The sequence below is a fragment of the Podarcis muralis genome, chromosome Z (genome assembly GCF_964188315.1).
Source record: "Podarcis muralis chromosome Z, rPodMur119.hap1.1, whole genome shotgun sequence".
NCBI lineage: Eukaryota > Metazoa > Chordata > Lepidosauria > Squamata > Lacertidae > Podarcis > Podarcis muralis.
The window spans coordinates 28,978,706-29,049,830 of NC_135673.1; the positions used below are offsets into that span (position 1 = coordinate 28,978,706).

A 71,125-nucleotide genomic window follows, 5' to 3' on the forward strand; every position below is an offset into this window, starting at 1 on the left:
GTAGTGAAGCATGCTTAACTAGATATTCTTTGGTAGATTTGTACGCTTCATCAATAAAAGTGTTCAAGGACACTTCGAGATAACCTAGTATGTTCGCAGGAGTCTAGACAACATTAGCCATTTAATTTATTCTGATTTATTTGTGTGGAGATTAGGCAGTGTTCTATCAAAGCAAGTGTCATCTCACACCTTTCAGTGCGTTTTCCTACCACTTTCCTTATTGTAAAGCTTCTGATCTTTCAGGGAAGAGGACTTATTTTGCACAAGATTTTCTAATCAAGTGTAATTGTACAACCTGAATTTGCCAGTATAAAAGTTAATTCCACTCAAAAATAGCAACTACCTGGCAGCACCCCTCAATCCTCCCGAAGAATTTCTCTCTAGATAAGGCATCTGCTTTCCTCTTGGAAGCCATTTCAGTCTATAATCAACACATTTATTACTGGTTTCCATCTTTTTTTTTTAATCCAATGAGTAACTTTACTTTCCCTTTAAGGATATTTTATATATAATGAATATATCACAAGAAGCATCCAAATGCTAATAATAAAAAAGTGCACAGCATTGCCATAATTAGCAATAGGTCATCCATGAAAAAGATGAATTGAACGTGAGGGGTAATTAGGGAAGGGATTAAGCTGCCAATATCATAGCACTTTTATGCAAACATATCATGCAACTACACTTGAAATACTGTGTACATTTCTTGGGCACCACATCTCAATATTGTAGAGCTGGGAAAGGTGGAAAAGGGGGCACAGCCAAAATGATCAAGTGCTGGAGTAACTGCTATGAAAGGGGTTATTTGGGGCTAGTTTGCGGGGGGGGGGGGTGATAAGCAGGGAGGCATGACAGAGGTGATACAATTACGTATGGTGCAGAGAAAGTGGGAAGGGGAGAAATTTTCCTCCCTCATAATATTAGAACCCTGCGCCAGTGAAGTTGAATTGTGGGAGATCCAGGTCAGGCAAAAGGAAATACTTCATACAGCACATAGTTAAACTCTGACATTTGTTACTGCAAGGTGTGTGATGGCCACTGACTTAAAATGAATTGAAAGGGAGTTTAGACAGATTCACGGCCTAGGACCCTCGTACCTACGGGACTGCCTCTCCCGGTATGCCCCACGGAGGACCTTAAGGTCCATAAATAGCAACACGCTAGAGGTCCCTGGCCCTAAGGAAGTTAGATTAGCCTCAACCAGAGCCAGGGCCTTTTCAACACTGGCTCCAGCCTGGTGGAACGCTCTGCCTCATGAGACCAGGGCCTTTTAGGATCTGATTTCTTTCCGCAGGGCCTGTAAAACAGAGTTGTTCCACCTGGCCTTTGACTTGGAGCCAAATTGATTCCCCCTCTTTCTTTCTCCCCCCCCCCCTTTTTCCTCCTGTGATGAGGCTGCATTTTAATATTTTAATGTTTCAATATTTTAATTGTTGTATTTTAATTTTGTTTTTAAGTTGTATTCATTCAACTTGTTTTTATTATTGCTTGTAAGCCGCCCTGAGCCTGGCCTTGGCTGGGGAGGGTGGGGTATAAATAAAAATTATCATTATTATTATTATAAGGCTGTCAAAAATCTGCTAGATTAGAAGCACCATCAAGGATCAGAGGCAGGATGAGGGCAGCTGGCTTCACATCATGTTTGTGCACTTCCAATCTTCTTCTGGTTGGCCCATTGTGGGAAGCAGGATGCTGAACTAGACCAGCCAGGGCTATCCTAAATATCATCAGGTCTAATAATACCCTGAAAGTTTATGATATTTAGGTTAATGGCAGCAATGCTTGCCACTGGGCAATGAATGCATTGTGCTAAACAAGGCTGGGCTTAGTTTTTAAGAATTGAATTATCTAAAAAATAGTAGCAACATAAATTGGAGGTTTAAAATTTAAACTGGGTTTTAGAATTTCAGTTGCATTATGGTAAGTGCCCCCATTAAACCTGATTTATATTCACATAAAGATGCAATACAAGCGTAAGAAAGTCTGCAACTGAATCTATGGCCCTCTGCCAGCTACATCATTAGTGTGTTTTTCCATGTTAAAAAAAAAAATGTACCAAGGCAAAAAAATGTGACGTTTGAGGTCAAGCATTATAAACACAACACGTGGTGATTTATTGTGTAAACTCTGAGTAAGACTTTGTCAACTAAACAGCATAGAAACTTCCTTTCCTTGTCATGAAGAAATGATGTTCCACCCACTAACAACTAATCCTTGCTTCAGGAAAGTTTTGGGAATTTGAGTTTTTTTTGTGTGTCCTGAGACTGAAATCCTTAATTACACAATTGTTCCCCTAAACTGATATACGTTAAGTTCTGCAGCACATAATGTAGGTGTTGGCCAGAGGTTTTGGATTTCTTCCCTTTCCCTTTTGTTTTGTTTCTGTTCGGCTCCTTTCCTTTTCTCCTTCACTCATATTATTCAATACAAACTTTATCCCAGAGTCAAAGGTACCAAGTGTTTAACTTCAGGGATTGCCTGAAGTTTGCAAGTTATTCCGATTAGGGAGGTGATAAGACCTCTATGGAGGAGGTTTGGGTGGTTGCACAAATAGAAATTTTATTTATGCTAGGCCAAAAGAGCAGCTACACTGTAAGGTTCTGATTACTAGCTTTGCAAATCTGGAGCACAGTGACCTTAAGGCAGAACCAGCTGTTCCAAAATGTGCATGACCAGCCCTGTGTCAACATGTGGCATCTTTGGGCAGCTGCTGTAGCCCCAGTATCTGGGGAGGACCCGCTGCTGATGCATCCAGATCCCAGGTTCAAAGCTCAGCATCTCCAGGTTGGTCTGGGAGAAAACCCTGCCTCAAATCTTGGAAAGTTGCTTCCTGTCAGTGTAAGCAAGACTGAGCTAAATGGACTAAGGTAAAAAGGGATGTGGGTGGTGCTATGGTCTAAACCACTGAGCCTCTTGGGCTTACCTTGCCTGGGCTGGTTCACTGCCGTGGAGCCCCCTCCGTGGGCCGGATCGCGGGTGTGCATGAGAGTGCGTGACCGCGATTTCCAGCGTCTGTGTCGACACAGTTTCTGGTGCTGCAGAAGTGAATCCCCACACTGTGCCAGTTTAGCACAGAGCACGGGGACTCACCGAGTGGGTGGCTCGGTTCGGGGGCGGCTCGTGGGCCAGTAAAGCAACCCTGTGGGCCGCTTGTGGCCCATGGGCCTTAGGTTGCTGACCCCTGGATTGGAAGGTCAGCGGTTTGAATCCCCGCAATGGAGTGAGCTCCCGTTGCTCAGTCCCAGCTTCTGCCAACCTAGCAGTTTGAAAGCATACCAACGTGAGTAGATAAATAGGTACCACTGTGGTGGGAAGATAAACGGCATTTCCGTGCGCTCTGGTTTCCATCACAGTCCTCCGTGTGCCAGAAACAGTTTAGTCATGCTGGCCACATGACCCAGAAAACTGTCTGTGGACAAACACCAGCTCCCTTGGCTTGAAAGTAGAGATGAGCGCCGCACCCCATAGTCGCCTTTGACTAGACTTAACCATCCAGGGATCCTTTACCTTTTACCTTACATGGACTAATGACCTATCTCAAGCCTACTTGGATATCTAAAATATATGTGTGTGTGTGTTTTAACCAGGAACAGGGCCTTTTTGGTGATGGCTCAACATTTGTTTAATTCCCTCCCACAGGAAATGCACATGACCACATTGTAGTTAAGCCATGCTCTTAAGCCTTTTAAAATTTTTGATACAAACTAGAAAAGGCTTGACTGTCTGTCTGTTTTTGCATTCTCATTTTGTATTGTTATGTAGAGCACTGCCCTGTGTTCTTTGGATGAAAAGTCTTTACAAATTTAATAAAATAATAATAATAATAATAATAATAATAATAATAATAATAATAATAATACAGCTTTTTAAAGAGGTTTAATACTGTTATTTTATAAATTGGCATGTTTTGTTTTACAGTACATTTCTTGCACACTGTCTTGCGGGTGTGCCCTTTATTCAGGCATTTTAAAACTATATTTAAACAAAGCATTTGAAACCAAGAGCCAAGCATTATAGACAAGCCTTTCTCAACCTTGGTTGCCCAGATGTTGTTGGACTACAACTCCCATCATCGCTGACTGGTCCTGCTAGCTAGGAATGATGGGAGTTGTAGTCTAACAACATATGGGAACCCAAGATTGAAAAAGGGTGCCTTAGACCTAATAATGCGAACTTTCCCGATTGTAAGCGCCCCGAAGCAGGGGCATCTCTCGCGTTAAGTCGGTTTCACGTTGATCGGTGCGATTTTTGAACGCAAGCCATTTCATTTTAACAAATGCCTCGGAGCGGCTTTGAAGGTTCTGGGGCTTGAGGATTGTGGCTGAAAGTGAACAAAATAGTTTCCCCGTTCCGGAAAAAAAGAGCTTTACCCCTAAATCAACAGCAACGCGTTCCCCGCCCCCCATGAATGACCCAGGCCCAGCAGATCCGGCGCGGGAAATAAGCGAGCCTTCGCAGTTCTGCTTCGGATTGTATCACCCCTGCAGTTTCCCCCACTTCCTTTCGATTCTGCGATACAAACATGCTCTCCCTCTCAGCTTCTTCCGGGGTTTGGATGATCAGCGAGCGGGTCCCATGCGTAGCAATAGCAGCAGCTGCCGCTCGTAGGAGGAGGCGGGGCATTCCGTGTTTCCACACTGCACGGCGCTGCGCCTCTTCGCCTGCGCGCTTTCTCTCTCTCCCCATCCTCCTGCGCTCGCTTTCGGCTGAGACACTGTTCCTGGCCTCCTGCGCTCGTTCTGCCATCGCAAAGAAGCGCCTGCGCCCTTCTTCAGGATGGTGATCGTAGTCTTCATCGCTTCTTCATCAGGTTCCACAGCGGTAAGGAGAAGCCAGCGGCTCCTGCTCCCCTCCCTCGCCCAGAAGCTCTTCTCCTTCCTAACTTTCCCCCACCCCTTTGTACTGAAGGAAAGTTGCAGCAGCAGGCTCCTTCCCCTCCCTCTCTCCCGTTTCCCCCTACAGTATTGCGATCTCTTACATTCAGGGCATTTCCCCATTTTCCTTCCTTATTTCTTTTATTTCCTCTGCTCGCTTACAAAAAATATGGGCTGGGTGGCTTTTGCAAATTGTAGCAAGCAATTTGGGACAATTTTTAGCAGGGTTTATTTTATCTGCCATTTTATGATGGGGTGGGGGGTGGGGCAACCCTGTGTATTATCGGCATCTTCAAGGCTGACATGAGTATGATCTTAAGCAATCTTACTCGGAGGCAAGCTCCGTTGTGCTTAGTACAACTTCCTGCCCTTACTGTAGCATCAGCTTTCATAGTATGAAAAGCTGAGACTATGAAAGCTGATGCCACAGTAAGGCAACTATCTCTGTGTTTGATTACCTGGTGGGTAATTTCCCACTGAAAACAACTGGATTGATTCATGAGAAAACATGCAGTAGGATTGTTTTTCTCTTCATTTGCCACAAAGCTCTTGACAGTGCAATCCTTATGTACATGTTTATATACGTCTCAGAAGTAAGTTCCATTAATTTCATTTTGTCTTGCTCCCAGGTAAATGGGTATGCAGCTGCTGTCTACAGCTGCCTAAGCAACACATGGATCCTCTTCTGGAATTTAATTCCCATTGACTTTAATAGGATTTGCTTCCAGTGAAGCATACTTGGATAGTGCTCTTTAGTCTTCAAAGTTATTTGCAAATACCCTTGAGGAAGGAGTACTCTAATCTGTACTGATTACTTTGCATGCTCCAGTACTGAATCCTAGTATTCAAGACTGCTTCTGCTTGCTTAGGGTGGTCCTTCCAGTCCCCAACTTTAAAATTTTTTTTTATTGTGTTGATTTGTCACAGATATATGTACAAACACGTAACCATGTAAGTACTGTACTTGTCTGAGATAACTTGTTTGCAACCTAGCAAGTTTTTCACTAATAACTTTAGGAAAAGCTTAAAAGTGGAGTAAACAGGGTAGACTTCTGCTCCATTTGGTTATTCATGGGTCGCAGCAGCAACTCATCTTTTGCTTACCTAGGAAGGGCTTAATCTGCACCTTCAGACCTTCTGCCTACAAAACTGTTTAGCTGGCATGCATGAAGGCATAATGTGAGTGCATCTTAGCATGTACAGAGTGCCTTTCCCTTACATTCGAGTAGCAACCACCAACTTCGATGTTCCTGGGGTTAGGCGAAACTGTACCTAGGGAGGTAATGGGTTTCACTTCTCATTCTTTTCCCTTTTTGGCAAAAGCACTTTTATTTCACGGAGATTATCCAGGAGGTAAGCATCCGTTTAATCCACTTAACGCCACTCTTCAGGCTTGTCCTGCTGTTCAGAATACAAAGGCTCAGATTTCCCTCTCTGGTATAGAAATTAAGCATTAACCTACCCCATGTTCCTTTCCTATTTCGTTTCTTCCCTTTTCAGTATCCAGTTCCACAATCTTGGATGCTCATGTTTTTATTACATTTCTATATGACCTCCCTTCAAAGGGTGTGTGTGTGCATGTGTGTGCGTGCATGTATAAATCTTGTTATTCTCCAGACATGGCTTGTGTAACTTCAGAATTAAAGCTAAATCAGGTGCCTGATTGTCAGGTGTGTAAATCAGGTGTAGCCCCTGTGGCTTTGTTTGGACAAGGAATTGGAGGGTCCTTTAAGAAGTAGATATGGTACCAATATAATTTAGAACACAGTATACCGTATATACTCAAGTATAAGCCGAGTTTTTCAGCACATTTTTTATGCTGGAAAAAAACCCCTCGGCTTATACTCGAGTGAGGTGGGTGGCAGCGGCCCAAAAGGAGCCCTTTCTCGCCGCTGGTCCCACCGCCGCCGCCCACCTCTCACAAGGGCAGGCACAGGAGCCACGGTTGGGAGAGACGCTGCACTGCTCTGCGCTGTGCCTTTTTCACCCGCGGCGCCTATGCCTGCTCTTGCAAGCGGCAGAGGCGATGGCGGAGGGATGAGCGGCCCGAAAGGAGCCATTTCTGGCTGTTTGTTCTTCTTTCTCTGCCGTTGCCGCCACCACCAGGTTTGTGGTGTGGTGAACCGGCTTATACCTGAGTCAGTAAGTTTTCCCAGTTTTTTGTGCTAAAATTAGGTGCCTCGGCTTATATTCAGGTCGGCTTATACTCGAGTATATACGGTACCTTGGTTCTAAGCTCTGCTTGGCCACTAAGTTCAATGGGTAGCTTTGTACAGTACTAGTCTCTGCCTACCTCACAGGGTTGTTAGGAGGATAAAGTGGGGAAATCCCATATTTGTCCCCACTCCCACTCTTTGAAGGAAGGATGGAATGCAAATAATATGACAAAGAACCTGAATATAACTATGATAAAATAAAGCCTGCAACAAAATGTTGCAGTGTGGAATGATTCTGCTTAGGATGTTCTATTTCATCCTTTCTCTGTTTACTGAAGATGTTTGTACTAGCTCAAACCTTGGGGTTCTCTGAACCTTCTTATAACCTCCCACTAATGCGTGGATTCTGCTATTTCGGGTGCATAAGGACCCAGCGCTTGGAAAAACGTTGTTAATGTATGATTATAACACTTGGGCTGCAGGACAAGCTGGCTTTTAAAAAGAAAGAAATTCCCAACTTGAAATGTACTTGTGGCAGATCTGCCATGTGAGTGGCCCATTCTAACCACAAAGCACCATTTTGTATGCCTGTGAAGGCTTTCTCAAAGTGCAACTTAGGAGCTGCTTTGTAAAAAAAAATGTCAGACTGTTGGTTCATCTTGCCCAGTAGCGTCAACTTCTGTGATAGACAGCAATTAAGGTGCTTCCCATATTATTTTCCACTGACCTTTTAAACAATAGAAGCTGTGGACTGAATTTTGTGCTGTCACTGGGCAATGGCCTAATCAATGCAGATCCACAGAGATTTGAACTCAAGAGTGCTTATTTTGGAATCCAGAGTTTACTAGCATTTGCATCATGGAACCAACAATATTTGAGAGTGCTGTGCAGCTGAGGTAATCCATGGTCTGGTTTGTCATTGCATCTGAACCCCGGCTAATGGGTTCTTTCCCACAAACAAGCCATGATCCCTAAGCCCAGAGCAAACCTTGGTTATAGCTCATTGTCTTGGAGAAAAATAATAAAAGACTTAATGCTAAGCCAAACAGTGGCTTAACTCTCACCAGGGGTGCAGGGGAAGCTCACTTTTGAACCACAGTAGTTAAGTTTAATGTGATGTGTGAGCCAGACCTTGCAAAAATTAAGGTGCAGCCTTTATGTAGCAAGACAGAATCCAGTATACACTGGAACTTCAGGCAGTTCAGTTTCTTGTAGATAATATTGCAGAATAACTGACGAAATGACTGTACAGTTATATTGGGGGGGGGGGGGAGCCTGTGCATGTGGCAAACACTCATAAGGAAGTGGTGAAATAGTTGCACCAGTTTTTACAGCACTTATGAGGTGGATTTGGATTGTTTCTTTATTCTTGCGTTGTGGCTTCAGATGTTTACCAAGCAGCAGGATCCACCTTCTTCTAAATCTAAAGAAACCCATCAGCAGAGTGACTTGGAGACCACCCACCCAGCTGTGTTGGAACAGCTGAATCTCTGATCAACTCCTGCCTAAATGGTTAGAACATCTGAACGCTGGTAATGCAGTTCTTCTTGCTGCCTGCTCCCACCCCGCTGAGTTTTGATGTGAAAGACCACTCAGTCAGCTCCTTCCTACATGTGGTGACCACACTTGCCATACTATGCACAATTCTGATTGCCCCACTTAAAAAATAATATTGTAGACTGGAAACAGTGTTAGAAAATAGCGAGACGCCAAGCGCATTTTGTACCTGGCTATTGGCCATTTGCAACCAAGTGAAGATGTCTGAGTGCCACCGTTTCCATCATCTGGAGGTCATTGGATCTGGAATGTTTTCACACACTAGCAACACATCCTGTAGAATTCTATCAGTTATATTTTATCTGCACAATGGAACCAAACTGCTTTTTCTGTGCAGTAAGAGCAGGAGCAGTCCAGAATAGGCCAATATGTGTGTGGACTGTCCCTGGATCAAGGGACTTTTTAAGTTCTCAAAGTTCTTAACCTAGCTCAAGGTTGTCATCTGAACTAGCCAGATGTTTAACTGATAATCAATAACAGTTCATTATTTGAAAAATAATACTTCAGGGCTGTCTTACTCCAAAATGTCAACTAGACATTCCGTTTTGGCAACTGTGACCTTGGTTTAAGGAACCATTTGGTGCCTATATCGTAACTGGAAAAGGTGCAGAAAGGGAAATGTAGGGACGTTACAAGATTTGGTGCTTTTTAGTTAACGGGGGAAAATGAGTACAGTGGTTTTAGAACACCTTAGTTTATAAACAACTTGGAAATAAAATGCTGCAAACCTAGAAGTCGGTGTTCCAGTTTGTGAACTTTGCCACCTGCCTAATAATACATGGAGACATAAAGTGAAGCTGGATGTTGGAAAATTCAGGACAAGCAAAAGAAACTACTTCTCACAGCACCCAGTTTAACTATAGGATTTGCTCCCACATGATGTAGGGATGGCCACCAAGATGGATGGATTTGAAAGAGGATTAGACAAATTCTTAAGAAGATAAGGTTGTCAGTGGCTACTAGCTATGATGACTCGGAATACCAGCTGCTGTGAAATGCCAGTGGGGAGAATGATTTTGCACTCAGATCCTATTTGTGGTCTTCCTATTGACATCTGGTTGACACAGGACTGGCCTAAGACATTTTGGCACCTGAGGTGAACCACAAAATGGCACCTCTCTCCTCGCCATGGAAAAAGAAGTGAGGGAAGATCTACATCAGGAGCAAGGGGGTGGGATTTTGACATCAGGATATGCTGCCTGGTGAATCCTGCCGCCAGAGTCAATTTCCCCACCTTGTCTCATGGGTGGGCCGGCCCTGAATATAGATCTACATCAGGATCTGCTGCACTTGTACCCCTTGAGTCAGTCGCCTCACAGGTTTGCTGTCCCCGTGCATGGCTATAAGTGTCATTGCTATAATATTGCTTTTAGCAAGAAGGAGCTTATGGTGTAGGTATTTTTCTTATGGTGACAATTGTTGCTAACACTTGATCTCAAAAATCATAGCAGAGATTAGTTTTGTTAGGGAAAATTCACACTAAACATCTTGGTGCAAGAATGTCTTAAAATGTATGGTGTGGATGTGATCAAAGCAATTTTTGAAACTTTGCAAAACTTTTTGAGTTTTGCAATGCAGTTCTCCAGCCAAGTAATGCATTAAAAAGTGCATATACTGTGGTAAAGTGCATAAGCATGCCTATATTGGTGAATTGGTGAAAATTGTGTGTATTAAGGAAATGTGATTGCAAAAACGTTGCAGAGAAATTGGGAGAAATTTACACTAAAATGAGAACTTTCCATGAAAACATTTTTTTTAAAATTAACAGTTGATGTAGAAATGCAGAGAACTGAACTTAAGAATGGGAAAACAAGAAACGGAAGAGAAACAGAGGTGTCAGATTCTCCCCTCCCTAGATGAGTGTTGTAATCCAGAAATATCTTCAGGGCCACAGGTTCCTCATTCCTGGTCTACAACACCAACCATGTTTGTGGTTGCATGTGCATAACACCAATAATAAAGCTAATTGAAAAACAAATCCAAAGAAAATGGCTCCTTCCATTGCCATTTGGAAATGCTTGGGGAATCTGTCAAATTTTGATCTTAGGTGGCAGCCTAAGATCAGGGTCTTTCCTTATGGAGAGCCTCATAAATTCAGTTCCCCATGGTGACTGCTTCTGCCCCAGATCGCTAATGTAAAGTTTTCCTCTGAGTTCTGTGCAAAGTACAGTACAGAGGAATTTGTTGATTTTGCCATTTCTGCGAATTGGGAGAATTGAGCTGATTCTGAACCCAGTGTCAGTGGTTTGTAAAGGTGCCTTTTTAATTGAACAAGCTAAATGTAAGAGTAACCCCAGGAAGTTTCAATGTTTAGTTTAATTTTGATTGCATTTAAAACAGTGTGTATATTCATGTTGTGTATATGTCTGTGTTAATAAGACATTGTATTATATTTGCAGTGGCCTGTGGCCAGTGCGGGGAACTTTGACCTTCCAGATGTTGCTAAACTGCAACTTCCATCATCCCTGACCATTAGTCATGCTTGCTAGGGGATGGCAGTTATAGTTCAGCAACACCTGGAGGCCCAAAGGTTCTTCATTCCTGAATTGGAATTGCTTTTGCTTTTTCCAAGAGCCCAGTTTAAAGGGAAAGAGAAACCCATCCCTCTCCCCAATTCTATGCCAAATGCAGAGGTCTCTGGAGTGGAGAGGCTCTTTTTGCCTAGTTAATACTGGAATTTGGATAAGTTGTGTGAGTCTCTGTCATTGCTTCTGAGATCTCTCCCAACACAAAGTGCAAATTTGGATGGATTCCTGCTTTTGCTTTCTTTGTCTAAAACCCATCAAGAAATGAGAGCAAAGACTCTGCCCTGTGTGCTTGTCAAAGGACTTTAATGGAGGGGTTGGTTCCATAAATAATGAGTGACCATCAAGCTATATCAAACTTTATGGGCCCCTGGACCCTATTCTCTTTCGAATTTGGAAGGAAAACTTGTACACATTTTGAATAAGCAAGATTGAACCACTTGAATAGAGTTTATGGTATAACAAGAGCATGGGAACAGCATGTGTTTTTTGTTGCTGTTTTTTTAAAAAAACCTTATGCAGCCTGCTGATAATGCACTTCATATATAGGTCATGCAGCTTAGGCTTTTATATAGGCTATTATGTTACCCCCTCCTCAGGTGGGTAGACTTCACACAACAAAAGGGATCCCACAGCAGAGATTACTTTTAACAGCTCAAGACACTGACAGTGGCTTTGAGTGCTATAGCAAGTGTGTGCTAGCATCCATGTGCATGGACTCTGCCATGGGCCATTGGTGGTGCTTATTTGTAATAATCATAAAGGATATGACGTAGGGTATATATCTGTGCGCTGCTCTGGTTTGCCAGAAGTGGCTTAGTCATGCTGGCCACATGACCTGGAAGCTGTACACCGGCTCCCTCGGCCAGTAAAGCAAGATGAGTGCCGCAACCCCAGAGTCATCCACAACTGGACCTAACGGTCAGGGGTCCTTTTACCTTTATATAGGAATATATAAACCTTTCATATGTGAGTCCCATTGCTTACTACAAAGCCAGGTGCCTCTAGTCAACTGCATGCAGCTGATGATGTTTGTTTGTAATGATGAACATTAGTCTTTCAGTACAAACAAAACGCCACCTCTAACGACTGGACAACGTGCAAAGAATACTTTTTCCGAACAGCGAGGCATGGTGCAAACCAAATAAACAAATGTGAAGCAACTGAGGATAAATGAGCACATTTTGGGGGGTGGGGGGCAGTTATTGTCTAGTTCAGGCATCACCAACCTTTTTGTGCCTATGGACACATTTGGAAATTTGAGAGCATTCCATGGACAGCAGTCACATAATGACTGTCATGGGAAGGGTGGTGGTGGTGGTGTTGGCATTGAGCACTGTAGGGGTGTGACAAAACAAAGAAATGGTTGCTATTGGATTTTGGCATAATGCAAAATGATTGCTGCATCTAAAATACAGTGGTACCTCGGGTTAAGTACTTAATTCATTCTGGAGGTTTGTTCTTAACCTGAAACTGTTCTTAACCTGAAGCACCACTTTAGCTAATGGGGCCTCCTGCTGCCGCCACACCGTCGGAGCATGATTTCTGTTCTCATCCTGAAGCAAAGTTCTTAACCCGAGGTAATATTTCTGGGTTAGCGGAGTCTGTAACCTGAAGCGTATGTAACCTGAAGCGTATGTAACCCGAGGTACCACTGTAGTGGGGAAATCCAAGAACAAAATGGTGCAGGCATGACACAGCTGTCCCATCAATAGGGATAAAAGGTCACCAGTGCAGTCACTCACAGAGCGAAGTTCTTTGCACCTCTGCTCTGGATAGGGAGGGTAGGCACTCAGTCTTGGCACCAAGTGCCATGTGGGCATTTCTAAAAAGATGTGTTCAATGTAGGAGAGGCTGAGGCAGTACAAAGCACTGATTCTTGTGCCCTGTGGATTTAGAGGGGATATAGACCTTTCAGGGTTTTACAGAAGTACCAGCAGCAACATTTCCCCTCAGTTAGCAGCCTCTAGTGTAGTTTCTGCTCCTTTGAACATGGTATTTACTATTGGTGGTGATCTCTCCCCCTGCCCCCATACAGTGGTACCTTCATTCCCGAGGTCCGTTCTTAACCTGAAACTGTTCTTAACCTGAGGTACCACTTTAGCTAATGGGGCCTCTCGCTGCCACCACACCACCGGAGCACGATATCTGTTCTCATCCTGAAGCAAGGTTCTTAACCCGAGGTACTATTTCTGGGTTAGCAGAGTCTGTAACCTGAAGCATCTGTAACCTGAAGCATCTGTAACCCGAAGTACCACTGTACTTTAAAAATATTCTCTGGAAGTAGTCCTGATATTCTGACTGCATGAATGTTTTGCCCAGTGAAATGACCCAGCAGAACAATGACTTAACAAAAAATAAAAACCCTAACAAATGATTAGCTAAGGCATTTGGCACAGATTCCAGTTTTCCTTCTGGGAGGCAAACTGCCAGTCACACCTTTTAAGTATGATTTCTGTTCCTTCTGTTGGGTGTGGTCTCCCATGTTTCCTCAGTCCTTTTCAAGGCATGGCTTAGGGTCCAGAAGAGCCATTTTAAAACACACACCAATAAATATTTACAGACTTAAATCCATAATCTTTATTGTTCCTGAGATGCAGAGGGGCAATATAATGTGATCAGTCTGGTACTAAATCTCATTTGACAAACTCACTCAGGCTTAAGGGCTAATTCCACAACATTCAGAGTTCTGTTTCCCATGCGCAGCAGGTGAGGCTGTGCACCACATTGGGTTTCCAGGGAAGATTAAGGATGATAAAGGCAACTTAGAGACATTTCCTTTCTGGAGAAGCAACCTCCCCCTCCCCCGCCTCTGGTCAAGGGTCACAGTACTCAGGACTGGTCAAGTTATTTATTTCTATGTACCCCACCTTTTCAATTAAGGAATTCAAAGCAGCAAATACAACCCCTTTTCTTCAAATTTTTTATCATTGCAACAACCCTGCAAGGTAGCTTGAGCCAAGTAATAGCAGCTGACCCAAGGCCAGCTAGTGAGCTTTGTGGCTGAGTGGGAATTTGAACCTGAGAAATCCCACAGGTACCTCTCACTGCAAGTAAAAAATTTAAATCACTAACCTTTTGTTGCCCTTTCATGGTACTCAAAACCACCAGCTGCACTGGCTTCCTCACTCTGCCCAAGGATAGGAATAGCTCTAAGGTAATAATAATAATAATAATAATAATAATAATAATAATAATAATAATAATTATTATTATTATTATTATTATTATTATTATTATTATTATTTATACCCCACCCTCTCCAGCCAAGGCCGGGCTCAGGGCGGCTAACAAGCAATAATAAAAACAAGTTGAATGAATACAACTTAAAAACAAGATTAAAATACAACATTAAAATATTGAAACATTAAAATATTAAAATACAGCCTCATCACAGGAGGAGAAAGGAAAAAGAAAAAAGAAGGTACCTCCCCTACTTCACTTGATACATATACTGTATATATATATTTCTGGTCATTAGCAGGATAATGCAAATCACCAAACTGGGGTGGGTGAAGCTGAGAGATAGAGAGACAGAAATAGTTGTTCCATGTAGTTCCAGGCATACCAAGGTAAATTCCCACTTGGTAAAGAACTTTGTTGATGGCAAGCAGGGCAATGTTAACAATGGCTAAACAATGAAGCTATTGTTTTGTCATAGATTTGTTTAAACTGTGTGATAGTCCCTGCTAATCCTTTAATTAGCATGTGTGATGGCTAATTAAGTCAGACCCTGTGTGCTGGACAAACACCCTTAATTCTGTGAAATCAACATGGGTTCAAAGGTAATGGAGTCAGCCTAATTTTCTTTGAGGTGAGAGCCTGGGGAGTCTGAGCACAACAAAGCATCAAATAACTAGGTGTGAGAATACAGATGAGCAGGGCCTCTCTCCTAAAACCAGGGCTTAGGATAGCAAGGTGAGAACAGGTGAGATGTGGCTTTTCTTGGGATGGGAAGGGGTTGGGGAGACAAGTTTCCTGGCAGACCTAAGCAAACAGCTGAGTTAAAATCCCAGCTTTTAGATCCCTTAAAATACCATTTTCTGTATCTGTTGTTGTGAGATCTTGATTTCTGTGTAACAACAGTTGTACAACACTACTCAGGACAATGTGGAAATGAATATATGTGCTTCCACAAAACTATTAAGAAACTCTCTTTTAATTTCAATTGTCTTATCAGGTTCTGGGGCTCTTAAAAATATATATATCCAACCCTCAAGGAATTTTCACTACATGATAACCATCTCTCTCCCATTGCATATACACCCAGACCTCATTCTAAAGTTCCCCGGGTTCACTGGGAAATCCCAGTAGCAAGTAGGCTACAAATGTGGAAACCTGTGGCCCTCCAGATGTTGTTGGATTTAAGTTCCCATCAGCATCAGCTAAGGTGGCCAATGATTGCAGTTGATGGGAGTTGTCCCCTAGCAACATTTGGAGCGCCACAAGTTCCACAGGCCTGCCTAGAGGGGAAAGGTTAAATCAAGGGTTCACAGTCTGACCACACTTTCCATAAGTTGCCTTGTGTGAGAGTTACACCTAGGTCCCCAGCAGTCAAAGTTCTGCACTACCAGTTGCTTCTTTGGGACAGCTTCGAGCTTCATTTTTAAATGTTAAGGCTCTAGGTCAGGGGTTGGCAACGTACGACCCATGGGCCACAAGCGGCTCACGGGGGTCGTTTAACCAGCCCACGAGCCGCCCCCAAACCGAGCCACCTGCTCTGCGAGTCCCCACCCATTGCGCTAAACCAGCGTGGCGTGGGGACTCACTTCCGCAGTGCCGGAAATTGCATGTGCAATCCGGCCCACGGAGAGATTTCCAGTGGAGTGAACTGGCCCAGGTGAGGTAAACCTTGCCAACCCCTGCTCTAGGTGGATGCCATGACTTTTTGAAATGTGATAACCAAATGGCCTGGGCCAAGCCAGAATCCCCAGAATACAATGGGGATGTAGTAGACAATGTGAAGGCAAACTTATAGCTGTGTTCATATTCCTTTGCTGAACTTTTAAAGTAGTGGATGGATAACCCATCATGTTTAGCGAATGCCCTCCAGCAATTGTCGAGGTTTTATGTGGTGTTTATTTTGGACTAGGCAAAAAGCCATTTTCAAGCATGTAAAAGTCAAACATGGTTTGGCTGAATTTCAGAGACTGCCAAGAGGCAGACTCTTTTCACATTGAAAAGCAGTAATTGGGGTTATGGCTATGATGATTTGGGAGGTGCTCAGTGCTTTAAAAAGAAGCAGAAGGCCGCTGGAAGGCATCCTTTTGAAACCTGATAACGTTTTGCCACATTGCATTGCAGACGGAAGTTAGTTGTTTTGACCCAAGCATATGCTTGTTTTATTTCTTCTTCTTTTTTTTAAAGTGCTTTGTTTCCAAGCATATGTTTTAAGGAGAGGAACAAGGGCGTGTCTGATGCTGGGTTCTGCAGCGGCAACATGCAAACTCAAAAGGCACATCCACTAAAAAAGAAAAAAGATTAATCAGGTTTTCTAGGTCTTCTGATTTCAAAGTTAGGCATAAAGTTAGCAATTCAGCTTGAGGGGGGGGGGGGATGGAAATGGGTAAGATGACCAAGCAGGGCACTTGGCCCCACCTAACCAGATAGAAAGCATTATTGAAGGTAGAATTATAGCACATAGAGAGGAACCGGCATGGCTTCTGCAAGCAGTGGCAGACTTGGGTACTATGGTGCCCTGTGCAAGGGCAAAATTTGGCATTCCTCCACCCTACCCCAGTCCTTGCGCTACTTTCCCAAAGGTGGGTAAGGAGGTACCTGGCTTTGTGAAGGAGGCACAAAGACTCTGGCAGAGACCTAGAACCCTCCCATCTCCTTCCCCAAGCTGGGAAAGTGCTAGCTAGGCTTTGGAGCAGAAGCAGAAGGACTCTAGGACCCTGTTAGAGCCTCACATGTCCTACCCATAGCCCAGCACCTAGCTCACCCTGCTTTGAGATGGCATCCCCTTGGATCAGTGTACAACCTTAAATCTGCTCCAGCTGTAGGTTCTGTCTAGCTAACAAGTGTTTCTCAAACTTGGGTTCCCAGCTTTTGTTGGAGTACAGGTATAACCTTCCATCATCTGTTGCTAGCTGGACCAGTGGTCAGGGATGGTGGGAATTGTAGTCATAACAATAGCTGGAGACTCAAGCTTGAGAAACACTGAACACTTCTTTTGAGAGTGTTGACAAGCCTATAAGTAGAGGTGATCCAGTCAACACTCTGTATTTAAACTTTGAAAAAGCTGTTGATTAATCACCACCCTGAAAGACTCCTGATAAGCTTAGCAGTCATTGAGTGGGTTGGTGGGGAAGAACAGGTCCTCTTATACATCAGTAATTTTAACCACTAACTTGTTTAAGAAAAAGTAGAGAGTAGGGATCAATGGGCAGTTCTCACAGTGGAGGCTTTTAAGAAGTGAGGTCCCTCAAGGATTCATATTGGGACCAGCGCTTTTTAAGTTGCTCATAAATTAGTTTGGGTTGAGCTGCTTGGCAGCCAAGTTTACTGATGACACTCAGTTGTACTGGAGGTAAGAACAGAAGGGCATTGCGAAGAGCTCTGAAAGAATCTTTTCAAAGTGCATGAATGGTAATTAAATTAGCAAATGTTATTCAATGCAAGCAAGTGCAAAGTGACACATACTATTGCAGAAAACAAAATCCACGTATACGCCTATGGAGTCTGAACTGGTGGTGAGTGACTAGGAATAAGATCTTGGATTCATAGTTAGCTTGATGAAGATTGTGACCCAGTGTGTGGCAGCTGCGAAAAAGGTGAAGCCCAGGTAAGAAATAATTAGGAAACGGATTGATAATAAAACTTGCCAGTATCACAACGTTGTTAAACAAATGTTGGACACACTTGGAATACTGTGTACAGTTTGGGTTTGCTTCATCTCAGAAAGCATAATGTGCACCTGGATAAGGTCCAGACAAGAGCAGCTAAAACAAACACAGAATAAAGAATTATGCATGGTTTGGAGAAAGTGGATAGAGAAGTTTTTCTTGCCCCTCTCACAACTAGAATCATCTAATAAAGTTGAATGTTGGGAAAGTCAGGACAGACAGAAGAACGGATTTGTCTGGGTTACGTGGTAGAATTTTCTACCACAGGCCCAGGTTGGCAAAGGCCACCAACTTGGATGGCTTTAAAAGGAGCATATTCATGGAGGACAGGCACCCCCAAACTCTGCCCTCCAGCTGTTTTGGGACTACAATTCCCATAATCCCTGACCACCAGTCCTGTTAGCTGGGGATGATGGGAGTTGTAGTCCCAAAACAGCTGGAAGGCTGAGTTTGGGGGTGCCTGATGGAGGACAAGGACTATCAGCAGTGACTACTAGTCATGACTTCTATATATTAGCTCCAGTATCAGAGGTGGTATGCCTCTGTAGACCAGTTACTGAGAATTACAAGTGGGGAAGAGTGTTATTGCACTGAGGTCCTCCTCATTAATTTCCCACAGGCCTCTGCTTGGCCACCAGTGATGCCAGAGTACCTGAGCCTCCAGCCTCAGCCCACAAAGATTTTACATTATTGCATTAACATCTGGAGGGCACCAGGTTGTTGAAGGCTGTTCTGTGTAACCTCTGGGTAGGAGCGCCTGAGGGCAACTGAGGATGGCAGTTTGGTTGATGACTTTATTTGTGAGATTCTAGAAGCAATTATCTGGATGCCTTAGAAATAGAATTCTGAACTAGGTGAATTTTGCCAGGAAGATGACACCAGACATCAGCAGCACAGGACCTGTAAGTTAAATTTCATTTAAAAGTAGGTATTGTGAGAGAGTAAGCTGCTCCCCCCCCCAACTTAGCAGGTAGAGTAATCATGGATTCGGGACTTTTTTAGCTGTGTGGGTTTTGGGGTTGTTGTGTTTTTTGTTTTTTGCTGGGTGGTCTTGGGCAAATTGTTGCCTGTCCATTTTGATTATCTTTAGTAAAAACAAAAAAAATCGCAACAGTGGTCTACCTTACAGGGTTGTTGCTAAGACAAATAGACTGTGAAAATGCTTTTGCAATTCTTAAAAAGTGTGCAGTAGACTGCTGGTTTCTTTTGTGAAACTAGTCCTTTCTTGAGGCTGAAGAACATGCATAAGACTTTCTGAACAGTTTGACAAACTTTGGAATATTTGGACAGTGTATGTTTGGAGGCAGTTAATACGTCTAATTTGATCGGGAAATATTTTGTTCTTGTACATCAACTTTTATAAAGGACTCTATGCATTATGCTGTGTTGTATAATGAATGATCATTTGAAGTGCTTTTTAAAAACATACAAACAATCCCACAAGCAAGCTCTCATACCGTGGCTATTGCCGCAGAATAATTATTTGTTTTAAGTATACCTGTCTAAAGTGCAACTTTCACTTACATTAATAAAGCTACCCTTCACATTCCTTTGAATACCTTGCAGAAGTCTTCAAAATAACTCCTAATTCTGCTCTCCTAGTTCATTTATTATTATTATTATTATTCCTCCCATTTTGCCCTTTCCACTGTCTATTGTACTACATGCACTAAGTAAGCTTGCTAGGATAAAATCTGGACAGCACAAATACTCAGTTTAATTTTGCAGAGCTTGTGTTGGCTCCCACCTACCCGAAGGAATACTGGCTTCCTCATGTTAAATACATATGCAGCTTGAAACGGTGTCAAGTGAGAGGCCCATCTGACAATCTCTGTCTCCCTGGAGTAAAACCAGCTGCTTTTAGTTTACTTTCTTGTCAAGTTATCGGAAGCAATGTGATCTTCTAGGTTTTTGCATCAGAACACAACTCTGCTGTTCTTCCCCCACACTTTTCTTTTTCTAAGACAATAAGAGGTTGTGTTCGTATCATACCAAATTAACTCTTTGATGTTAGGTAGTGTATATTTTTGTTTGTGTTTTTTAAAACACAAAAATATATGTTTTCCTGACGTGAAAGGTTCTTTGCTTTCCTTAAGAATAAAACTAAAATATGCACATTTTAGTAGTATAATTATTGAATACAAAACTGAAGCCCGAATGTATCTATCTGCAGATAAACAAATGTTTTATAAATATTAAATGCACACTGTTCAGAGAAATTCAGCATTATTCAACGCAAGCTGCTCATTCATTCCAATTTAATTTGTAATCTAATCACAGCACTAAAAAGAAATTACTCAGACCAAGCACATTTTGTAGACAACTTGATCTTGGATATATTTAAGTCTTTATCTTCCCCAATAGCTTATATGGATCTATTGTCTCCTTCCTGTATCCTTTCATTCCAGTTGATATGAAATATGTTCCACTTTTCTCTAAATCTATCATCTTGCTGCCTGCCTTCCCTAATCCTTATTATATTTGTAATTTGATCATCTGAACACAATACAACACTAAAACACTGTGATACTTCTTTAAACAGTCATAGTTCCACCCAAAGAATCCTTGGAACTGTATTGTTTTTGCTGCTGCTGCTGCTGCTGTTAATTTATACCCTGCCTTTTTCCTGACGTGACTCAAGGCGGCTTACTGATAAAAACAAGAATCTTTAAAAACACAGAAAAACCAATCATTAAGTTACAATTAAATATTGATAGAATTAAAACTATATTCATATATAAAATTTGTTTAAAACATGCCAGTAAGTACAGGTGAAGACCATTTTAGGCTTGTCAAATTGTGACGTGCTATTGCCGCCATGGGGACGCGGGTGGCGCTGTGGGTAAAAGCCTCAGTGCCTAGGGCTTGCCGATCGAAAGGTCGGCGGTTCGAATCCCTGCGGCGGGGTGCGCTCCCATTGTTCGGTCCCAGCGCCTGCCAACCTAGCAGTTCGAAAGCACCTCTGGGTGCAAGTAGATAAATAGGGACCGCTTTCTAGCGGGAAGGTAAACGGTGTTTCCGTGTGCGGCTCTGGCTCGCCAGAGCAGCGATGTCACGCTGGCCACGTGACCCGGAAGTGTCTCCGGACAGCGCTGGCCCCTGGCCTCTTGAGTGAGATGGGCGCACAACCCCAGAGTCTGTCAAGACTGGCCCTTACGGGCAGGGGTACCTTTACCTTTACCTATTGCCGCCATGTGGGTCCTTTTGGACCCAGAAGAAGGTAGAATGGTGTGGGGAGGGGTGGACCGGGATGGGGGATGCTAATATATGCATGGGGGCAAGGAACGGAACCCTTGTGTGAAATGGTCACTGCCTGTACAATAAAACCAGCACAGCAGCAGTGCTTTAATTCAAAGCAGTCAGTTCCTAAAAGCCTGTTGGAACAAGAAAATCTTCACCTGCCGGCGGAAGAACAACAAGGAGGGAGTCAGTCTAGCTTCTCTAGGGAGGGAGTTCAAACTTCGGGAGCACCCACCAAGAAGGCTCTTGGTAGTTTGTTAAGGGTGCTGAGAGCTGTTAGAAGGCAACCCACCCCCAATTCCCCTGATAGAGCCACAGTTACCAGGGTGCTTTAACAAGCAATCTTGTCTTCCCAGGGAACCGATGTATATGCTGTGATTTATAGGAAGTAGACCTATTAAAACTAATGAACATGATTAAGGTAGTTCATTAATTCTGTGACTCTGTTCTTAGTTGAATGCCACCCGCCGTCTCCATGGAAATTTCCCACATGTATTTAGCTCTTCAGAGAATAGCTCCTCCAAACTGGCCTGTTGAAATTCCAGCATGCCTCAGCATGTGGAAATAGGTACCCAGTATGTCCGTATCATTTAAATCGCCAGAAACAAAATAGCTGGGTGAGGAGCAAATGCTCAGGTGAGGAGCAAATGGATGTAGAGGCAAAGTGACAGAGACTGCCCACGAAATGCCACAACAGATAAGACAGACTCTGCCCTCTCCCCCAAATGCACTAGCAAACTTCCATGCCAGCAGTGACTGCAGATGTAGAAGACATTTTTTTTTTAATTGATGGATTCTCTGTGATAAAACAGAAACCCATATTATTATTGTGTTTAAATGCCGCGCACTGGCATTTTGTTGTCATGTGGACAGTGCAAAAAAACTTCTGTGCCAAAGTAACACTGATTCTGCCATAAATCTCTGTCTGGAAGCACCCCAAGTGGTTTTATGCAAGTACTGTAGAGCCTGTTCCATCACGATGCACCTGATGCCATCTCCCCTTGATTAGACCTCTGGTCTTTTTGCAGCCTGGCAGATACTCCTCCACCAGTTCTCCCACTGGACCCTCCTCTGGCTTGGCTCATGAGGAGAGGGAGAGTGGCAAAGATTCTGGATCCTTTGAAGCAATGTACAGGCTTGTCCAATGCCCAAGGAGAAATGTCTGGGCGAGCTGGGCTGCTTAACATAGTTCTTCAAGTGTACTGGGGTTTCCTGCAGGTCCAATGCCTCTTTTTGGATGAAGTTCTCCAAGCATCTGGGTCTGAGGGAAGCACTGTAGCTTAGCAGTGGCTTTGTTACAGAAGGTCCCAGATCCTGGTTCTGTACTATCCTATCTATGGTGGGATGAGAACTTTACAGAGGCTGATTCTCATGTAGCTTAAATGTGCCATTACCATTTGTGATATTACCTGTATGTGCCTTCAAGGCACACACATGAAGGAAATGGCTTGGTGACCTTGAAGCTAGTCCACTGCTTACATCATCAGTCCTAAATGTATCCAGTCTTAGCAATTCACACTTGGTGAGGTGTGTTTAGTTTTCACTAAAATAAGTTCACCATCTGAAACCATTACATCTTTTCTATTTAATTTTTTGAGGGTTTTTGTTTTTTTTTTTGTATTTTCTTATTCTCTCAGCACAACTCCTACCTGAACATTTTGGTGCATTGCATATGCATTTCAAAGCCACCATCAAACACATATACTGTATGCATGTGCTTTTTTGATTGTCCACCAGTTGCCCAGAATGTTTTGTCGCCAGCTGCAGAAGCTTTTGCAGGTGACATGACTTCATGTGTGATTCTTGGCTCAAGAAAGCCCCAGTGCCTGAGACAGCAGAAGCAGCAAGAGTTCAGCAGTAATTACCCACTTCTAAAAATAGTCATGTTTTATCAGACCTCATGCAATGCAGAACAACAGGGAAAGCGCTTGGAGCTCTTTGCTGCAAATGTCCTGATGGTGCTTGAATGACCTATGGTCTGAAGAGATGTCAGCACCAGCTGAGGGTACTCAGCACCCTATTAGCAGGATTGCTAGAAGTCTTTGGGAGACTGAGGAGTGAGGTCCACATGACCGTTTTCTTAAAGTGGTGACATCAATGGTGTGGTAGTAAATGCTGGCACTCTGTGACAACCATAGCCACGCCCCTTCATGAATTTTGTTTGGCCAGTGCATACTATGGCTTGAACACCAAGCTAGAGTTTCTTGCACATTTTGAGCATTTTCCGCTCAAATCCTGCTTTGCTTAACATCTAGCCTAATGAAGACTACTGGTGGACTCAAAAGCTTGTTCACTGTTTTGTGTCATTTTGCTTGGGACTTTGGAAATCCTCCATGCCCTCCCTTTTATCCATGCATGCCTTGCCAATCTACCTCTTTTTCTGCCTATTTATTTGGCATGCAGAAGATTAGCAAATAGCACCCCAGGAGCTGGCCTTGTTGCCCTGTTGTTAAATACCGTATTTTTTTGCACCATTACACTCACTTTTTTCCTCCTAAAAAGTAAGGGGAAATGTCTGTGCGTGTTATGGAGGAAATGCCTACGGGTGGCATGCCTATGGATTTTCCTCCTCTAAAAACTACATGCGTGTTATGGTCGGGTGCGTGTTATAGAGCGAAAAATACGGTAAGTGACAGAACCTCATCCCTACCTGCCTCTGCATCACTGAGTGGCATTGTCTCAATTTAGACATCACACTAAACCATGGATTGCAATAATCATAACTTAGAACCCAGACTCAGCTTCCAAATGTACAACACAAACCACAGTTTAGAAATTCTTGCCTGCTTTTGTTTTCCAAACAATGTGTGCTCCTTCTCACAGAATATTCCGCAGAGTTCCAAACCATAGTAAGTTGGTTCAAATGGAGCCTTAAGCCAAGCTGTGATTTAGCCCAAAAGCACTGGCTCCTGGGGCAGAGATTGACATCTCTTTGCTTCTCTTCAGCCCTGTTGCTGCTGCCAGTGGAGCAAGACAAACCATAAACCCAAGTTCAGATGACAGGCTAAACCAAATCATGGCTTAGCACAGCAGCAGCAGGAGGATTGGGGGAGGAGCACGGTGACCATGATCTCCTCTTGAGGAACCTACGGTACTTGTTTGTGCATTCTCCTGAAGACATAGTTTGGTTTAGCATTAGGTGTGAACTGGCTCTATGTCTTTCCTTCTACACATTCAAGAGAGAGAAAACTTGGCCACAAGCATTTAAATAGTTTTCTTTGGCAGATTAATAAACTGAAGCATTAAATGATTGATAGATTTGGTGAGAAGGTTAATCTGTAGGGTTGATAATTGAAGAGCACCTTTGTTCTGCTTTTGAATCAGTTCTGACTCTGGTTTGCTACTGAAATAGAAAGTGAAAAAAGTCAAAGCCAAGATGGCATTTTGCTTCCAGCAATGAGTGCTGTCTCTTGATTTATTGCAAGTTTACCTCTTGCTTCTCTCAGTGGAATGTTGTGAAGGTTTGTGCAACCTGAGTATCTGGAAATGGCAGTAGCAGAGGGAAAAAACCAGCTTGTGTTTATTAATGTTCTTTTTAAGGAAGAAGAGTGAGCTGTAATATTCCATGGTGTTATGTTTATGTAGCCTTCAGGAAACTCTAAATCTAAATACTATAAATCTTGTGGCACCGTTTGGCACTTACAGGTTGCCAAACTTCTTGTGAGCTGAGCTTGTTTACTAATGCATCACAATATGCAACCGGTGAAGTAGTCTGTAGCTAACAAAAGTTTCTGCAGCAGTAAACCTGGTAGTCTTTCAGGCAGGAGTGGGGAGCCTTTGACACCCCCCCCCCGATAGTGTTGGACTCCAACTGCCACAATCCCTAGTCAGCATAACCAGTAACGGGGGATGTTGGGAATTCTAGTCAAGCAACATTCAGAGGGGCTCAGTTTCACCAGCCCTTGCTTTATGATATTGTTCACACTACAGTGGTACCTCGGGTTAAGAACGTAATTCATTCTGGAGGCCCATTCTTAGCCTGAAACTGTTCTTAACGTGAGGTACCACTTTAGCTAATGGGGCCTCCCACTGCTGCGGCGCGATTTCCGTTCTCATCCTGAAGCAAAGTTCTTAACCTGAGGTACTATTTCTGGGTTAGCGGAGCCTGTAACCTGAAGCGTCTGTAACCTGTAACCTGAAGTGTCTGTAACCCGAGGTACCACTGTATAGCTAAACAATGACTTGTCTATAACCATCACTTTATGCACTTACCTTGTTTGAGCCATCTCTTCCAACAGCTCTAACTGAAGGGTTGGTCGCTTTACAAAAAAATCCCTAAGGGCAAATTGGGTATATTCATGTCCTCCACAAACTATGTCTGAACCCAAGCCCTTTATGTTTCACTGAGGACAAAAGGAGGCAACTGTCTCAGCTGAATGACTTTGTAGGCTTATTCCTTGGTTGATCTTTTTTTTTTTTTTTTTTTTGTTCAATGGGCTAACATGGCTAGTCTTCTGGAGGATTTGTTTGTGTGCCCCACATCATTTTTACAGGATCAGTTTCTTTGTAAGGAGGAAGTTTTGGAGATTTGTGCCATGTTTAACTCATTTGATTTACAAATATACAAGCTGATGGGAAGGGAGGAGCAGGCATGTACCCGGGCCAGCAAAATTTTCCAAAAGCTCAGCCCTCTAGATCTCTCTTTCTGGCCTTTAGGATTCTTACCAGGTCATCGTCCCCAGCCACCCCTCCTTTCTCTGGGTCACACTCTCTCACTCGCCCTGCTTTGCATCCTTCTTGTGTGCCTTTGCCAGGCAGGATGGGTCTTTGAACTCTGGAACTGCCTCTTGCTTCCCTTGAGAGAGATGGGTTTGTGAGTGTTTATAGGCTACTGTAGGAAGCCAAGCCTCCCATACAAAGCTAAAATTTGCATGTGTTACTCTGCTCACTTCTGTCTCTGGCCCTGCACACTATAAGCACGTGGCCCCCAGAAGATTTCCCAGAAGTGAATGGGGCCTTGGCTTGATAAAGGTTCCTGGCTTTTCCAGAAAGTGGGAAAAAGTTGCCTTTTCAAAAAGTGAAAAGCCGAAAAGCCCAGCTAGAAGCAGCCACATCAAATTCCAGTTGCTACAGAGTTTCCTTTTATTTCGTTTACAGTAATGCAAGGAAATTCTGTGCCCTTTAGAAATAAAAGTTCTTGGCTTTGTTTGTTTGTGGCATGCAGGTTAACTTCTTGGCTGGTTTTGTGTTCGTTTTAGACTCTGAAAGCACAACTGTTGTTCTCAGCTGGGCAGTTTCGCAGGGTGCTCTTTCAAATTGGAATGGTATGCGCATTCCTGGTGTTCTCTGGAATGTCAAAACGACATGCAGTTAGGACCTCCAGACTGGCTTAGTTCCCTGTGGATAAATTAATTTGACTTGGCAGCAGCCCATCTCTCCCTTGTTATCGCTCCACTGAAAAGCGGCTCTCTTCTTCTGAGTTTTATCAACAGCAGTTCAGGCAATTTGAATGGACAGATCCTGTGGGCTGGCACCAAGGGTGCCCTGTACAACTTAGTAGTATGCCAGAAACAATGAGTGTCATTCCTGGTTGTTGTTGTTTTTTAAAAATACACCTTTTGGTACCGCTCATATTGAAAACTAACCCTCTCCAAAGAAATCTTGGGAATTGTAGTTCTGTGAGGGTGCTGAGGGGGCTTACCGTCAGTTAGGTAATGAACCCATATATTTGTTTCCAAAGTGTGGGTTTTCTTTTGCTGCAGGATGCGAGATGGTTGGTGTCAGGAAGACGTTCTCCTTTGAGTAACATAGGATCTGTATTAACTGTCTATAGGGTACAAAGTCAAATTCTTCCTCTTAATACACAGTCTGGGACCAGCTTACCTTGTACCATGTATCCCTAGCCAATCTTTGTCTTCAGCCAGAGAGGCACTATTAATAATAATAATTTATATTTATACCCCGCCCTCCCCAGCCAAGGCTGGGCTCAGGGCTGCAAACAAGCAATAATAAAAACAAGTTGAATGAATACAACTTACAAACAAAATTAAAATACAACATTAAAATATTGAAACATTAAAATGTAGCCTCATCGCAGGGGGAGAAAGGAAAAGAAAAAAGAGAGGGAGGGAATCAAATTGGCTCCAAGCTCTGTCTTACAGGCCCTGAGGAAAGAAATCAGATCCTGCAGGACCCTGGTCTCATGAGGCGGCAGAGAGTTCCACCAGGCCGGAGCCAGAGTTGAAAAGGGTGCCTTGCTCCTGCAAGAAACAGGATGTTTAGTGCATCTGTGCCTTGGTTGGGGAATTTGTTGCCTAATTAATACAATATCAAGACAGCACTTTGTTTCAAATGCCTGCTTCTGATGTGTCTTGCTCAGTCCGTCAGTTATCTGTGAATCGTTGCCCAGAGGTTAAATTACTTTGTGTTGTTTTTATGGATGTGTGATGATTAGCGCCAAGATACTTTGTTTGTTTGTGGTATTTAGGTATATAAAGCAAGCAGAACAAAGGATAACTTGTAGCTGGGACAGATGGAGCTAGCCCTAGGCAGAGTAGGCCCAGCAGAGACCTGGCTGCACTTGATCCTGAACCCTGCCCCGCTGATCTGAAATGAGGGCAAAGCTGGGGTGAATTTATTTGTTCTGGCTTCTCAGTCTGCAGCTCTCCTAAGCGTTCCTCAGGAAACAGGGCTGCTGATAGGCCTACCCAAAATAGCTTAATTGTGCTTCTTGGCTTTTCAGACCCTATTGTTACTGCACACTTCTGAGACTCTTACCTGAGCTATGGACACATCCTTCTAGGGCAGATGGGGTGCCAGCCTGCCGTCTTATATCCAGTCCAAGAGACGGTACTGGTAGCCAGCTTATTTATTCCCCCTTATCCTCAGTGTAACCCTCAGTAGGTAGGAGAATAGAGACTCCCCCTACTGCCGGGCTCCTTGCCTTTTGCCCTACCTGGCGCTGTGGCATGTGGGTGGCGCTGTGGGTTAAACCACAGAGCCTAGGACTTGCCGATCAGAAGGTTGGCAGTTCGAATCCCCGCGATGGGGTGAGCTCCCGTTGCTTGGTCCCTGCTCCTGCCAACCTAGCAGTTCGAAAGCATGTCAAAGTGGAAGTAGATAAATAGGTACCGCTCCAGCAGGAAGGTAAATGGCATTTCCGTGCGCTGCTCTGGTTCGCCAGAAGCGGCTTAGTCATGCTGGCCACATGACCTGGAAGCTGTATGCCGGCTCTCTCGGCCAATAAAGCGAGATGAGTGCCGCAACCCCAGAGTCAGCCACGACTGGACCTAATGGTCAGGGATCCCTTTACCTTTACCCACCACTATTCCCGACTTCACTGTGTGACATAAATTTCTTTTTCCATTCTGACTTGCTGTTGGTCTGACAGTGTTCAAGAATCATTCTGTCTTGTGCCTGCTCTATAGCTGATTGGCACTCTAGAAGCGATCTTGCGGAGACTTAAAGCCCTCCCTTCCCCCACTCCCACTGGAAGGACATTTTGCCAAATAAACATTTTAAAAAAGCAGACGGAAGTTGAACTGGGCTGTTATGTGGGTTTTCCTCGTGCTCTAGAGAGTGATCTCATTTTAGCATGTTCAGCAAAGCTTTAAAAAAAAACACCTTTGAAATTGTCAAGCATTCCAAATATTTTATTTGTAATTGCCATCTATTTGTTGTTACTAATGAGCTTATGCTACAGAAAGCACTGGAAAACAATTCAGAAAATTTTCGGCTCTGTACCGCTGGCTTGCTGCTTTATTAATTAGGGAAGAGTGTGAGCTATTGACTACACAGTGTTTCTGTAAAACACAGAGCAGTTCCTGGCTTGATGCAAGTTTATTCCAGAGAGCAGAATCATTTCTGGATTGTTTAATTAATTTTGAAAGTATCCACGGTGTGACTGGCCATCCACACAGACCCTTGTCAAAAGGTGTGGTTTTCGTTTCTGTTTTCTCTTTAAAAGTCTGTTTCAATTTTCTCCTCTATGTCTGTTCTTTGACAGTGCAAGTTACATCCCCTTGCTTGCATGACCCTGTACATTCGTATTTCCTTTCTGCAAAAAATAATAATCTATGAGGATTAGTTAAAGCAACCTCGCATTATAGCACTACCTTGATAGCCATAGGTGACAAGGAATTGTGTGCAGGCATGTTAGGAGGTTGGTGAAGGTTGGCTTAGACAATATTGTCTGTTGGGCTTGCTCTACACATGCAGCAGAATGAGGTGGTAGAATGGCTGTAGCCCTATCAACAAATACCTCCTAGCAGAGAGAAAACTAGGACACCAGAGAGGTCATTCTAGCCAAGCCCTTTGCCTGTTGAGCTGGTTTTCTGTTTGCAAAGAAGGAGCTGTAATGCCAAGGCAACATTCAGACTTGCAGTCTCAATTAGTGTAGTCCATCCTGTTCTGCTGCATGTGTAGACCATGCCTCTGCCTTCATCCTTCATGTCACTGCAGTGTACGTAGCTGAATGAGCATCCTACCAGAAGCTTCAGACGTGAGAATCAACTTGTATTTCTCCCTCTTGCTTCCCCTTTCAGCCTCTATACTCCAGCATGCCAAGGAGCTTAGCTACCATATTTGGAGCTTGTCTGCCTATCTTCTGACCTCACATCTGCTCAGTAGAGGATTTGGGTGTTTTTACTTGTCCAAATATGGGAAAGCTGCTTGAAGAGTCCAGCATCTGGCCTGAATCGGAAGTAACACAGTGTTTGTAGTGCTGCTTTTCTTAACAGTAGTCTCATTAGCTTAAAGCCAGCTTCTTTTTAAGCTTATTTTCTAGTGACAGGAGTTATCTGGAGATGGACAGATGCGCAGTCTGAAACCTACAGTTTCATTATACCAACATAGGAATCTGACTTTATACTGAGTAAGACCACTGGTCCATCTAGCCCAGCATTGTTTACACTGACGGGCAGCCGCTCTCCTGTCCTTACCTGGAGATTCCAGGGACTGAATCTGGGATCTTTTGCATGCAAAGTAGATGTTCAACTACTGAGCTTTTGGCCCTTTCTGTAAAGGAGTGTGTCCTCCATTGTCTCTCAAGCCAGATGGATGCCAACAACCCAGGATACTATCCAGTCACGAGTAAATAAATAATGTAGGTTACATTTGGGTGAGAAATGGTAGTAACCATGGTTAGATGCTCCTGTAGGCCAGTAGTAGTTCACTTTGTTTATTTGTAGAAACCTGCCTGTGCTGTATGATTGGCCTTGGAGAACCTTCTTTTAGTCCCACCCATAACAGCAATTTGGTTGCTGGTCACCAGCTTAGCTTGGTATGCCAAATGTGCCCTTTCCTAGACAGGGATAGTTTGGCCACTGGGATTCATGCACTGATAACTTCACAATTGGACTGCTGTAATGCCTTCTTTGGGGGGCTTCCCTTGAGTCTGGTCCATAAGGTGTAGCTGGTGAGAACCTTGTGGCCATAATGTTGATTGTAGCACCCAGTCGTGTACATTATTGCACCTGTGCTGAGGGAACTTCACTGCCTGACAATCAGTTACAGGGACATGTTCAATATATTGTTACTAATATATAAAGCCCTGAACGACTTCAGACCAGGTTACCTGAAAGACTGCCTTTCCTTCTGTATAGACTTGCAAAATCACTTAGGTTGCCTGGGGAGATTTTACTTATGGTAAACACTACAGAGTATTACAGGGCGGTAAACCAAAAATGGGCATTTCCTACCATTGCCCCTGCATTGTGAGGCACTTCCTCCCGTTGCACATGAAACATCACCCACCAGTTGCTTCAGAATGTCTTGTAAAGACATACCTCTCCCCCCCCCCGGCTTATTCTGATCCATGAGATTTGATCCTGTTATTACTAAATTTCTATTCCCACCTGATTCCTATATATATATATATTGTTCCAGATTAAAAAGCAGCAGCAGGACGTGTGTGGCTTTTTGGAAGTCAACAAGATAGAGTATGAGGAGAAGGACATCGCGGCCAATGAAGAGAACCGCAAATGGATGCGGGAGAACATCCCCGAAAACTGCCGGCCGACCAGTGGGAATCCTTTGCCTCCACGAATCTTCAATGATGGCCGGTACCTTGGGGTGAGAACCAGGCCTCTCTTACCTGCTTTTTGGAAGGATACAGTGGGAAATTCTGTGCAAGCCTTGAAATTAGGGCTGAGAAGAAATCCTCCATCCTAGTCCAAAAGTGAACATCCAATTTTCAGGACCCAAATTTCGGTTTGGGGTGGGGGGATATTGTGACAGTGGGCAGCAGTTTCTTTTTCTTGTCCTCTTTTTTTGTACTTTGTATTAAAAGTTTGGCGAAGGGCTGTAGCTCTGTCGTAGAGCATCTGCTTTGCACACAGAAAGCCCCAGGTTCACTCCCTGGCGTCTCTAGTAGTCAGTGTAAACAATGCTGAGCTACATAGACCAATGATCTGACTCAGCATAAAACAGCTTTATATATAAGGTAAAGGTAAAGGGGCCCCTGACCATTAGGTCCAGTAGTGACCGACTCTGGGGTTGCGGTGCTCATCTTGCTTTATTGGCCGAGGGAGCTGGCGTACAGCTTCCGGGTCATGTGGCCAGCATGACTAAGCCGCTTCTGGTGAACCAGAGCAGTGCACGGAAATGCCGTTTACCTTCCCACCGGAATTTATCTACTTGCACTTTGACGTGCTTTCGAACTGCTAGGTTGGCAGGAGCAGGGACTGAGCAACAGGAGCTCACCCCATCACGGGGATTTGAACCGCCAACCTTCTGATGAGCAAGTCCTAGGCTCTGTGGTTTAACCCACAGCGCCACCCACGTACCATAGCTTCATATATAAATGGTTACAAATATAACACTTACAAACAGGTCTAAAAGCCTGCCAATCTCCCTAGACCGGCAAAGGTTTTTTGATTAAATTTAAAATCATGTCTTCTTCTTTGGCGATCACTTGTAGCCAAGTAAGATTCTTCCATGTCTTCCATGAACACAGTCTTAACAGTGAGTCCCTAAGTGACTGTGGAGGCCAATTCTGGATCCACACGTCCTTCCACAGTGGGGCCATAGGTTTGCGGGCAGGAGTTGATCACGGTGAGGATTTGCCAAGCGTGCCTTCCTCTTAGGACGTTTCTCCCTTTCGTCCTGAGTTTGAGCGTCTTCATACACCTTTGTTAAAGGCTGTTCTCCATTTGGAGCGCTGGCAGTCCAGTGTTTTCTCAATTGTTGGTGTTTATAGCACATTTTTTAGTGGGACACGGGTGGCGCTGTGGGTTAAACCACAGAGCCTATGACTTGCCGATCAGAAGGTCAGCAGTTCGAATCCCCGCTACAGGGTGAGCTCCCATTGCTTGGTCCCTGCTTCTGTCAACCTAGCAGTTCGAAAGCACATCAAAGTGCAACTAGATAAATAGGTACCGCACTGGCGGGAAGGTAAACGGCGTTTCTGTGTGCTGCTCTGGTTCGCCAGAAGTGGCTTAGTCATGCTGGCTACACGACCCGGAAGCTGTATGCTGGCTTCCTCGGCCAATAAAGCGAGATGAGCGTGCAACCCCAGAGTCGGCCATGACTGGACCTAATGGTCAGGGCTCCCTTTACCTTTTTTTTTTTAATAGCACATTTTTAAAGATTTGCCTTGAGAAAGTCTTTAAACCTCTTGTGTTATCCACCGGTATTTCGCTTTCCATTCTTAAGTTGGGATAGAGTAGTTGCTTTGGAAGATGATAATCAGGCATCTGAACAACATGACCAGTCCAACGAAGTTGATATTGAAGAATCATTGATTTGACACTGGTGATCTTTGCTTCATCCAGTGCACTGGCATTAGTTTGCCTGTCTTCCCAAATGATATGTAAAAATTTTCAGAGACACTATTGATGGAATCTTTTGAGGAGTTGGAGCCTTTTGAGGAGTTAAAACCATGTAATAAGTTACCCAGTGTGTAAAAACCATGCAGTATGCTCATATTCTAACCCCTTTCTCCTGTTTTATTGTGGCTGATCTGGAGCTTTCTGTGTTATTCCCTTGATACTCATAAGACGAGACTCTGCTTTAGGTGCCTGGCCTTTATGACTTGAAGACATGCAAAATGTTTTGCCCTTAATGGCAGCTCCTTGGCTAACTTCACTTTGGTTCTCCCATGTGACCTGCCCGAGATCTGTGACCTTTGGTGGGAGAGGCTTTGCATTAAAGAGATAGGCTGATTACATCACAGGGGGAATTGAAAAACCTCCTGCTGGCTCCGTTAAACACTAGTATTTTCTCAACTGCAGTTGCAAAATTACTGGTTTTCTCTGTCACACTTGGCAGTATAGAGTCAACCTGACTGAATCCAGCAATATGTCACTGATGATGGTTAATTAATAATAATAATTGAAAGGAAATGGTGTATCTGGGTGGTCTATTTTTCATTATCCTTTCCCTTCCAGGGGTCGGAGCACCAGCTGTCACTTAAAAACAGCAACTCTGCCTTACCAAAATACATTATACTGTATTTGCTTAAGCAGTGTACACGCTTGGACTTTCCCTGGCGCAAATTGGATCCAGTCCCACTAAAATGTGGAAGTGTGTAGCTTCCCCTTTTGCTTTTGGCTTCCTGTTTGAGTTCACTTAGATTTCCATCATGCAAGACACAGAAAGCTTTGGGATTTACCGGTGTCATCCTGTGCAATGCCTGCTCAGAAATAATTTCCATTCACTCCAGGCAAATCTGTACAGGATTGCAGCATCAATCTCCTCCCATGTTCTTATTCAAATTTTTCATTTTTAAATTGGATGCTGATTATTATCATTTTTAAGAAATGATGCAGTCTCCTTCATAACCTAATCTTAGAGAACACTTCTCCCTGCATGAGCCCCCACCTACCATATCTCAAAGACTAGCCCAGGGTTCACCAGCCTTTTTAGATTCTGGGGTGAGCACCTTCTGATTACTTCCCAGATCAGCCCCTCCCTGAGAGAGTTTAAGGGGGGGGGGGGAGAAAATAAGCACTAACGCAAACATTTTGGCTTTCCAAAGTGTAAACATTGGAACCAGTAGAATTAATCTGAATCTTGAAAAGGACGTAGAGTTGAAAAAGGAAGTGGGAAGGATTGTCGCTTTTCCAACTTCTTAAACTTTTCAATAACCATCTTCACAACCAAGGGGGCATTGTGTGAGAATGGTTTTTGCAAGTGCCAGGGTAAGACTTCAATGGGCTCTATTGTGCCCAAGGGTGCCATGTTGGTGACCCTTGGATGAGCCATTCTAACTGGATTGTTATTGCTGGAATGTTGATTCTCTTTCTGCTTTTTTTTAATCTGAAAGAACTATGACGATTTCTTCGAAGCTAGAGAGAATAATGCGGTATACGCCTTTTTAGGCTTGACTGCCCCACCTGGTTCCAAGGTACGTATAATTTCATCTTGATGCCTGCTTTTCCCCCCCAGACAGGTATTTGCGTAAATATTTTCACTTCTTTAGTAAAACATCATAGTAGTTCTAAGGGAAGATTTCTACTTGTTTTCAGAAAGTCAAGCTATGTGCTTTTGCAGAAAGCATCTATGGAGGATCACTCACTATCCAGATAATGACTGCAGCATTGGGGGCACCTAACCCTCTGCACCATTGTCCTACTGAAATCATCCCACCTCGAACACACACACACACACAGAGAGAGAGAGAGAGAGAGAGAGAGAGAGAGAGGTGCTGCTAATTGCCCCAATGGTGCTGTGTATTACTGGTATACCCTTGATGGGGCAGTATTGCAGGGAAGAAAGGGTTAAACCTCTCTCTCTCTCTCTCTCTCTCTCTCTCTCTCTCTCTCTCTCTCCCCCCACCCCACCCCCCCGCACCTTAGCCCTGATCCAGGTTGGCTGCTTTTTCTGGCAGAAAGTAGACTGCTTAAATCCTGTGCTTACCATAATGTGTAGGAAAGAGAGGAGGTGGGTAGGGAAACAATCCACAAGAGGGGACAGGAGAGGGAGTCCTTAAAAATCAGAACTTGCCAAAGCGTTTGTTGTAAAGGTGAATGTTAGCCGTGAAATATCTGAACATTCTTGGAACCTGCTGTCTCTGTAATAGACTTTTGCCTTAGGTAGTTTACAGACTTGTTTTGCGTAGCTGTCTAGGTTAGTTAAGCACTGGATTCCTGTGAGAGGTCTTGAAATGGGAAAATTCTTTTCTGATTTCAATCAGATGAGATAGGACTAGCTTGCCTGCTAGCATTCTTCTATGTAAACACGTTTGAAGAGTAATTGATTCGCTATCAAGTATTCACAGTGCTACATTTTCTCTCCAGCCCACCTTTTGATCTGATAAGTTGGTTCTTAAGGTTATTGTTCTTAAGGTTATTAGCTGTCATGCTTATTGACTCCTTGAATTTAAAAGGGGGAGGGTTTGAAAATATTTAGCATTTGTATTGTGAACCATTGCTTTTTGTGTATGTGTGTGTTTTGGTTATATCTCTCGCACACAGAGAGACACACACCAGTTTCCCTGAAAAGAAACTCTGGGGGATATACCTTGACTTTTCAAAACCTAGCTACTGAATTGCTGATTGCAGGATTTGAGTATACACAAAAAAATGTACATGTGATGTCCTTGCAAACACACCTGAGAGCCAGGATTGGCCCTGCCAAGTACATACTGTATGTGCTGAAAACTTGGGTGGTTGTTTTTTAAACACACACAAGCACACACACACACTTATAAATTTGTTTAAAACATACCCAAAGCAACAACTTAGTGCAAAATAAAAAATCAAGGTTTCTAAATGGAAACATCTGGTTTAAAAATGTGCTGGTTTAAAAACTCATCACCAACAACAGCAAAAAATGGAGTTCACAATGCAGGAAATACATAGAAATGTAGCTGTTGAGCATCTCTAGGGAGGACATTCTAGGTTTGCTGTTGCACAAATTAGAATGCAACTTAAAACTTTTGACAGATGTAGGATAAAGAGACATTGGAACAGATTCTTCCAGGGGTGCTGGTTCCTATTGGGACTACTAGGGCGGTAGGAAGGTGGGTAGAGCTAGAACCAATGATAGCCAGAGCCTACTAATTTTAGCTTTGTACCCATCCTCCTCCTTCCTGCTGAGCTCTGCAAGTGGAAGACCAAGACTAAGGAGGAGGAGGATGGCAGGCAGGACCACCCCTGGCTTGGCCTGCAAGTAAGAAGGACTGCAGTTGGTGGGGCAGTATCCTGTCTATCCTAATGGATCAGCCTCTATTCAGATATGCTCTGAGCCCACCTTGAAACATGAACTTTCAGGCATTTAAGTGACTTGGGCGGTGATCCTAACCCCACATCTCTGGGCGTAAGCCCAACTGAATTCAGTGGGACTTGCTTCTGAGCAGATATGGTTAGGATTGCATGGCCGAGTACTAGTTGAAGCCCTGCCATCTTGCCCTTTTCCACTGGGTCCATGGCCTCCTACTGCCAGCCACTCCCTGCCCGCTGTTGTTGCAGAAGGCAGAAGCAGCAATGAGCAACAGAACCAGTGTGAAAGGGGCAAGACTATGCAGTCCCAGCCGGTGTTTGAGCTAGTCTGCCTTTTATGTCCTATGCTAGCACACAGTGTCTCCTTGGGCCTGTGAGTGATAAGCTGAGATCAGTGGGAATTCTGCCATTTACACAATGTGGCTTTGTTATTTGCCCAAGTAGCACCACAATTTTTCCTTTCTTGTCTGTCATCAAAACAAACACACGTGTCCAAGTTGCCATTGTTTTGTTTTAATAGTAGTAACACCCTTGCATTTTGTTTATTTATGACGTTGTTATTGTTGTTGTTCTAGGAGGCAGAAGCTCTGGCGAAGCAAGAAGCGTGAATATTTTCCCCTGTGCCTAAAGCCTTAAAATGTTCTGCGAAGGGAAATTTCAACAGCTTTTTGATACAATAGCAAAAATATCTATGCTTCAAGAATTCCACCCCACCCCCCCACCACCTATGCTGATTGCTGCACACAGCATCCCCACTATACATGAATATAAAATGGAAAATGCCAAGTGAAAACTCAAACTTGCCATGAAGACAAAGGGTGTCATTAAAGGAAGTGTTTAGAAATAATGAATTTCCCCCCACTTGTTCACCCAAGTGGTGCAATCTGCTTTTTGGCAATTTTTTAATTTTTTATTTTATTTTTTTGTAAACTTAAAAAAACACCCCACCTTATTTTACTATTAGTAATGCAAATCTGTAGTTATACTTGTAGATCCAACAGCTGAAACAGCAGCAAATAATTCTGTTAATCAACGCCAGTGCCTCAAAAACATTACTGAAAAATAATGGTGTTTCTTTAAATGTGATTTTTTGAAATACAAAAAGTTAATGTGTAGTGTAGTAATAGTTGTAGTTGCTTGCTGAGGTTAGGATATTTCTTCATTTGTAGGATGCATTTTGAAATTGTCTACTGTAATTTTTCAGCACACAGCTTAGACCTTTATTAAAAATGCCTTATAATTCTCATTGGAGTGACCAACGTGAGAAATTCTCACAAACTCAAGGTTTGATTACATTATTACATATCTGTTTTTCAAGGACCTGAAAATGCCTACTTGTGTAAGATTTTAGTGCAGTCATGGTGAAATGTACATAACAAACCATATTACAAATAAGCCAAAAAAACACAAGAAATAAACCTGCTCTGGTCCTCATCTTCTGTAAAATTTGAAGCCTTTCATGCGACGTTTTGCAAAAAAAAAATTCCATTCCACTTTGCTCGTGTATGTTTTAGAACTTGAAAAGCATAATCAAGTTATTGCTATTTGGAATAATAGTCATTCTGAGTAAATCTCCGCTGCTTTGTAGGAAGAGAGATACTGAGAGAAAATGCCACCTCTACAGATTTGTCAGCGTGGATTTGCAATGCCATGAAGCTGCTTTCAGCAATCTTTGCTCATCGTGTTGATTTTCATTTAGTGCAATATTGAGCTGTTATCATGCAACAGGCAATAACCTCACTCAGAAAGCATTCTGGGGGACTGATTCATCGAGGCCTCTAAGTTGGAAAGTAATCTTGAAGACTGTGTGCCAAAGCTCTGATCCAGTGATACCTTGCCAAACACCTTTTGTCTACTGGCCACAATTTATCTCTTGTCCCCTTGCATATTGAACAAAGATGCTTTCTAATCTGTTGATTTTGACCTTAATAGTCTACTTGATCCTTGTTGCCAAGTATTTTCTTTTCAAGGGTTTCCCCCCGCTCCCTTAGTTGGTGTGTTTATGAATGGGATTCATACCAATTTGCAGGACTGTCTACTGTATGCAAGCGCTCTGAGAATCAGGCTTCCTTTTTAGACATAGTGTAGCTTGTCACCATCTTATCATTTGTTAGACCTGGGTGATGAGCTTGAGGAGTAAAGTCTCCATACTCCAGAATATTTGAGAAGACAGTGGAGTTTAAGAGAGAAAGCATTTATGTGACTTCCCTCGCTGACCTGTTTTTCCCCCCAGTAGAAAATGTTGGATGCAATGTTTGAAGAAATGGGTGCAGTCCAAAAGCAGCTGCTGCCTTATTTTACAAGCTCTGTAATGTAAAAGAGTTGGAACCACAGCAGTATACGGAGTAGCTTTCAATATTTGCTTTAGCCCAAATGCTGTTTCTGATCAGGTTTCTTAGTATGAGCTCTGTTTGGATTGGAAAATATGTTTCTTTCTCCCCTCTTCAGCATGGATTCCCCTTTCTGTCTTTTGGGATGTGATTACTGTAGCTTGCGGTGACATCTGAATCGGAAAACTATGGGTTATTGCTTGCTTGCAAGCTATGGGTTGCAAACCTACTTCAATCCATAGTCTCAAATCATTGCTCAGAGGGTCTTGCTGTCCATTCTTTTCCTAATTATTCATACCAATGAAACAAGAAACCAGGACCACTTCCAGACAACTGCAGTTGGGATTCAGTTGCATGCCAGCAAATCCGGGCTACACCTTTAATGTCGATTTGGCACTCCTGAACAATAAACCTACTTCCCTCACTCCAAATGATTTTCTTTCGAAAGGATGTGATTGGAAAATGTACTGTAAATTGTAGCATAACAGATGTTTGACGTGATGTAATGTAACCTCCCCCCCAAAAAAAAATACAGAATGAATGCTTGACAACAGTGCACACCATATAACTTGCCCACAAACATTGTGCAAACAAATGAGGTTTAATGCCCAATAAATCACTTGTCTGGAAGTGACCTAGGAAATGGAAGCGCGACCAGTGCACAAGATAGAAGGAGGGCTACAGAAATCCATAGCATGTTCTTCATTCTTTGGGACTTAATCAGGTGATGAGGAACCTCAGCCGTGGGAAGCAAATGTACCTTACCTGTGGGAATCTTCTCAAGTCACATCAGCCCGCTTTATACCTATTTAGTGTTTTTGCCAGGATATAATGTGACCTTAAGCTGTGATCGTGCTTCTTGCTTTCCTAGATGAAAGATACGGAGGGATATGTGAGCAAATTGTTGTTCCACTTTTGCTTCTGTCACCCACCACTGGCATGCGGCCTCCAGAAGGTTGTCTAGAAGGTCATGTGGCCCTTTGGCTGAAAAGGGTTCCCCAGTCCAGATTAATCATTCATGTTTCAACCAGATTAGGGATATATAGGCAGCAATTTTAATAACTGAGACAGGTGGCCTACACCCATGGGGATCTGATTCACACATTGTATTTGCACATGTGTGCCCAAAGTGATGTAGGACTGCAGAAAGTAGGGTGAACCAATGGTTTGTTTCCATGTTTTGCCATACAGTAGGAAGCCATCTCTTTTTGCCCGTCTCTTTCTTTGTCCTCCAGTGAATTAGCATCTGGAGATGCTTCAGCTCTAACAGCACTCTGTAGTAAATTGAGTCAAGGGTGGGATAGGATTATTCCTGTTGGAAGGACAAAAGCATGAACACATTGCATTGGAAAGAACAGTGGCGGCCTATTGAAGTTGTGGTCCATGTATTGAGCTTGAACAGATGTGTACTTTTAAGTTTCTTGCATGCATTTTAGAAACTTTGGACTCTGTTGTGGATGTTGTTTTTCAGTTGCTCACTTTTACAAGTGAGATAAAAAATTGCTTTCCTTAAAAACGTGGCTGTTTTAGGACTTGTAAATATAACTCACATGGAGTCAGCACTGGGAAAATAGTGCTTCTAAATTGGAATGTAAGTCCCCATTTCTCTCTGTGTTGAATGGTGTGCAATGGTACAAGATCTTGGGTTCATGAGTCCCCTTACCACCTTCACTCTCCTTCCCAGGAATGTGGCTTCTTCCAAACACAGTATGGGAGGGTGGGAACAAATATTCTTATGTGAATCATCATAACTTGGCAGTCTTGGGGATATTACAGCAGGGAATATCACAGCCAATTTCAGGAAGCAATTTTGACATTTACTTTTTATTGTCATTTCTACAACCAGTAAGGCAACGAAACATCTTAGATTGTCATATTGACTCATGCCATAGTATTGCAATAAAGCAATTCCAAACAGCCTGCAAATTTAGAATTGTTTGTGTTTTGTTTTGGTTTTTTTAAAAAGAATTCGCAAACCCATCAGAATCCCTGCAAAAACAGCACCTGTGAATGTTGGGTTAATGTATTCATAGAATATTGAGACTTTGCCAGTAAGAGGCAATGGCTAGTAGTTGGTACCATCATATTATAATGGAATTCTCCGTCTTAGGGTACAGCTACGATTGTGTCTTAAATGAATTTAACTGCCAATTAGATAAATTCACAGAAGGCAGACCTATCCATGCCTGTTAGCTACGGTTGCTAAAATGGAACCTCCAGTTGATCTCTTTAGTATCAGTGGCTAAGATCCGAAGTTGGGCAGGATAGCTGCCTACACTTTCTGGAAGCTTCCAACCAATCACTGTTTGGAAACCAGATGCTAGAAGAGGTCTTATGTTCATATCAAAGGTCAAAGTAAGTACAGGCTTTCATCCGTGCTGTGAGCTGAACCCTGCTGCTGCTGCTGCTGCTGCTGCTGTTGCTTCTAGGATTCAGTTTTGTTCAGTCACAGCCATTGTGCCCAGTTTTGATCTTGATCCTACTGTGAATCCCAGTTCAGGTCAACTTTATCATGTGTTCTGGGAAGAAAATGTTCAATTCTGAATCTTAGTGTGCCATTTATTATCCCTGGACTGCTTTGCAGGTTCAAGTAGCAAGCAGTGATTCGAGGAGACATGGTGATAAATCTGTAAGAAGCATTATTGCTAGCTTGTTAAAGAAAAAAAGATTGTGCAGTCCAAGCTGCCTTGATGGCAATCTTAGGGCACAATAATCCAGCAAGAAGCTAATTCTCATTGAGGTATACCCCTTTAGGTGATTCATTGTTGTCCCATTCTAAAATGGTAGTACTACTACTACAGTGGTACCTCGGTTTTCAAACGTAATCCATTCCGGAAGACTGTTCGAGTTCCGAAATGTTCGAAAGCCAAGGACTCAATAGCTGACAGCTATCTTGCACTCAGCGGAAGCCGCGTAGCATGTTCAACTTCCGAGGTTTGTTTGAAAACCAAAACGTTCGACTTCTGAGATGTTTGAAAACCAAGGTACCACTGTACTACTATATAATTCATTCTGTAACTATAGGCCATAACTACATTATGCAAAAAGAAAATTCCCTGTTTACGTGGAGGGTGTGGTTGTTTGTATGGAACGGCATTCCATACAAACCACCATGAGAATTAAGCCAACATCTCCTTTGTAAGCATTTGCCTTTAAACTGCTTTTTGAGACTTGGTAAAATGGAATTCTTGTGCTTTATATTTGAAACCTGAGATAATGTACTCTTTCCTCAAGTAAGGATTTTCTTGTTTTTATTAATAATAATCAGGCTTGTCATTTTTAACAATCTTGGGGTTGTTTTTTAAGGGTTTTTTTTTAAATTAATGACTGCCTTTCCTGTTTATGTTTATGGGATTAAAAAAAAAATACCTTCTGTCCCCTTCTGCGATCATTCTGGGTCCTGGATTAGAAAATCAAATCACAGGATGTTCTGGTTCTCTCTTAATATATATATTTTTCACAATTGCTGATTTCTTTGAAGGGTATTTTGTCTTTCTGCTAAGTTAGTCTTAATATTGGTAATCAACACACAGCAATGAAAATCGATTTCAAAAAAATCTGTAGTAACAGATGTACTTCTGCATCTTTCCGTTCACTCTGTTTTGTGTTACAGTAGTATGAATTTCATAATAAAGATTTCTACCTGACACACACACACATACACAAGCTTTACTGGTGTCTTGTTTATTTGTATTATCTAACATGCTTCCATGTTAGAGAGACTGTGGCCTTCAGCTTTTCCCTTTCCCTTTGCTCCAGCCTACAACAGGGGATCCCACTTCTACTGTGTTCTCTTATATTTAATCATGTATTCTAAAAGCAATCAGAAATGAAGCCCAAATGGGCCACTGAAAAACAAGAGGGAAATATTGGCAAGTACTGAAAAACCCTGAGATCTGCTAAAGTATTCACCAAAAGAGTCACAAAATCTTAGCTGATGGAGGGGTAGATGATGTTGGGAGGAGAATGGCTTGCAGTAGCTCTGCACAAGAGAGTTTTGGTTTTAGGAAGTGGTGATGAACAGCAGCATTTTGGTCCAAACTACATGTGACATTGCATACATATTTTTGCATTCAATATGCATTAAAAAATAAATAAATCACAAAGCACCCCCCGGGTAGTGGTGATAATTACTAGGGTTATAATAGTTGAGGAGAGGGACGCGGGTGGCGCTGTGGGTAAAAGCCTCAGCGCCTAGGGCTTGCCGATCGAAAGGTCGGTGGTTCGAATCCCCACGGCGGGGTGCGCTCCCGCTGCTCGGTCCCAGCGCCTGCCAACCTAGCAGTTCGAAAGCACCCCTGGGTGCAAGTAGATAAATAGGGACCGCTTACCAGCGGGAAGGTAAACGGCGTTCCGTGTGCTGCGCTGGCTCGCCAGATGCAGCTTTGTCACGCTGGCCACGTGACCCGGAAGTGTCTCCGGACAGCGCTGGCCCCCGGCCTCTTGAGTGAGATGGGCACACAACCCCAGAGTCTGTCAAGACTGGCCCGTATGGGCAGGGGTACCTTTACCTTTAATAGTTGAGGAGGGGAGATTGGACCCTTTCATAGGCACAAAGCTTTCTTATACTGAGTCACACAAATGGTCCATCAAGTTCAGCATTGTCTACACTGGCCAGCAGTGGCTCTTCAAAGTTTTAGGCAGGGAACATTCCCACCTGGAGATGGAACCAGGGACCTTCTCCATGCATGCATGCAAGCCAACCCACACCTGCAGCCTACTTTCCTCTATCTAAAATGAAATGCCACAAATGACAAAGGAGGAAGGACACATACCCAGGCTCCTTTTCCTCTGAACCCCAAACCATCTTGAATCTCTTGTCTTAATTCTGTGGGCTGTATCATGTTGTGTACCATGCAATCTTCCATAAAATAATGGTTCTTTCTGTTTGTTTGAAGTAGTTCTATGAACTACCACATTGGGCATACTGTATTTGAATAGTTAAAACTATGACATTCGCTCACACAAGAAGCAGCAATGTCTATCAGTTTGGTTGGCTTCAAAAGAGAATTAGACACTTTATGGAGGTTAAGGCTATCATGGCTACTGAGTATGGTAGTTACGCTCTGCCTCCATAGTCGGAGGCAGGTTGCTTCTGAATACTGTTTCTGGAAATCACAGGAGATTGCATTCAGATCCTGCTTGTGGGCTTCCCAATGGTATTAGATTGACTGCTGAGAAGAGGATGCTGAACTATAAAGGCCACTGGCCTGATCCAGTGGGCTCCTATGTTCTTAATGGGCATGAGACACAAAGGACTGTTAACAGATCAGCTGATTTTGTATACACTTTGGCTGCCGTTTTAATTTAATATTCCATCCAGATGTGCAATATTTTCCAGTACCTATACTCAAATGTTTTTTCATAGCTAAAAACAATGTGTTTCCACTGAGCTTCTGAAGAAGGTAGTGCTGATGTTGTTTCAGAGAGAAGACGGCATGGCACTTGAAGCAAACCTTATCCAAAAAGCTGATTTGTCGTTTGTGCAACTAAGGTATTTATAGCTTGGAATTTTTTTGACACGCAGAATTCACAAATTTCATCTAAGTCAAAAACTGGACAATATTTTAATATCTATGTGGAGCCACATCTCAGATGGAAATCCCTTCTCTTGCAACATTGTCTACCCTTCCTATCTTCAGGAACTTCCTAACTTCTTCATTTTCAGTTGCTTCATACAGCATCTCAAAATCCTAAAAACAAATGCAAACAGCCCATTATATAGATTCAAGAAACCAACAAATCTCGTATGCGTAATGGTTACAGCCATCTTACCCAAGATGGTGTTCTCCAGATGTTGCTGGACTACAGCTCCCATTATTGCTAACCATTGTCTGGAACTTACGGGATCTGTAGTCCCAAAACAGCTGGAGAACATCAGGTTGGAAAAAGCTTGGACCTGAGAGGCTTGGATTCAAATCTCCAGTCAACTATAAGGCTTGCTGGAGCAGTCACTATCTCTCAACCCAACTTGCCCTCCAGGATTGTTGTAAGAATCGTTGACGGAAGGCAATGGTGCTCAGATATTTGAGGAAGTTTGGGCTAAAAATGCAATAAACAATAGTTCAAATGGATAAAATATAATTGTGGGTTAGCTACTGTGAGAACAGCATGCAGGACTACATGGAGCTTTGGCCTGATCCAGCAGGTTGTCTCTTATGTATCTTAGCTGCTTCGTGTGTGTGTGTCTTTGTGTTTGTGTAGAGTCTGATCTCTTACCCCACAATACTCCTCTCCATTAAATATTTGAGGTGGAATCGCATCTGGCTTCCCAGCTTTGTCCCTCATCTCTTGCAGCAAACTTTCACTGATGGACACATCCACTAACTGGTACTTCATACGGTTTCCATCCAGAATGCGAATGACATCAGACTGCCTTTGCTTCACCTAGGCAGAAACAAATATCCCTGTTGAAGATGGTAGCCCTGAATCATGGAGCCTCTCTTACATGAAGGACAATCACCCCATACCCCATATAGACCTCTAGGACCAGTTAGAATCTATTTTCACAGTTCAGAGACACATTTCAGCCACAAACAAATATAAGTACTTATTTCCTACAAGGTGTCTGTTTTTGAAAATTGAACTTAGCATTTTTTAATTTGGGGGGCAGGGGAAAGCAGCGCACCCAAGTAGTTAGCCTTGCCCAAGGTGTGAAATAGCCTGGCACCAGCACCACTCAGAAGAGAGCAAGGTTTGTGCGTGTGCCTAGATAGATATGTACAGCCAAAAGTCCAAGTAAGAAATGGGCTCCTGTTTTTCCAAAAGGTGCATTTGAGCATGTGCAGAGTGCCTTCTGAGTAGACGTGCCATGGGGTTCCTCTAAGTCAGCCCACACCTGTGCCACGAGCCCCTCCTATTCCGCGCCAGATGATGGACACACCTACCCAACCCTCCGTTTGGTGGCTCTATCGCTGCATCCCGGGGGGGCGGGGAGCCGTCTCTACCTCTCGTCTAAACCCTCTCCTCTCACCTCCCTGGATCCTGTGACACTGGTGTAATAGACCCGAATAGTGCCCATGCTCACACCGGCTGAGGGCCCCGATCCTCGTTCATCCACCTCCTCCGCCCACTTTTAATTTTATCTGCTCCGTCCTGGATAAAACTCTCCCTACCGCCCGCCCGCCCGAGCCACAATCTTCGCAGTTGCTATGGAAACGCAGCATCTCCTGCGCTGCCTGGATTTTATCCCCCTGCCCCGTTCTCCGCCTGTAGGCTCACCGTACTTTCGGATTGGTCTGCTGGAGCTGCCACTCAAAAAAAAGGCAAGCCCTCACAACGCAGGCCTATACGCTCTCACGTCCTTCCGCCTCCTGGCGGTTGCTCTCTGGCGCCCCCAAGCGCGGCTTGCGAGGAACGGCAGGAGTTTTTTGTTGTTTGGAGGAAAAAGTTGCGGGAGGGCGCGGGACAACGGTGATTATACCTTGAACCGCTGCAGTAACCATTCCGTGCTCTGGTGGTGGCTTCACTGCAGAAGGGGTGGGCAATCTGGTGCCCTTCACGGGTGTTGGATTTTCATCAGCGCCAGCTGATAATCAGTGAACTGTAGTCCCAAAACTGCCAGAGGGCACCAAGTTGGAAGGGACCCAGGGTCATCTAGTCCAGCCCCCTTTTGTAATGCAGGAACCTTAACTGAAGCACCCATTGCAGATGGCTATCCAACTTCTGCTTTAAAGTCTCCAGCGAAGTGGGAACTTGTAATGAATGGGGGAACAGCCACAGCTCTGTGGTAGACCATCCGCTTTGCATGCAGAAGGTCCATAGCTGTCAACCTTCCCTTTTTTTGTGGGGAATTCCCTTATTCCAGCGCCGTTTCCCGCTGCTATCCTGGATTTTTAGATATCCCGTAGACTGTCCCTGGAACAGATGAGGCTGCTGATCCCTTATTTTCAAATCTGAAAGTTGGCAGCTATCAGAACGTCCCTCCAGGCAAGGCTGGGAAAAGACTCCTTTCTGACATGTGGGAGAAAGCTGCTGGCAGTCCGTGTAGACAGTTCTTAGCTTGATGAGCCAATTGTCTGGCTACCACTGATATAAATAAGGCAGCTAGCTCCCTGTGTCTCTGCTGCCCGAAGGAAGAAAAGACTTATCGCCTTTTCTACATGGAACATGTAAGCCCTGGACACTGGGGCACAAAACTGGTATCGCCTCAAACTCTTGCCTTGTGGTCCGTTTGCCAGAACGGCTGGCCATTGCTATTCTGCCTTGCCAGGAGTGGAAAAGGTGGAAAACTGAACAAGTAGGCCCATTCCTACTAGAATTAGTCCATGAAACTGCCGTTGATTTTATTTAAGTTATTTATATAAATAAGGCACCTCATTCCACTTCTCTTTCCCTGCCTTGATTCAGCAAGACTGAGTTGAGAATTGGGGCTGGTGGCTAGATGACCAGATGCCTGCCTTTAAAGATGTGGGGAAGGGGGAAGATTTGTGATGAGCAGCTTCAAGGCTTGGTAGGAGCTGTTGGAGCTGACTTGGAGCTTACATTCACCTCCTAAAGTCAACAAGATCTAATGAAGTGTAGTGTTTTGATTGTTGACACAGGCCAGCTTCAAATTCTTATTCAGCTGTCACCTTGGATCAGTCACTAACCCACCAGACAAGGTTTTTGAGAAGATAACTGGTGGTAGAACCATGCATGCCAGCCTGGTATATTTGCAAGGGCTGCTGCTTGTCTTATAATTAGCAAGTGGAACCTGCAGCAAAATGTGGGGTGCTCCTGTTCAGAATTCTTCCTAGCCTGCCTTGTCATCTTCTAGGATGCTCCATTTCACCCTCACTCAATTTCCTGTTCCCACCCTCTCAACAGTCAGCATTCCTTGTTCCCTGAGCATGCTCAGTCCTCATTAGGCTTTTTGGGGTTCCACCCCATTAAAGTTTTTTGTACTTCTTAGGGTTCTCCCAAACCTGCAGATATCTCCTGTGTGTTTGTGTGTGTGTGTGTGTGTGTGTGTGTGTGAGAGAGAGAGAGAGAGAGAGAGAGACCGATACCCCTTTAGACTGTGAAGTATCCACATTGAAATGGTTTTCCTTTATGAGGATATAAAGTTAAATTAAATAATTTATTTGTTAAGTGTTATCTGTCTCAAGAAGGAATGCAGCAAGGCAGATGGTTATGAACATTCATTTTCTACAAGGCATAGATTATGTGTCTTCTTCTTCTTCTTCTTCTTCTTCTTCATCATCATCATCATCATCATCATCTTCCTAAAACTGCTGTGAGCCAAATAATGACAATGACCATTTATGCAATTAGAGATGAGAATGCAATAATCTATTGTGGGAATACAGGAAGTAGCCTAGTCAAGAATCTAGTAAGACAAAAAGGAAGGAGAAAAGTTTCTGTGTTGCAAGGAGCTTGGAAGGGGAAATGAGCCAACTGTTTGACAGATTCTAAATGTTACTGGGTTTGTACACTCCCATGGAAAAAAAACTTTACTAGCCTTCACTGTGTACATTGAGTATCTCTAACCAATAGGCCTCCCAGTTCTGCAGGACACATTGGGCATACTCCAGTCAAAATTAAACATTTTTAAGTCTTAATGGTTTCAGGGAGGTAGATCTAAGCACATGTTGGAATATCCCATTGAAATCTAGAAATATTATATATTGTAATTATATTAATTTTGACTTAATTTGCTTAAAATGCTTCAACTCTTCCTTTCTGGCTCTGAGCAATTTATTTCTTAATACAGGTGAACCCCTACACAGACAGTTCTTTCATAATTAGGCTTCACAATATAATATAAATTTAATGAATAATAAATAATAATAATTAGGAAATGCTTCTGATTGTCTGTGATAATTAGTTACTTAATGTATTTTAGATCACCCTTCAACTGAAGTTCCCTGGCAAGCATGGTTTACATTAACATACAAAATAAAATATCAATAAAAACATAAAACTACAATAATACAAAATTAGGCAGGGCAACACACAGCAACAGTTGTATTATAAGGCTCCAGTTCCTAAAACAGTTGTATTATGAACCCCTAAAGTCCAGGGAGAACGGATATGTTTTTAATTGATAGCAAAAAAGGATTTATGCTCAATGATACCTATCTCCACTGGTATAAAATTCTACCTGTCTTGAATGAATGCATCTATCACATGACAGTCAGTATGTGTTCAGACATTTAATAAAATAACATTAGCATTCATTGATAGCCGTAAATCTCTTTCCCTTTTGCAAATAATACTTTTCATCTAATGGGGTTGAGAGACCAAAATTGTGTAAAGAAGCTTGCATCTGGAGAAAGACACACAGAGAGGTAAGGCAAGTGAGCAGTGATTTATTTTACTTAAAGGGATTCCCTTTGGAATGCAGTTGCTGTCTTTGGAGAAAGGATGACCAGTTGTCTGCTTTTAGGAGCCTGCTTGCTTCCAGTTGGTTTTGTTTGTATATCTGTAAATATACAGCTATTATACAATAAGTGCCCAGTATTCATTCTCTCTCTCATCCAACTAATCTGAATTCTCCAATGTAACCCTGCCCCCAGATGTCTCACCTTTTATGGAAGTTGAGGGTACTTAGCATTGGTGCCAACAGTGGAAAGGAGAAGAAAGTAAGACAATATCTGTGGGATCAGGCCAGAGACCCACCATCATCCAGCATCCTGTTTTAAGAGTGGCTAATCAGATGTCTGTAGTAAATCTGAAAGCAGAACCCAAGGGCAACAACACGCCCCCATTTGATTCCCAGCCACTGGTATTGAAAGGCATACCACCTCCAGTGATGAAGGTAGAACATAGCCATTGTTGCTAGTAACTACGGATAGTCTTATCCACTATACTGTATAAGATCTCCTTCCTTGGGTGATTGAATTCAGGTGCAGCAAACAGCCCTCAAAAGAGAAATCATATTCCAGCAAAGCCCAAGAGCTTCAGCAGGAATTAGAATTATCACAGTGCTAGTTCAAGAGAAGCCCAAAGGAGGGTCATTGGAAAGTAAGATGAGATCCTTCCTGAGGAACCTTCTTCAAGGGATTAAAACTGACCCAGAATCCCAGCTACAATTGGGGTTGGATGGACACCTGGCTATCTTGGACTTTAAAGTCTTTCAGTTAGTATCTGGAATCAAAAGGCTTTGGCTAACCCAAAACAGAAAAAACAGGCAGGAAAAAGATATCAGGAAAAGAAACTGCAAGTAGTAACAGTCAACACTGAAAGTGGGTAACTTAGGGTGGGACCAGCTGCAATCTGGTGAGGGAAAACCTCTTACTATGCAAACTGATGCATTCAGAAGACAGTCTCCGTGTGTTCAGGGGAGCTTACTACCAGACCCAGTGCAGGGTTATAGACTGTTTTATCCTGTGTTCACATTATAAAGACCTTAATAGGAGGAAGCCAGCCATTGCAGTTTGTTTAGCCCGGAAATGCAGCTTTTTCAGAGGTATGCAAAATAGGGGTATAGAATGGGAGACACTCTTGTTGACTGTGCACTAGCTGCATTTCACAACTAGCCCAGGTAGTACTGGAGAACATATTCCCCAGACAAGAGACAAACCAGCCAGTACTATATATTATGGAATAGTGGGTCACTTGGTGAGGCTCAGTTCAGAAGTCATGGGAGAATACTGTTGTAATGGAGCATTTAGTTGATCTGAAAAGGAAACAGCTCCCTGGGAGTGAATAACATCTGGAAAATGAGGGAAGCATTACCTTGCAAAAATGAGCCTCGGTTAGAAGGAAATGGGAGAGCCTCATAATCAGAATGGAAACTGCAACTCTATTACTACCTAACTGTGACTAAATCACATTGATAACCAAGTTTTAAAATAGCTTCAAGCCAGTCATCTTGATTTAGGAACACACGTGATCCAAGTTCCTCCTTTTCTACATCCTCAGGATGATACAGGGAACTGGCAGTATTCAAGCGCACTAACAATGCCCTTGCCCACATCCTAAATAAATAGTACAGTGGTACCTCGGGTTACATAAGCTTCAGGTTACATACGCTTCAGGTTACAGACTCCACTAACCCAGAAATAGTGCTTCAGGTTAAGAACTTTGCTTCAGGATGAGAACAGAAATCGTGCAGCAGCGGCACGGCGGCAGCAGGAGGCCCCATTAGCTAAAGTGGTGCTTCAGGTTAAGAACACTTTCAGGTTAAGTACAGGCCTCCGGAACGAATTAAGTACTTAACCCGAGGTACCACTGTATTCACTGCCATGATGAGTTTTTGCTGCATAACGTGGAGCCCAAATCTTTCCACCTACATAAGCAAAAGTCTTGCTGTACTGCCGAATACCATTTTGTGCCTTCATCTATTCTGCTGCCCCCTCCACTCTGCACCAGTCATGCCTGCTGTTTCCCCTGCTTCATGGTAGGCAGTGGAGCCTGTTCCTTTTAGGGCAGATAGGGCACTGCCCTGTCCCCCTCAACCTGCCTTCTTACTTGCAAGCTGTCCAAGAGGTGGTTCTGCATGCCACCTTCCTCCTCCTTCGTCTCAGTGCTGCCTTCATAGAACCCAACAGGGAGGAGGAGGAGGGGAAAGCTAGAACTCATTGGCTCTTTGGCTCTGGCTCCAACTACTGTTGGCCTCCCTGCCTTCCATCCTAACCAACCCCAGTGAGCACCAACCACAATCAGTGGAAGGGCTGCCACTGGTAGTACTCCAGCAGAAACATTCCAAGTAAACTCATTCTCCATTTGCTGATTCTTGTGTAATAAAAACAACAGCATCTACATGCAAGAGGGAACTATTCACAGGCTTACTACGGGAGTCATAAGATTTGCAGCAGGCCTTTTTTCTTTTTGGAAGGAGGAACCCCACCCCCGCACCCCAACCAAACAGCCCAGACTGAGCATACTCAGTGGGCATTGAATTGACTGTTGAGAGGAAGAAAATGGAAAAGGGAGCAGGGAATGGAGTTTCCTGGAAAAGGATTAGAAACCTGAAAAGGAGCATTGTATGCAGCAACATTTTATTGCAGATCCCACCTGCAAAGACGATAGACAAATCCAACTCTCTTTCCCTGTCACAATAATCCTTCCAGTCACAGCATATACAAGCAACACACCCCAGCAGCAATTCTCACTTTGCATATAAGAAACACATTGTACTGAGAAGAGTGAAGTGTAACTATTGTTTCGGTAGTCTTCTGTATTCTGCACAGGGCAAAGACAAAAGAACTGGGCGCAAATCTAATATCAGAAACAGCAATGTTCAGAAACCGGTGGAAGAATATGACTTCAAAGAGAGTCTCCAGCATGTAAAGGCTGAATTCATCGAGAAGTACAGTTCTGTCATCTGTGACCTACATCAGGAAAACAAGTTTTTATTCTACTACTGGTATTAATTGGCTAGTTAGAATGCATGAACATCCACACTGCTTTGTGACTGACCACTGTCTTTATTTCGCAAACACATAAGCTTTAATTTTAGTCAAAACTTTGTGCAGAAACCTGTGGACAATTCAGTATAAACTTGTCTATGGGCCCCTCCAGACATCCTTTTCGTTGCACATTCGTAATGCTTTGTGCTCATGATGCTATTGGGTCAGTCATAAGCAATTCTGTTTCCAGTACTGTTTGTGCTTGCAAGAGTTTTGGGCCAGTCACACTGCTTCGTTTCCAATCAGTGCATATCCTGTAACCTGCTGAAATCTGGTAACTTTTTATACACATGTGCTTTATTTTAGTTCTGTTTTAGTTGTGTAGCCCTTGGCAATAATGTAGTAAAAATAACATATAGTATTCCTCAATAATGAGGAAGCATCACAGAACAAACTGAAGCAGAACGTGTTCACAACTAATGCATGATTAGTGTGCCAAAAACATGTTGCAGAATATACCCACAAAAAAGCACCCGTGTGGACAGGCCCTGTCATAATCTGCAGTTCTTGCAGTTCATATTACTCTGACCTCACTGCTTATTCTCTCTCTCCGCTGACTTAGCATTCCTTGCATCTGACAAATTAGACCTATGTAGTTCACTAAAGCTTCTGTCACAATAGATCTATTGGTGCTCAAGGTGCCACACAAGACCCTTTGACGTATTTGCTGTGTTATGTATTGAAGTTCTCAGGCACAGCTACCCCTCTGAAAACAGGAACTGCAGACATTGAGAAATAAAAGATTCTACATATGAATCCATTGAAGTTGGAAGTGGCTGAGTAAACTACCAAGGTTTTCGGTCACTGAGTTTGTACACAGTTCACAGCCCCATAGAAAACATACATGCGGACCCAGTAACAGAGAGAAATGAGATTTTAGACATTTGTGGTAAAGAACAGAAATGAAGGAATGTAAAGAAATCTGCAGATATGAAATAGAACTAACCCCCCCTTTTTCTTGCTGAACTATGTTTAAGAACAAGTTCAGCTAAGTCATCTGATTCAGGTTATATTTTTAAACTAGGTCTAGAAGTTGGAAAGATGCACAGATGCTCCAAAAGTTGGATTTATTAAGGAAAAGCTTGGAACTAAAGATCAATAAAAATAAGGAAAAAGGCAAGCAAGAAAAGATGAAATATGAAGTTGTCCTCCAAGCTCTGGTGCTTAAGTAAAAATCTAATAAGCAAGTCTTCCATTATAGTAATGAATTCTGCAGATGGGATATTTATTAATAACTTATTATGAAGAAGATTGTGCATAAACCATATGTATAGAAATGTTAACAAACATTTTCCTTACTAACTGTATGTTTTTCAAATATGCAATTTCATTGTGTAATTTATATTTAGTTATTAGTAGTTTGATGCATTTTTCTAAAAACAAACATCCATTTATATCAGAAGTGGCTGTACATTGGGTTTTTACAGGAACATTCAATTGGCTACAGTGGAACTTCGGGTTGTGAACGTGATCTGTGTGGGAGGCACGTTCACAACCCGCAACATTCGCAACCTGCAGTGCCACGTCTGCGCATGCGTGGGTCACAATTCGTTGCTTCTGTGCATGCGCAAAGTGTGATTTAGCACTTCTGTGCATGCGTGAGTGCCAAAACCCGTTCCGGTACTTCCAGGTTTGGCATGGTGCGCAACCCGAAATCGCGTAACCTAAAGCGTCTGTAACCCGAGGTACCACTGTATCTACATAGCAACTTGGGAGGTGGGGAGGGGAGAGAGGCGATAACTTCACTAAAATGCTACAATGGCACATTTAACACAGTAGATATACTTTGGACCTTTATGTGTCCATATTGAATACCCACAGTGGTACCTTGGTTCTCAAATGCCAAAACCCGGAAGTACTGTAAGTATTATGGTATTTGAATGATTTTCAGAAGCCGAACATCCGATGCAGCTGTCGGCTATTGTTTCCAAGACACCTGCATGAATCAGAAGCTGCGCCTTGGTTTTTGAACATTTTGGAAGTCAAGTTTGGTGCTTTTGTTTTTGCTATTTATTTTGCATTTTTGTTTTTGAGGCTTTTTCGGTTAATTTGTTTTTGTGACTGTGTGGAACCCAGTTCAGCTACTGATTGATTGATTGATTGATTGATTATGTGACTCTGGAAATGGATAAAAGCCCCCCATCCAAACAATGACTATCATCAGTGCAGGTAAGAATTTTTATTTTTTATTTTTTTATCATCTACAATACTGTCTTATTTATTTTATAGTACAGTACATTGATTACTGCTTTTATTTTATGGATTAATGGTCATGTTACATAGTAAAATTCATGTCAAATTGCTGTTTTAGGGGTTGTTTTTAGTCTGGAATGGATTAATTCGTTTTGCATTGCTTTCTATGGGAAAGCACACCTTGGTTTTGGAATGCTTTGGTTTTGGAATGGACTTCCAGAACGGATTAAGTTTGAGAACCAAGGTACCACTGTACTGCACATTGGGCTTTCAGGTCCAGCTTCTTGTAGAGCAGAGCAATGAACTAAGTTCACTTTCGTTATTGTCTGGTTCCCATTTCCATGGACTTACGAAATTACTCAAGTAGCAACCGTCACTTGGAGAATATGAGTTTTGTTTGGCTTGTTGCCTAATACTCCTTTGCATTAAAAAATAATAATCATATCCTCTTTGGGGTATGTTGTCACTGGAGGTTAGATCACATATTTTTCCATGAGGGTTGCATTCTGTACTAGAAGAAAAGGGGAACAGGATAGCTCACTAGACAGTTAGTACTCAGAGGATCTTTGAAGAAGGTAGAGACTAAGGAATCCTCTGCCTCCAGCTTTGCTTCTGTTTACATTACTGATTTTACAGAGCATGTAATTTTTGCCTTCCTGCAAAGGTATGTTGTGTAGTTTTATCACTATTTATTCTATTATTATTATTTTTTAAAAACCAAACATTTCTTGTACTTACAGTGCAACACTTCTGTTCAGAAGAATGTCCCAATTTTTCCAGTGGATTTTACTCTCTGGCCATTTGATTTAGTTTCGTGATTTCATCTGCTAAACTGTGTTTATGTTTGTACTTTTGTACACAAATTGCAGTGGCAAATGGCTGATGCATATGTGTGTGTGCATGCTTTTTCCTGACAAGTGTGTTTAGGACGGCGGCTTTCAACATCTCAAGGTTGCAATTCTATGCTCATTTCTAATTTTGAGCATAAGTGCTGCTTCATTATTTTTAATAATCAGTTACACATATTCATTTGTAGATGTGTAACTGTATCGCAGGAATATGAATTGGTTTGATTTGCAGCTAAGATTCAGTTTGGAGCTAAGATTGCTGCTTCTTATGTTCATCAATGGGACGTGGGTGGAGCTGTGGGTAAAACCTCAGCGCCTAGGACTTGCCGATCGCATGGTCGGCGGTTCGAATCCCTGCGGCGGGGTGCTCTCCCGTCGTTCGGCCCCAGCGCCTGCCAACCTAGCAGTTCGAAAGCACCTGCGGGTGCAAGTAGATAAATAGGGACCGCTTACCAGCGGGAAGGTAAACGGCGTTCCGTGTGCTGCGCTGGCTCGCCAGATGCAGCTTGTCACGCTGGCCACGTGACCCGGAAGTGTCTGCGGACAGCGCTGGCTCCCGGCCTATAGAGTGAGATGAGCGCACAACCCTAGAGTCTGGCAAGACTGGCCCGTACGGGCAGGGGTACCTTTACGTTCATCAATGAGAATCTTTTTTTTTTTTTTTTGGCTTTGTATGCATATTTTAAAATGTATACATACTTTTAAAGAATCCTGTGAACTGTAGTTTGTTATGTGTGCTAAGAGATGTTGGGAGACCCCTAGTCCCCTCACAGAGCTACAATTCCCAGAGTTCCCTGGCAGTGGGATTGATAGTTAACCCTCTCTGGGAATTGTCGCTCTGTGTGGAGAACAGTTGTGCTTTAACAAACTCCCAGTTCCCTTAACAAACCAAAGTTCCCAGGATTCTTTGGGGGAAGCCATGACTGTTTAATGTGGCAAGATACTGATTAAATGTATAGTGTAGATGGGGCTTAAAAGTATTTTGATTTATGGATGAGAAACTGGGCAGAATCTGATGTTTCATTTATTTATTTAGTTGCTTATATTTTAATATGCCACCTTCCATTCATTTAACAAGGATGTCAGAAGCCCAAGTTCAGGTCCTGCCATGGCCCACAGTGTGGTTTGGGCAAACTGAATATTTCTGGCCTCACTTTCCACAGCTGATTTCTTTTTAAGGGAACTATTGTGACTTACCGTATTTTTCGCTCTATAACACGCACTCGACCATAACACGCATGTAGTTTTTAGAGGAGGAAAATCTGTAGGCATGCCACCCGTAGGCATTCCCTCCATAACATGCACAGACATTTCCCCTTACTTTTTAGGAGGAAAAAAGTGAGTGTTATGGTGCAAAAAATACGGTACCTTGCAGGGCTGTGGTAAAGGTGAATAAGACAAGACAGCAGATGTGATATTTGCACTGATGGTTTCCCCCTAGTTTGCGTCACTGTTTCTAAGGTTTACACTTGATCAACAGTAGCTGGGTATAAAGGCGGCAATCCTTTATCTACTTTAATGGGAGTAAGCCCCATTGAACTCAGTGGGACTTACTTCTGAGTGCAAATGTATAGGGTCACACTGTAAACTATTGTAAGATCCAGTTGAAGTCTACTGCTGTTTCCCCTGGGGTGTTAAGAAGATCCCAGGGAAAATTCTGGAGGGTATCTGTCAATTGTCCTGGGCAGAGTTGGGGAAAAGCAATGTTCTCCAACCTGGCATCCTGCCCCAAAGTTTTTGGACAGCAGCTATTGTCAGCCCCATCCAGCACGGCCCATGCTTAGCTTAGAGGTAATGTGAGTCAGAGCCCAACAGCATTTAGGAAGCAAGTGAGTTAGGGAAAGCTGCTGTAGAGCATTTTGCTGCTTGAGTTCAACTGCGTGCTGCAGGACTGGGGAAAATGTTTGTTTATTTTATATTCTTTATTGAAAAATAAAAAGTACATAATCACAAGTACAGAGAGTAAGATAAGACACAAAGAAGAAGAAGAAGAAATAGTACCCATGTAAAAACCAAACAAAACAGAAAAAGAAAGAAATTGTATACATTACAAAAAGAAAAAAAATGTTATTGTAGTTAACCAGACCTTAACCTAATATGGTATTTATAAAAATGAATTCTAAGTATCATTAAATTTGTCCATGGCAAGTCTATGTTTGTTTGCAACTTGTTCATGTGTAGTGAGTTTGCACATACCTTTAATCCAATCGTGGAAAAGAACCACATTTTAGTTTTTTTCCAGTTCACCAATACCTGTCTTTTTGCTGCAGTAAGGGTGCAGAGAGTCCATTCATATTGTCCCTTTGTTAGATTCCATGTATTGGGTATATAATTCAAAAGGATATTTTCCTATGAAAATTTCAGATTTTTCTGTACAGTCGTGTTGATTGTCTCTATTACCTTCCACCAAAATTTTATCAATATAGGGCATTGTACAAGCATATGTTTTAGAGAAGCATTATCCCTGTTACATCTCCTGGAGCTATATGCCTTAGATAGTCCTTTCATAAACAAGTGTAATGGAGTCAAGCCCAGTAAGTTCTAACTGTTATTTTTTGTTGTATGAGCCTTAATTTCCAAAATGACTTCATCTGCCCCTCACTTTTTTTTAAAGGAATATTATCTATAATACGAATTTGACAGCCTGCCTCAATTCACAGCCAGAATGCTAGCAGAAAGCATACTCATCAACTTTGCCTACCAAGAGGAATGGCCAGACAAGACCCACCAATCCCAGACACTAAGAGAAGTTGGAGAAGACCCCTGGCAAAAGCAGTTTAAAGATACAGATGCAAATGGAGACTTTTGTACAGAATCCAAGAAGCAGTCTGCAGAGAAGGTGGCACTGATGTGCTGCGACAAGGAAAGAGGCCAAGAAGTTCCCCAGCAGAATTTTCTACAAAAGCCACCTGCGAGAAGATGCAACAATATCCCCCAGTCAACTCCTCAGTGCATACCAAGACAAGAGCAACACTGTGAAAACGAGCTGGATTTGTATAGATCTTGGTCGGGTCAAAGCCTTTACCAGAACTATCCTGATCTGCATATCGGAGGAGATCACATAGCTGACCATACGTGTGATTCAGGTTGCATCATGGACCAGACCTATGATGGATTGTCTGCTGGCCCTGTTTTGTTCTCAAAAGATATCCCCTTAGGACATTCGCCTCTAAATGAACCTGTGTTGAAATCCAAGTCTGTCAAGTTCTGGCATGGAGAAGAGGTTGGGGAGAAAAGCATGACTTTCCACAAGCAGCCTCTTTCAAACTCCATACTCAACAACTACATGGAGGCAGAAGTCCAGGAACTCTATAAGCAGTTTTTGGAAGAAAAGCTGACCAGGTGCAGTTCCTTAACTCACTTCCTGACATCGAATATGCTGGTGAATAACATCAGTGAGGTGAACCTCCAGCTGCCTCATGAAAAACATGGTGAAGCATCCAAAGCAACACAAACTCTTTTCCATTCCTTAGCTCGGCTTGGTTTGCAAAACACTGGCAGTGGAAACAGCAGTGAATTTAGCACTCCAAATTTACAAATCTCAACACCACATTGCAGAAGGAAGCCCTCTGTGATGTAGTATGCATCATGACAGAAATACACGGTAGAACTGTTGATTTGTAAAGACTGTTTGGTTTAAACAAATTAGCCTTTAAGGTAGCAGAGGGCTCTTGGAACAAAACCAGCAACAGGCTGACAATCACTGCCTGTTCGGTGCTGAATCTCCAACCATTGTACCCTGGCCATAGAAGATGAGCTTGTGATACAAGCAGAAACTAGTTACACTACTGGAGTTTTCAAACAAAACCTCTGCATAGCCTATTAATGGTTGATTGTGAGCTGCTATGGAATTTCAGTGCTATTAAACATCTGCTTTATACCATTTATTGTTATCCAACTGAGATTTCTTATAAAACCCTGCTTCTAACATTCTCTGTTTGCATGGTACTTCTGTCTATGATAGTGATTTATAAAGGGCCCTTCCAGACATCTTTTTTTTTGCCCTTTCATGATGGTACCAGGGCAGTTATATGCAACCCTACTTTTAATACTGTAAAAGTTTTGGGTAGGACATACTGCTTGGTTTCCAACTGGTGCATATCTGGTAACTTTCTGCTGAAATCCTGTAATTTTTTTTATACCACAAATGGTCCAGTTCATTCTTTGTCCTGCTTTTCTTAGGCTATAGTGCAAGAATGCCCCTCCAGATAGAGGAAAGATCGCAGAACAGCTTACAAAGCGGAATGAGGTGTTGATGGTCCAGTATAAATCTACCATTATCACTGTTGCATCACTGACATGTTTCAGAATGCATCCTTAAGAAATACCAGTCTTTAGGAGCCCTTGTAATGTGCATGGTGTTTTAAAGAATACAAGAAAGCAGGGTTCTGCCCTGAAGTACCTACAAGCTAAAATTCAACATAGGAAAGACAACAAAAAGTAGGGGAAGGCAATGGAGGCAGGGGTAAATGTGAAAAGTATCGGTTCACTTCAGTTACAGATACTCACATCATTATAGACTGAGAGGTTGTGCTACAGGAAGGCTCATTCAAATAAAGCTACTTCTAGATGTAAATGTTTTACTAAGGATACCCCAGCAGGTTGATTGGGTGAGTTTCCCAGGGGGTTTTAAGGATGGCAGATAGGACACCCTTCTACTCACAGATCTTTCTCTGTCCTCTGCAAACTTCTCCTCCTGCAGCTGCATGGTGTGTGGCAGGGATATGATTTCAGTCCAGTAGGTTTTAAAAACAGTCTTGCTTAGGGCATCTGGATTTGAGGGAGATGATTCTAGGTGGACTTTGGAAGCAGTCATTGCTGCCAGTTTTCACTTCATTTGTGTTATGGAACGTCATAATGGAACTTTCCCAAGAAGCCCAAATGTGCTTACATATAAATAAATCTGAATTGTTCTACTGAAATACACACACTTCCCCATCATGACATGTTCAAATATATATTTATGGAACAGTTGGACTGCTTAAGGTCTTGTGATCTTTGCAGAAAAGCAGAGGAACAGAAACAAACCAGGACTTCTCCTTTCCATAGCTGATTTTGACATGCCATATTCTTGTCACTGTAGAAATCCTTTTTATAGAGCTTTTCTGCTCTTGAAATGCAAACCTTTTTCACCATTGGGCAGTATTTAGTGAGGATGTAATCTTTCTGGGCACTGTGACAAAACAGCTGCTGGGAAGTGTTGTAGGTTAGTGATAGCAGAGGTGAATTTAAGGCAGCACGACCAGGGCACTGTGCTGAGGGAGAGCCTTCCTGTCCAAAGCCCTGTAAGCGCTTGCCCAGCTTTAGGGAGAAGACAGGAGGACCGGAGCCTCTGCTCCTCCTTCCCCAAACCTGGCACCTTGCTTACCTGGTAGGGCTAGGCGATATCTAGTTTTCAACTTCGCAATATATCACCAGCTAAACATTGTGCTATACCAATATATTACAACGTCTGAAATAAGGATGGAGACACTGGATGGCTCCATGGTTTTCCCCACATTGTGATTTTGGTATAACACATACACATCATGATTCACAATATATTGCCAGGTCAAAAATTATGAAACAGATATTATGATATGGACTTCAAACCAGTTTTGGACAATATACATATTGCCCAGCCCTATTATCTGGTTTTAGGAAAATTTAGGTAAAATTTTGGCTTTGCACAGGGCGCCATATTGCCAAGGTCTGCCGCTGGTGCTAGAATATTTGCTTTCCAATTGCCCGAGGTTCATTCTTCTGCATTTCCTGATAGGGGTGGAAATGTCCCGTGTTCAAAATCCCGGAGAGCAGCTGTCAGTCACTGTAGACTATACTGAGCTAGATGGACATTACTGGACTTGGTATAATGAAGCTTCCTATATTCCTAGCTGGTATTCTGATTGTGCATCCAACAAACTGATCTATGGCCGGATGATGCATTTCTGGCAATATGTTTTAAAGGGGAGGACCATAGATCCTTATAAAGTTTTTAGCACAGGTTTAGGAGAATTTTAAGAAACATACAGTACAAGAACTGCAAAGTTGAATAATTCCTGATCTTAATGGATGAAAGAATGTTGCGCATGTTAAAGAGAGAATGGAAGTTCCATAAGGACTGATTCAAGAACCAAGAAACCACTTTTAAGGGTCACAAGGTATAGAAGAAAAGTAGGTTAAAAAAAGTTTTATTTTATTAATTTCTTCACTCAAAATATTGATTAAATGGGCTTTAGCAGGTAGATGATACAAAATATACCCCTACCTCAGAGTAAGCCTCAATAAACCCATTGGCCCTTGTTTCTTTCTAGATTGCCAGTCTGGCTGAGATTTATTTACTTACTTAAGGTATTTGTATATCGCTTTTCAGGCAGACCTCACAAAGTGGTTCACGCTCCAAACAGAGGTGGATGGTCCCTTATAAAGTAGACCAGGAGGTACTACCTTATGCCGTCCTTTGTACGTGGCTGGAATTACTACGAATCCTAGGACTGGGAAATTTTCTCTGGTTTAAGTCCTTAATTTCACTATTGTCATGGCCAATGAACTTGGGCCTCCTCTGTCTTGTTGATTTCTCCATTGATGAGTGTAACAGAAGTCCCCGTATCTATTTCTATGGCTACTGGATGATTATTGGACAAAACAACTATTTTATAAGGCTCCACTATTTTGTCCTTTACACAGTAAACAGTGTGGACCTCCTCATGTGCTTCCTCTCCCTCTTCCTCCTATAAATGATACGATTTCTGTTTTCTTGCCTGACTCTTGCCCTGACTTGGTTGTGCAACCAAATATCTGCCTCGATTGTGCAACCAGATAGTTCTCTTGCTAAATGCCCAGTTTTCCTGCATTTCTATCATTGGGACATTTTGTGTCTATAGAGGATGAATGCATTCCACAATGACAACACCACTCCAACTCTCTGTGCTTCTGTTAAGGTCTGTGCACTTGGTTTATAGACTCATTTTGAGAGCCTTTATTTTCAAGATGCAAATATTGCAATATCTCACTGCTGCGGTTCTTGCCACCTTATAGCTTTGTCCCAGGTCAGGTCCCACATCAGCCTATCATTGCTTTTGAATTTAAATATCTCCAATCTGACACACAAATCCCACCCTCTCCTCCGGAACACCCTCCCTAAGCCGGCCAGAAGCTTTCATACTTTCATACTCTAATTTACTGGGAACATTTAGGGGACTTGCCTGCTCCCCCTAGTCCACTGAGCACACACCACTGGTTTACTGGTGAGCAGGCTAACACAGAACAACATAGGAAAATGAAAGCAACCACAAAAACAAGCTAAAGGGTGAAGCCTTAGCTCCAACATATAACAACAAGACACAATATTTAATTCTATGATGCGGCTCTGGATCCATTCCAATCCGGCTTCTGCTCTGGTCATGGGAACCAAGACGGCTCTGGTCGCCCTAACATATGATCTCCATAGGCAGCTTGATTGAGGCGGGTTGGGGCTGCTGATTCTTTTAGACCTGCCAGCAGCCTTCAACATGGTCGATCACGAACTCCTGGACCACCGCCTCGCTGACGTGGGTATCCAGGGCACAGTCCTTCAATGGCTGCGCTTGTTTCTCTCTGGTTGGGGACAGAGGGTGGTGCTTGGGGGGGAACTGTCGTCACGCCACTCCTTGGTGTGTGGAGTGCCGCAGGGTGTGATACTCTTCCTGATGCTTTTCAACATCTTTATGTGCCCCCTCGCCCAGCTTGTCCGGAGTTTTGAGTTGGGCTGCCATCAGTATGCTGATGACACCCAACTCTATCTGTTGATGGATGGCCATCCTGACACACTGATCAGATGTTTGGAAGCTGTGGCTGGATGGTTATGTGGGAGCTGGTTGAAGTTAAATCCTTTGAAGACAGAGGTCCTTTGGCTGGGTCGGGACGATATGGGATGGGGGGGGCAACTCCCATCTCTTGCGGAGGCGCAATTAGTGCCAGCACCGTCCGTCAAGAGTTTGGGTGTAATCTTTGACACCTCTCTTTCCATGGAGGCACAGATTGCAGCTATAACAAAGGTGGCATTTTTTCATCACCACCAAGCTAAGCAGTTGGCTCCTTACCTCTCTCGCCCTGACCTAGCCACTGTGATCCACACGACGGTCACCTCCAGACTGGATTATTGTAACTCACTCTACGTGGGGCTGACCTTGAGACTGACCCAGAAGCTTCAGCAGTTGCAGAATGCCGCGGCGAGACTCCTTACGGGGTCCTCGCTGTGGGATCACATTTATCCAGTGCTATACCAGCTGCACTGGCTCCCAGTGGAGTACAGGATCAGGTTTAAGGTGCTGGTTTTAACCTTTAAAGCCCTATACGGCCTAGGACCCTCATACCTACGGGACCTTCTCTCCTGGTATGTCCCACGGAGGACCTTATGGTCTTCAAACAAAGACATCTTGGAGGTCCTGGGCCACAGGGAGGTTAGGCTGGCCTCAACCAGAGCCAGGGCTTTTTCGGCTGTGGCTCCTATCTGGTGGAATGCTCTGTCACAAGAGACTAGGGCCCTGTGAGCTTTGACATCTTTCCGCAGGGCCTGCAAGACAGAGCTGTTCCACCAGGCCTTGGCCAAGGCACAGCCTGACCCCCTCCTTTGGTAATCCTCACAGAACTCTTGCCCAATGGTTGCCATTAATTTGATTTGAACTGATTTTATAATGAATTGATTTTAGAATGCTGTATTACTTTACTGTTGTTAGCCGCTCAGAGCCTGGCTTCAGCTGTGGAGAATGGGATATAAATAATTTATTATTATTATTATTATTATTATTATTATTATTATTATTATTATCAGTTGCTAGTTTAGCCAACCTGCTTATGCAGGTTGCCACTATTTCCCCCTTAGCACTGAGATTTTCAGAGTATACTCCATGGAAGGGGAAACTGTGGAACAGTCAAAAACATCTATACTTGGCCCTGCCATGTTTTGTTTTTTAAATGACACTGTGCAAGGCCATTTTGATCAGGGATAGATTATCAAACAAGCTAACAAAGCTCTTGCCTAGGACTTGTGATTAGCAGTGCTTTTTTTCTAAAAAAATGTTTAGGGGTACTCTCATTTTGACTCAAGAAAATCACCATTTTATAGTTCAGATTGGGAAAAATAAATACAGTAAATGGACAAAAGTACAAAGATTCACAAAATGTTTAGGGGTATTGTCAGGGGCTCAGGAGCAGAGGGACAGGAAAGGGAGGAATTAGAGACCGAGGGGGAGGAATCCGAGGGAGAAGTGAGCGATGAGAGCCGCCCGAGGTCTCTAAGTCTCTCCAGCGAATCGGAGGATTCACAGAAAGGGGCTCCCGTGGTCAGAGCTAGGGGGTTGCCAGAGGGAACACCTCAGGAAGGAGGGGACAGAGGGGACTCAGAGAGCAGCAGCTGGAAATCGGGACCAGCTTCCCCACCGGAGAGCAGTAGGGGGGAGGAGTCCCAGGCATCGGCAGCAGGCAGCTTTCCGTCAGCGGAAGGACATGAGTCAGGGTTAGCCACGCCTGCATCAGAGAGCGAGGAAACGGTCAAAAGGAAGGTCGGAGGCAGCGCGCGCGCGCCAAGTTCAAATGTACAAGAGGGTGGCGCAATGAGCAGCCCGGATAGGGAGCCAGGTCCTAAAGCCCGCCGAAGGGAGGGGGAAGAATCCGAGGGGTCCGCCTCCGAAGCGTCCAGGAAGGAAGGGACCCCGGGGGGTGGTAGGACCCAGAGGCGGAAGGAGAGACGGAAAAGGTGGAGTAAGGCTAGACTCTTAAGCTGGTGTACAGGGGGCGGAGACTCAGACGGAGCTTCGCCGGTCTAGTGTCTAGACGTAGAGACGCACGCTAGGGTTTGAAAATGGATAATGTACTTCAATAAAGACTTTTGTATATTACCGCTGGCTAGCGTGGGTCCTCTGTGAGCTGGGACCTGGAGGCAGTCTCTGACAGGTATGCATACCCCTGCGTCCCCCCAGGAAAAAAGCACTGGTGATTAGCATAATAACTGCACCAGGCTGGTGCTGGTGGTGTTGCTAAAATGCATTATGTATGTGCTTGATTTGCTTAGCAAAAAAGTTCCTTAAGTGATTTGTTCTGTCGCCCAGAAAATTCCAAGTGGTCTGCAATTTAAAATAAAAATAAAAATTGGAGAACCATCATTCTAAGCACACTCTTGTGAACAACCCCAGTTCTTTTGCAGAAGCAGATGTGGTTTTGAAACACAAGAGGGCAGCCAACGACAACCCAAAATAAATTCTATCCCCTTTTATTTCAGTGTTTTTTTCTCCCAAAAGGAAGGCAATATACATACCAGCTAGGATCTAAATTCCATTAGTTCCAGTCCTGCCCAGAGCTTGGAGAGTTCATTTTAAAAAGGACCTACTTCTAGTCCAAGTCCAATATGTCCAAAAAGGAATTCCAGTACACATTCAGCTATTGATCTGCCCTGAATTTTCCAATACTGTATTCAATTTCATTTGCTGGTCCTGAGTTCTGTCACAAGAGAGAAAAAACCTTCAGTTTCTCCACCACATGCACAAGCTGTTCTGCAACCTCTGAATGATAGTTTGTGCATGTGATTGTGTGTGTCTTCTAAACAACCAGACCAGAGCACCACGTTGCTGCCAGCAATGTGATTATACTAAGACCCTTATTCGATCAGTGCAAAGGTCCATCAAATTTCCAACAGTGGCCAGTCAGATACCTCTCTGGGAAGCTCACATACAATGGCACAACAATCTCCTCCATTGTTTGTCCCCAGGTTCTAGCAGCCAGGGTCTGCGTCTGATCCTGGAAGCTCCATTTACCTGTAAGGGCCAATCGCCAGGGTGGGGCAGTGGTTATGAGTGTTGTACAAGGACAGTGTAAGCCCAGGTTTGAAACCCTGCTCAGCCATGAAGCTTACTTGCCGACCTTGAGTCAGTTTCTCAGCCTAACCTGCCTCAAAGCATTGTTAGAAAGGATGAAATTGTGGGAAGGAGCACAAAAACCATGCTTCAGCTTCTTGGAGCAGTAGGAGGATTTTAAGGGCCACATTCCCTTCTGGACAACCTTCTGGGGGCCACATGCCGCATGTGCTGAAGCTAAAATAGGCAAGGGTCTCTGTCTTCCATTCAGGCAAGCAAGAAGCATGGTCAAGATTCAAGGTCACATTCCAGCAGAGCAAAAGCTAGTGAAATCTGGTGCGGCATTGGACTAGGGCCTGGGAGACTAGGGTTCAATCCCAACTTGACAAAGAAGCTCATAGGGTGACCTTGGGTTAGTAACGCTGCTTCTCAGCATAACCTACCTCACAGGGTTGTTGTGGGGATTAAACAAGGAGAGGGAGAACCATGTACACCACCTTGAGCTCCTTGGGGAAAAGGGTGGGAAATAAATGCAATAATAAACAAACAGATAAAATTAGTAAATAAAAAGAAGGTGCAAAGCAATGAGGGCTGGGGCTGGGGAGGGTGCATGTGGCCTACAAACAACCCCCAAGGGCCAGATAGAGAGACTTGGTAGACCACATTCAGTGCCTAGGCCTGAGATTCCCCACCCCCCCGTATCAGATAACAATATTGTTGTTGTTTAGTCGTTTAGTCGTGTCCGACTCTTCGTGACCCCATGGACCAGAGCACGCCAGGCACTTCTGTCTTCGATAACAATATAGATAATGGTAATAAAAATAATAGCTGTCAATAGACTTGTGCTCCATCAATACGTCTAATTCCTTTTGAAGCTGCCTAAATCAGCGGTCATCTGGTGGCATGGCAGTGATCTCATTTAGATAATAATGTGCTGTGCAACTGACACTGGGACTCTCTTTACAGAGGAGCTCAGGCACACCCTATAAGATGCAAGTGAGGGACTTGTTTGCATACCTAATTGTATTTATATTAAACAGACCGACTGAGTGCACAAACATTGGTAAACAGTGCTGACAATGAGCTCTCTGATTAAAATTACATGGTGCAGTATGGAATGTTTACATTTTCTGTGACAGCACATAACATCCCCAAATAAGTGCCTTGAAGAACGGATGCAAATCAAGCTCTCAGTGTTGTTTGTTACCATCTTAGAGGCAGGAGTGTGTAGGCTGTGGGGAAACCAGACTCAGAGAGAGGAAGCTTGACATCACAGGGAGAAGTCCCTAACCAGAGCTACGCAGTGGGGAAGACAAGGATTTGGCAATCTTCCTTTTAATGATGTGTGTTGGTTTGATTGACAGTAGCTGAGAATAGAGCATCTGAGCCTGGCTGAGACGAAACACTGCCACTCCAACTAACTGTGTTTACTTTAAACAGCTACGAACATTGAACTGAAGTGTTCCTTCTCCTCTCGCGTGCCCGGGTTGAGCAGAGGCTTTCTGGTTTGTTAAATCAGCTTCCTGTGGCATTGATGCTGGGGAACTGTGGTTTAAGCACTGCCCCAATGCCAAGCTTTTAAAGATTAGGTGGGGTGACCTCATTCATGGGACTCTCACACCCTACAAATCTGCTACTCTCACACACGTATACTTCATCTGGGTGGGCACACCTGATCCCACCTGGGCAACAGGTAGCTAGTCAAAGCCCTTCCCCATCCCTCATGAGGCTATGTGCTTTGCAGGTGAGAAGGCCAGCAAATCTGCTTTCTGTGCTCTGGCACCTAGATAGAAGGGAGGACTTCTCCCCTTCATCCCTGGGTGCCTGCCTCCTGGCGCCTCCTTGCATCTGCGGTTGCCAGGTCCTGTCGTAGGCAAGGGGTACATGACACCCAGGTCCACCACTGGTTATCTGCTTGAACAGCGTTGTGTTGTTTTTTTTGGGGGGGGGGGTGCTGTTGTTACGCTGTATGTGTTGCTCTTGATTTTTTGTTTTAGAAGTTTTCATGTTCAAGATCAGTCTTGGCTACCAGGGATGATCTTTGTGCTGGAAAGGTGAAAATGTCAGCTCCTGGTCTGCAGGGCTCGTTGGCAAAGGTCCCTCTCATTGACCTCTAGCCACAGGCATCTCTGGTAGCTGTGTGGGGTGGTGGTGACTATTTTATTCACCCCACCCCACCCCAGTGCTCAGAAACACCTGACATGGCAACACTGTGGAGTACTCTAGGAAATTTGAATAGCCTCCGATTGCTACCAAGTGAGACCACACTGAGGTGCTGAGTCGTGCAGATGTCAGGGCTGATGGCCCATGGCAGGGTGCAGTACACATCTCAATACCAGTTGCTGGGTGGAGTCACAGGTGGAGAGAATTGCTGTTGCTCTCTGATGCTGCTCACAGGTTTCCCAGAAGAGCAGCGCCACGACATTTTGACACCTGAGGCAAATCACAAAATGGCGCTCCCCTGCCAGGTAAAAAGGGGTGAGTGAAGATCTACATCAGGAACAATGGGAGAATAAAGATCTACATCAGAAACAAGGGTGGGAGGAGACCAGCAGTGCCTCCTATTTGCCAAGAGGCCATAGAGGTGGTATGGGGGAGGGCTGCCAAGGCACCAGCAGATCTGGCCTCCAAGGAGTTGCTCATGCTGCAGTTGTTGTTGCCACCATGGCAGCAGCAGCAGCAGAGGGTGATGCTTTCCTTGGAGGCTGGATCTCCTGCCCTATGGATCCTGCCGCCTGAGGCAGTCACCTCACTTTGCCTCTTGGCCCTGCAGAAGAGGCATCTTGGTTGGCCAATGCAAGAAGTTGAATTAGATGGGCCTTTGGCAGGGCTCTTCTGCAGGGCTCTTCTTGTGTTCTTATGAGGATTAGACAAATTCTCAAAGGATAAGACTGTCCCTAGCAAGTAGCAGGAATGGCTATATTTCTACCTTTGCTGCTGCAGGGAGTATGCCTCTGAATATCAGTTGCTGGGGATCACAAGAGGGGAGAGGGGAGTTACATTTAGGCCCTGTTTTTTTGGCTTTTCACAGGTATCTGGTCTGCTGTTGTGAGATGGGCCTGATCCAGCCGGCTGTTCTGGAGAAAAGGGTGCCAGGTGTGGACACTGGCCTGAAAGGCAGGAAACAAATATGTTGAATAAATAGATAAATGTTACTTGGACTAATGTACTACTTGTGGATTACAGTAGTTTTAATCTGAGCTGTAAACTGTCTCTCCTGTCTCTGTTTCAATGAAAGGCAGGCTTTTTGCTGCCTTGCATGACCTGCTATTGATTTGATTCACTGCATATTGTAATTTTAACATTGTCCTGTTTGAAAGAGAATGTTATGTGGCTGCATACAAATGTCATTTAAAAACAAATAAGATTAAAAAGTGAGGGTTATTTTTGGAAAGGCATCCATATCAATCTGAATAGCAACAGGAGCAACACTAACAATGATCTGTTTGTTATTCCTCTCCTCTGTTTTTCTTTCTCTATTGATAGTATTGTTAATATGATATATTAACGCTAGCTAATATACTATTTCCTTCTCTTTTATTTGCTATTGTTGACAATACACTTTGTAGATGCATTTATAAATAATATAATTACATGTTTAATTAACAACAACACTCCAATATGATAATTCATATTTTGTCCTGGTTTACAGCTTCCCTGTTCTACCCTTTTATGCACCACATTGATCAAATGGCTATTGATTAAAAATAAATGGTTCCAGACCATTACACAGCTTTTCCTTTTAGCCCTCCTTCCTTTTGGAGAATCCAGTTCATCCTTTTGGAGGAAAGGAAAATATGGGAGGAAACATAGCTCACAAATATGTTATACTAGCAGCTGAGCCCTTTCTCACTCCACCCATAGCTGTCAAGTGACCCTTATTTGGCGGGACAGTCCCTTATCCCAGTGCCATGTCCCGCTGCTGTCCCTTATTGATGAGGCTTCATTTGACTGCTGCCTGGGCTTTCTGCCTTTGGCTCAGAGGGGCTCAGAAGTTGAACATACCTGTGCCCGGAAAATCCCTTATTTTGGCTGCTGATCCCTTATTTTCAAGGCTCCTGGTCCCTTATTTTCAAATCTGTAAGTTGACAGCTATGCCCCCACCCCTGCCATTCCCCCCCATTAACCCCCAGAGTTTCCCTTCCCACCCCATGCAGCTACTAAGCTTGCTTTCCACTTTCCCAACCCCATTTCCGAAGCCACTTCTCTCTTCTGTTCTGCAGCCCCACTCTGAACCCATTTTCACCTTCACTGCCATGTCCTTGCCTCTCCTCTCCTTGTGTGCAGCCCCCTTGCACAGCCACCCATGGTTACCTCCTTCTTCCTCCCCCCCATTGCATCACAACTATTAAGCTGCCTTTTCACCACCAGCACAATTATGATGCCTCCACCCCTCCTATTCCTCAGGCCCTTTTATGCACCAGTTTTTATCATCAGTCCCATTCACAAGATTCCTCCTCCCTCCTCTCTTTTTTTTAAACCTCTGCTGCTGAACCCACACTTTCCTCTTCACACCCTTTGCCACTCCTACCCCACCTTCCTCCTTTTCTCAGCTCTCTGTTGCACACAGACCATTATCCAGTATCCATCCCTCCTCCTCTCTCTCTCCTTTTCTGCAGCCAATTGAGGTGGCTGCCTCACTCTGCATAACGCTCGGGCCAGCCCAGATAGCCCACCACCACCACCAGTGTTCATTCAATAAAGAATCGTCTAGGCAAGAGTGCCCATGACTAATGCATCTCTATAAAAAGCTGTAGGGAAAAAGTTGTTTGGCCCTTTGATGGCCAAGGTGCTGCTGAATGTAATACTGTAATCCTTCACGAGGACTTCTCGTTGCTGCACCCTTGCTGTGTGCTAAAAATGGCATCAGAAAGGGGGTTGTGTTTTTCTGGTGTTGACAAGCAGTTTTGGACCCTCTCCCCTCTCTTGATTTGAATTAGAAGAGAAATAAATAGATCACTAATTTGCCCTTAGTTCAGGTCTGGTGTCATTTAGGAAGCTGGAGCCAAAGTGGGCCATTGATTTTCACCCAGCTGTATTAGCCTTGGGCTTCCACGTTTTAATTAGCAGTGCCCTTTCGAATTCCAGCCATAACATTACTGACTCCAGTGCACCAAGTAGAGCCCTGTGCACTACGTAGGGCTTCACATCATTAATATACCTGATAATATCAGCAATTGTGCTCCCTGCCTCCCAAAATGTGTAGGGTGGCCCTGTGTCCTTTATACAGGGAATTTCTGTATCTGAAGGAACAGGAAAGAGTCTGGCGGTACCATATAAAGGCTATTTCAGAGCTATCATAAGATTC

General features: G+C 43.5%; 3 protein-coding genes across 4 annotated transcripts; 2 read left to right on the plus strand and 1 right to left on the minus strand.

Annotated features, from left to right (window-relative positions):
* Nucleotides 1–4,606: 4,606 nt before the first annotated feature.
* On the plus strand, nt 4,607–37,735 carry SH3BGRL (SH3 domain binding glutamate rich protein like). Its single transcript, XM_028714804.2, has 4 exons — nt 4,607–4,821; nt 31,026–31,211; nt 34,405–34,485; nt 36,877–37,735. Exons 1-4 carry the CDS (start codon nt 4,777–4,779, stop codon nt 36,907–36,909), a joined length of 345 nt encoding a protein of 114 aa, XP_028570637.1. The 5' UTR covers nt 4,607–4,776; the 3' UTR covers nt 36,910–37,735.
* A 2,860-nt stretch (nt 37,736–40,595) lies between these two features.
* LOC114588959 (SH3 domain-binding glutamic acid-rich-like protein 3) lies at nt 40,596–45,799 on the minus strand. Its single transcript, XM_028714806.2, has 3 exons — nt 45,605–45,799; nt 44,851–45,018; nt 40,596–44,324 (listed from the first exon to the last, which is right to left on the minus strand). The coding sequence occupies exons 1-3, from the start codon at nt 45,650–45,652 to the stop codon at nt 44,223–44,225; spliced, it is 318 nt and encodes a 105-aa protein (XP_028570639.2). The 5' UTR covers nt 45,653–45,799; the 3' UTR covers nt 40,596–44,222.
* Nucleotides 45,800–53,800: 8,001 nt separating this feature from the next.
* On the plus strand, nt 53,801–58,894 carry LOC114589552 (TLR adapter interacting with SLC15A4 on the lysosome-like). Of its 2 annotated transcripts, none has more exons than XM_028715994.2 (2): nt 53,801–54,137; nt 57,624–58,894. In XM_028715994.2, the coding sequence occupies exon 2, from the start codon at nt 57,675–57,677 to the stop codon at nt 58,587–58,589; it is 915 nt and encodes a 304-aa protein (XP_028571827.1). In that variant the 5' UTR covers nt 53,801–54,137; nt 57,624–57,674; the 3' UTR covers nt 58,590–58,894. The 2 variants fall into 2 exon arrangements, with proteins under 2 accessions (XP_028571827.1, XP_028571826.1); XM_028715993.2 differs by lacking the exon at nt 53,801–54,137 and adding an exon at nt 54,182–54,825.
* Nucleotides 58,895–71,125: the final 12,231 nt, after the last annotated feature.

What these genes read in the sequence shown, in the direction of transcription:
- SH3BGRL (XM_028714804.2), top strand. Translation starts at nt 4,777, where the DNA reads ATGGTGATCGTAGTCTTCATCGCTTCTTCATCAGGTTCCACAGCG. An exon ending in ATGATGGCCGGTACCTTGGG is followed by an intron (nt 31,212 to 34,404) that starts GTGAGAACCAGG and finishes TTAATCTGAAAG; the next exon opens with AACTATGACGATTTCTTCGA. An exon ending in CTGCCCCACCTGGTTCCAAG is followed by an intron (nt 34,486 to 36,876) that starts GTACGTATAATT and finishes TTGTTGTTCTAG; the next exon opens with GAGGCAGAAGCTCTGGCGAA.
- LOC114588959 (XM_028714806.2), bottom strand. Translation starts at nt 45,652, where the DNA reads ATGGGCACTATTCGGGTCTATTACACCAGTGTCACAGGATCCAGGGAG. An exon ending in GTGTCACAGGATCCAGGGAG is followed by an intron (nt 45,019 to 45,604) that starts GTGAGAGGAGAG and finishes GTTTCTGCCTAG; the next exon opens with GTGAAGCAAAGGCAGTCTGA. An exon ending in ATGGAGAGGAGTATTGTGGG is followed by an intron (nt 44,325 to 44,850) that starts GTAAGAGATCAG and finishes ATTTGTTTTTAG; the next exon opens with GATTTTGAGATGCTGTATGA.
- LOC114589552 (XM_028715994.2), top strand. Translation starts at nt 57,675, where the DNA reads ATGCTAGCAGAAAGCATACTCATCAACTTTGCCTACCAAGAGGAATGG.